The sequence below is a fragment of the Neovison vison genome, chromosome X (assembly GCF_020171115.1).
Source record: "Neovison vison isolate M4711 chromosome X, ASM_NN_V1, whole genome shotgun sequence".
Lineage (NCBI taxonomy): Eukaryota > Metazoa > Chordata > Mammalia > Carnivora > Mustelidae > Neogale > Neogale vison.
In genome coordinates, this window is record NC_058105.1 from 66,102,071 (window position 1) to 66,171,642 (window position 69,572).

Genomic DNA, 69,572 nt, shown 5'->3' on the forward strand with positions numbered 1-69,572 from the left:
ACAAGTTGAGAAAGGAAAATCACTGATCAGTCACACACTCATGATAAAGAAGCAAGAATCAGTAACAGAATATTAGCAAACTGAATTCTACAGGATATAAGAAGGAAACCAGAAGGCTCTATGATGAAACTGGATCCATCCCAGACACACAAACTTGATTTAACTTCAGAAAATAAATTGCTACAATATTCCACATTCACAAATTACAGGAGATCATTGTGAACCTCAAATTCAGAAAAATAATTGGTGGGGTACAGTATCTGTTCGTAATGTATTTTTCACAATTTTTTAAAAGTTCAAGATTTTTTTTTAATTAGAGGATTTTTAACTTCTGAGTCTTTTGCGAAAGCAAAATTAATGCAACACAAACCAGAAGATCTAATTAATAAATTTAACAACAAGCCGAAGTAATTTTGTTACATGAAGTAACCCATTTATTATAGGCTAGCAGTGTCTCAAATGTGGGAGCTTCTGCTGCTCTTTCAACTCCTTCAGCCTTATGATGGCCAACTTTACTGTGACTGCAGAAGTGGTATTGTACATCCAGGCAACACCAGCAACAGTTTTCATTCAGGAGCCACAGTGCCAGATCCCCACAGCTCGTCTTCTCATCTTGGTTTTGCCACAAAAGGAGCAAGTGTACTTAGCATACTGCTTTATTTCAATCTTCAGCATTTTGCCGAGGGAAGCACCATAACAGGTTCCATATTTACCCGCAGTTCCAACCTTCTTGGTGCATTTAGCCATGTTGCCGCAAATTAGGTCTGAGCCCAGGGAGCAAAGTTCAAGATTATGGAGACAGAATTTGCGTTAAGGTCTATGAGTCCTTCCAAACTCATACTGTTAGGGAACCACGACCACAGACTACAAAATTTTCATCACCCGCCAAACCCAAAGTGTTCTGAGAGGTAAACCCCTTCTCTCAACCCCAGACACTGGCAACCACTGATCTGTTGCCTGTCCCTATGGTTTGGACGTTGTAAGAATGTCACAAAAATGGAATCCTATGGTATGCAGACTTTGCACTTGTCCTTCAAGAAAGGGACCCACACACATGGCATGTCTGGAGGTGCCATGTACCATTGCTCACCTGGGTAGTAGTTACATGGCTTGATCACTTCCTATCCATTTATCAAATTGCAGGCTTTCCACAATCATGTATACATATGGTGTAACATAAATATAATTAATCCTTACCTTCCTGTAATTTATCCTATCTTTGTGAAGGTTATTTATTAAATAGCGATTGTTTTCCTTTAAAAGACAGTGGGAAAGTCAGGACAGCAGTCACCTCAAGAAAACTGGGGAGACAAGTGACTGGCATGGGGCAAAAGGAGGGCTTCAACTTACCGTCAAAATTTCTCTAAATCTGAGCGGTAGTTACTAGGATTCCAACCTGACAAGAGCCCAGGGCCACTGAGCACCCTCTAGTGATGCCAATGGTGCCCGCGGGGATCATGCAGGTACAGGTCACATGACCACCCTGACACCCACAATGTGCGGGCGAGCCAAACCCAGCGAACACGGGAAAGAGTCTTCCCACCTTAAGGTCAGTTCAGTAGCACGCAGAATGTAGCTCATTAGCACCCCACCGCTGCCATACAAGCTAACATATGAGCCGATTCCAGGAATTAGGACGTGGACATCTTTGGGGACCATGCCTGTGCCCTCCACGCCCAGCGCCGTCTCTGGTGCGCACCCCCTCCTGCCCTCCTTGGGTGTGCCCATCCCCCTCAAGCGTTGGCAGAGAAAGGGTGGCCAGTGGTGCTGGTGCCGGAGGAGGTAGAGAGGGAGGCATCTGCCGGGGGCCTGGGCAGGCAGCCGAACGAGGCCGGACGGGGCCTAGGGCTCCCCAGGCCAGTCGCCACTGCCTCCCTGGCTGCAGTGGAAACCGAAAGGGGCACTAAATAAAGGCAGGGGACCCACCTCCTCCTTTCCCCTGGTGCCCACACGTACTCCCTTAATCTGTGCCTCACCATCTGCCACTCGCTTCCCCCTGGGATGGGAAGGTGCCGAGCCACAGCCTGTGATGCATGTGTTTACAGCAACAGGACTGTGGGTGACACGCTCTGAATATGGAACAGAGCTCGTGTGCTCAGACGATAGAAGGGAGGCTGGCAAAACTAGTCAGCCAGGACTGTGACCAGACCATCCTCGACCCACTCTCCACTTCCTGGCGCTGGCCACGATCGCTCTGTGCCCCCGGGGGAGCTGTGGGAGCTGGATGTCTCCCCACTCACACCTTGACCGCGCGAAGGCCCACGGACACCCCAGCCAGAAGGGTCTCTCCCAAACACATTCCCGCAGACGACAGCGCACCGTGTTACCCGCCAAGAGAGAATCACAGGGTCCGGGTGAAGGCCGGAGCCCCGCAACCAGGCCCACCTTCTCAAGCGAGGGGTTTGGAAGGACAGGACCGAGTCCCACGGACGTGCCTCCCCAGGCTGAGGTCTGTGCTTGTCCCACCCGGTGCGGGATGGTCTGGCCACCTGAGTTGGTGGCGCAGACGTGCCAGGGAAGGCAGGCTGAGAAGAGGGCGCAAGGGGGGAACCAAGTCGGCCCAGTCTTCCCCACGGGGAAGCCAGTCTCTACTTCCCATCCTCACTGTGCCCATCCTGCCCTTGTCCCCGTTAGCACCTGGCAGAGCAGTCTCCGGAGCAAGCTCCCTGCTGCTAAGATGAGGCCCGCCCCGGCCACTCCGAGGTAGCCTTCCCTCCCACTGCCCTTCCTTCAACACACCCAGGAGGGCTCAGACCTCAGAGGATCACAGAGTCGGATCCTCAGCCTCCTCTGGGGGCCCGTGACACTGAGCATCCCTGCACCCCGTCCGGGGGCTCTGGGGACTTCCACATCATTTCCCTCCAGTTATACCCATTTAACGGCACCCCCTGAAAGGTAGGGCTGCCCCTTGCTTCCGCTCCTTCAATCCCTTGTAGGCCCTTGACCACAGTCTCCTCTCCCTTAACACCCTGAATCACCTCGCTGTCCGTCCACGGACATGATCTTATCCCCGATTAGTTTTATTCTCTCTCTCTCTCTCTCTCTCACACACACACACACACACACACCAATACACACACCAACCATGACCCTCGAACCCCCAGCCCGCTTTCTGTGCCCGAAACACCCGGTCTCTCAGGAAGGGTGTCTGGTCTGGCAGAGGCGACCCTCACCTCACTCAGACCCAGCTCTGACCCTCTGAGTCTCAGGCCACACAGCCCTGGGCCCCGGCTGAAGGAAGGAAGCCATCCCCGCCCATCAGCGAGGGCGACATGGAACACGGAGTCTGGACTAAATCTCCTGTGACCTGAAGGAGCAGTCGGGGAGCCTGAGCGGGGACACGGAAATAGCGCCTCCAGAAAAATCTGGGCCATGGTGGAGGTCAAACAGCATTGGAAGAGGACTACGCGGGCACATCGAGACCCGTCACGCACCCTTGCCATGGAAGGGGATGGCCACTTTGCAACCAAGGGACCGGAGACGACCACGCTGGAGGAGGGGGTGAGGTGATTTGGACAGGAGGGAAGGGAGAGCTCCGGTGGCTAGCCCATCCGATTCTGGCTGCTGGCGGGCCCTTTGCCCCTGGTCGGCCCAGAGCCCCCACAAGCCTCATTGCGCCCACCTCCAGCCCAGAGACAAACCTGTGCTTTTCTGCCCGGTTCCCTGACCTTCCTGTACGGGTTCCCTGTACCTGCTCAACAACCCCACTGGGCTGTGACTTCTGCGTCCAACCCGCCACTGAACCCAAGGAGGGAGAAGTGACAGGGTTGGAAACCCAGCCTCAAGGCCCAGGGCTAAAGAGGAGAGGGGAAGGTGCACCAGTTCCCGCGCCAGTGGTCCTCGGGCGCGGTGGCACCAGAGGGAGGGAAGGACTCCACAGAGGGCGCTGGGCCCAGGAAGGGCCAAGAGGAGCTCAGCTGTGCTTTCTAATGCCTGTTGAAGCACAGGGGCAGGGAGGGCCAGCGAGGGAAAGCCACAAGCCACGGGAGTGATCAAGGACGCTCAGACAGCAGAGCAGGGGGGCTGGGAGGAGCAGGACAGTGATCCCAAGGAGGGAAGGGAAGGGGGGGCTGAGGCTCTGGCAGGGGTCCTGAGTTCCTGCTGAAGGGGGAGGGGTCGGGGGCAGGGGATGAACGCGAAGCACCCCCAAGACTCAAAAAGAGGGGGACATGAGGGAAGAACCTCAAGGGGACCTGCGGGGGAAAGGGAGCAAATGCTCAGGTGGCCAGACAGAGCCCACGCAGACCCCAGAGGGGGCAGCCAGCACCCAGCACAGGCCAACCCACTCTCCCCACAAGGAGAAGGCCTACCACAGGACCCAGGAGGCCCTGTTCAGGCAAAGGCTGGGGCAGGGAGCAACTCCCTGCCCCTCCCCGCCCCTCCCCTCTCCCACCCCTCCCCACTGCACAGCTCAGCCCCCTCACCCCACAGAGAGGGCAGACCACAGACCTGAGAGGTACTTTATTTTTTTTTAAAGATTTTAGTTATTTATTTGACAGAGAGAGATCACAAGCAGGCAGAGAGGCAGGCAGAGAGAGAGGAGGAAGCAGGCTCCCTGCTGAGCAGAGAGCCTGATGCTGGCCTCTATCCCAGGACCCTGAGATCATGACCTGAGATAAAGGCAGCGGCTTAACCCACTGAGCCACCCAGGCGCCCCTGAGAGGTACTTTAATTTGAAACTGCTGTGAATGGGGCTGGAGAGGGGGCAAAAGAACAGGGAGAGGAAGTCTTGGCCGAGGTCGAACAGGAGGGAACCGGCTTGGCCACAGCTCCCTGGCTCCAAAGGCACCAGATGCTCCTCGTGCGCAGAGATGCTGGGCTCAACCTGTCTGACAGAGCAGGCTCAGGGAGGAGCAGCAAGCCAGGGCCAGCCCCCGCCCTGCTGCACAGGCCGCCACCAAGGTGCAAAGGGGAATGGAGTGTGTAACACTCACTTCAGAGGCTCTGGAACTTGTCAGTCAGGGACCGCATGGCTGCTGAAACAGAGACAGGCGTAAGCAGACCCTCCAGACGTGGGGAGAGAGGAGCCCGTCCCCCTGTCCCCGTGGGGAACCGCCTAGCCCTGCAACCTGAAACCCCCTCCAGCCCCTATCCCAGGAGTGCAGGCCTGACTCACTCAGCCACCACCTCCACTCACTATGGACACATCCTCTAAAGGAACGCGATGTGCAGGTACTTCTCCAGCTTTGGGGCACATCCGACTCGGTCAGACTCGGACACACACACACACGCACACACACACACACATGCGACTCGGTCAGACTCAGAAACACACACACACACACACGCGCGCGCGCGCGCCTTGCAAGCCATACCAAGGAACTGTTAAAGGGAAAATCAAGGCGGCATCTGCAAACGTCCTAAAGGCGGGAGACCTGTGCGACCTGTTCCCGCCGGCAGAGCGGCCACGCAGGCGAGGCACGACTGAACCGCCTGTGCGCACACCTAGCTGCACACGCACTGTAGGCTCCCGGGTCAGGCCTGCCAGGGTCTCCTCCCCAAGGAACGGTGGTCCCTGGGAGGCCGCCTGCACCTGCAGCCCATCCCGGGTCCTGCCCTGGGGACCCCCACCCCACCCCGCAGCCTGCCTCTGCCCCAGCCCGGCCCCAGCCAGAGGTTCCTCATACCAAGCTGCTCTTTGAGATCGTCTATTTCTCTCTGTAGCACGAGACACTAGGCCAGCAGACAGCAGACACAGAGAGAGAAACCATTAGTATCCTCTGGCTTCCTCTCTCCTCCACCTCCCCCTCTCCCGCGGGTACTACATCCCCAGGCCCAGTGGCTAGACCCCCAGAGGCTCCTCAGTGGAAAGGCGGCACCTTCCCTCTGTGGCGAGCAGATCGGGGTGGGCGGGCGGGGGCACCCAGGTCAGTCTAGCCTGGACCCGGATCCCACCCTCTAGTTTGGGCCAGCCTTTCTAGGAGCCACAGGAAGCATTACCCGAGGACAGTCCTGTGCGCCAGCTGGCGGCTGCTGCTGCCTCTCCGGCCTTGGGGGCTGGTCAAGTGGCTCCTGGTCACCTGAGACGGAAAGAACATCAAATCCAGCTTCCAAGGCCCCCAGGGAGGTGCAAAGGGTCTCAGGGGGGGTCCAACGTGAGGCAGCACCACCCTCTGCTGGCAACCAGTGGCCCCTGCTCCGCCAGCGGCTCCAACCTTCTCTCTGGACCCATCCCCCCTGTCCCCCAGGGGCAGCCAGCCCATCCTTGAGGGTGGGCCCCAGGGACCGTGGCTCTGGCTCGGACTCTTCCCAGAGCAGCATCGACAGTCAGGCCCTGGCAGGAGCAACGCGCCCAAACAGGACTCATCAGAAGAAAGGCTCCGTGCTGCTGAAAGGCTGTGTCTGGGGCTGCAGTTTGGGGCACTGCCACGCATCACCCCTGCTGCACAAACCCCACGTGGAGGGAGGACACGGCTTAAGGTCAATCCTGTCCACATCCCACATCCTGTGCGAGAAGCTGCCCGGGGAGGCGGGGCGCAGAACTGAGCCCCCAGCAGAGCCAGAGGTTCCCCTCCTCCTCCCCTCTCCCCCGCACTCCTCTGACACCCACAAGACTCACCGGAGGGTGCAGGCCCTCTGGGCAGGACGTCTCCCTGGCTCGGAGCCAAGGGTTCCGAGCTTCCTGGGACTTGGGGGGCTCTGGCCTGGAGGTCGCCAGTGCTGCATTCTCCACGATGCATGCACAAACAAGATGGCCCTGGCCTCTGTTTTGGAAGCTAAAAGAAAAATTTCTCACCCATCTGGCCTTGGGATGTGTGTGTGTGTGTGTGTGTGTGTGTGTGTAGGTGTACCCACGTGTGTATAAGAGCTGAGGTGAGGCAGGGAATGGGCAAGGGAACTCGGAGCCCGATCTGGCTGGCACCTTCTCCCTCAATCAGCCCCAGGCCAGGAGGCAGGGCTGAGCCAGGGAGACGAGTAGGCCACTGACAAAGCCCAGGCAGCTAAAGCCTGAAGGGTTGTGCTCCAAACTTTGAAGGGGTTCCTGGCTTCCAATCAGCTACCAGTCCTCCCTTCATCCAGACCCCTCTCTGGGGGAAGGAGGCAGGAAACGTGCCAAGGGTTCAGAACGGTGCCGGGCTCACACGCAGTGCTACCCCAGGTTAATACCTGCCCCTGTGAAAACGACCGACGAGCCGATCTGCCATCCCAGTGATCCCAATGACCCAGGGGCACCCACGGCAACCCCTGAAGTAGGGACAGAGGCAGCATGGGTAAAGAACTGGGCAGAGCCGGAGGGGCAGGGGGAGAGCAAGGGCACCCAGAGAGAAGGAGCATGGCCTACTCACCTGGCCCTTTGGGAATGCGTCTCTGCTTGAGTCAGTGCCTTCTCCTGCCGACGCCACCACCTCCGCCTCCCGAGTCCTCCTGGCCACCGATTTCTTCCCGGCCCCCGTGTGCTTGGGCTGTTTGATTCCCCAAGGGCCCACGGAATGCTTCTTGGACTTGCCAAGCAGCGGGACACCAGAGATTGGGGGGAAGGTGGCCGGTTCCACGGGAGCTGCCGAGACTCTCTGCCCCCAGGAAGGAAAGCTTTTCCCCGAGGCGACTCTTGAGGGGCCCCCTAGGGATTTCTTCTCCTGGGTCACCTTCCTCCTAGAGGTGGCCCGGGACAAGCCGCCTGCAGCAGCAGCAGCAGCAGCAGTCGCAGCAACAGCAGTAGCTCCCCGGTAGGTGGGCCTGCTCTCCCCCTTCCCCCAGACCACACTCTGCATTTTCTTGGAGGAGGGCATGTCCAGCTCTCCGATGGCCTGCCTCTCCACAACCGAAGTGAATCCTCGGGGAGCCGAGGTCAGGAAAGGGCCCGGCACGTGCAGGAAATTCTCCCTGATGCGGAAATTCGAGTGTCTGGGTGTGTCCCCGGGATCCTCGGGGCTGCTGGGCTTGGCCTGGCCTCCTTCTTTGGAGTAAATGCTCACCCTCATCAGCTGTATCTCCCCGAACTCATCGGAGGACTCGGGGTCGGAAGGCAGCGGGGCGCCCAGGCCTTCGGCGGTGGCGGCGGTGGCGGCGGAGGGCCGCTGGCGATCCGCCCTGGCATTCGCCCTGCTCTTAGCGCCTCTTCTCGGGTTCCCCCAGGCTCGGCTGCCCTCGGGCCCAGCCACGCGCAGCCCGGCGGCGGCGGAAGGCGGCTGCGACTCCACGCGGCCCAGAACGAGCGCGCCTCGCCCACTGGGCCCCGCGTCGAGGCCCGCCCAACTGCCCGACGCTTCGGCTGCGCAGCTCTCGGGGGACGGGTTTCTCCGCAGGCCCAGGGCGTCGCGGTCTGTCAGCTGCTGCACGATGTCCGCCGCGGACTCGTCAGCCAGGTGGGCCGCGTAGTCCGGGGCGTCCCCCTTGTCGTCGGCCGGGGAGCCGGGGCGGCCTTCGCGGCCCCACAGCACCGGCCCTCCCGCTTCCAGCACTTCCCGCTCGGACTCGAAGCCCTCGGCGTCTGCGAACACGCCCTCGCCCTCGCCGCTCCGCGGCGGGCCCACATCCAGACCTAGTCCCGGGGCTCGCGGGGCCCACGGGGCCCCGGGGCCGAAGGGGCGGACGCCGGCCTGCTCCCCGCCCTCGGGGCCGAAACCCGCTCCCCAGACAGACCCCTCATTCGGAGCGCTCATGCTGGTGACGCCGCGCAGCCGGGCTTTGAGGGAGACGACCGCCCTGGTCCCGGCGCGACGGGTGAGAGGCGAGGGCGCCGGAGGGGCGGCGGGAGTCGCTCGGCGTCCAGACGACGCGGGCCCTCACCACAGGCTCCACGCCACGCGGTGTGGCGTTGAACGGCTCGAGATCGCCTCAAACAACGTGTGGCTTGCGCGCGCCTCCGACGGGACTGCGGCCGCTTCCTCATTGGTCCGCCCCCCACCAACCAGCGCGCCCCTTGTTGGCCCGCCCCTCGAGGCCCTAACCAATGGGGTCGAGCGCCATTGGTTCGCTCTGCAGCGGGTGGGAGTTGGGTGTCCGTGAGTCCTGGCGTTGCTTCGGGCTGTTCTGGTCCCGCCTCCCTTGCCCAGAACCTGCTTTCCACTTGGAATCACCGCTCTGAGCTTCCGTCTCTCCATCCACCGAGCCGGGGGCGGTGGCACCTGTCTCCCGGGTTTTGGGGACGAAAGGTCGGGACGGAGGTGAGGCACGGAGCGCACAGAGGATTCGCCGGCCTGTTTTCCACAGTGGCACTTAGGGCCAGATGGGAAACTGGGCACGGGAAGCCCGCAGTCACCGATCAGGGGATGGGGGGGCGGGAGGCGGGCATACTTTCCCTGCGAAGGGCCCAAGAGCAAACGATGTCATATTTACGCGCCTTTCAGTCTTTGTCGCAATCACTCGACCACGATGGACCATCAGGTTGGTCCGTGACTCTGCTCCGGGAACTGTATTGGCAGGCAGATCTGGTGCACAGGCCGGGCTTTGCCCCCCTCCTGCCGGCCCCTCTTCCTCTCCGAGGCGGTTCAAAAAAAAGAGGGAATCCCAGCGGCCAGTGCAGGCACCAAAAGTTGCTCACCATCACCATTGCCGGAAGTGTGAACTAAAACCTCGAATCGGTGTTCACAGTCTGGACTTGGGACGATCAAAGAGCTGAACCATTCCAAGGGTGGCAGTGGTTGTGAGCAAAGCGGTGCTTTTGCCCACTGCTGCGGGTGGGGCTGGGGGCCCAGGGCAGCCTTTTGGGAGGTATTTGGCAGAATCGATGCAAAGCAACTTCTACAATAGGTGCCACATGCCCGGCGCTCACGTAAGCACTGTAGTTAACTAGTCACGCACCCACAAGACAGGCGTAGGGTTGAGGTACCCTCGGTTACCGTCCTCTTACAGGGGAGGAAACGGGCACTGAGAGGTTGAGCCACTCGCCCAAGGTCATCAGGATTGCTGGGATCCCTGGCAGGATCAAAAGCACGCAGTCAGGGGGGCAGAGTGCTCGCTTTGAGCGGAAAACCTTAAAGGGGAGAACACCCACATTCCCTATCTACCATCCAGCAAATCTGCTGCCGGGTGCTTCTTCTGGAGACTCGCTCATTCACGCAGTGGGTAAGGAAGGACACGTGCGCTAGGACGTTGGTGATGAGAAAAACTGGGAACACTCCAAGTTCCCAGCAGTGAGGAGAGGGATGCAAGCAACGGGAAGTGTGCATCCCGAGGATGGGAAAGGCGGCAGTCAAAAGGAACGCGAGAGGCCACGTTTACAGGTTTCAAAGCACCCTCGTGACTGAATAGAGCAATTTGGAGGTCAGTGGAGCTGGACACACATTGGCAAATAATGAAATGAATTGAAAACCACCAACCACTCCTATACTGAGACTAGGTAGAGGTGTAGGTACAAGAGTGTCCAGAGGTCTGGAGCAAGGTACAGCTAAGTAGGCCTAACAGTGGTGGTGGCGGTGGGGGTGGGGCGCCAGTGGTCTCAGATTTTCCTGACACTACGGGTTCCCAGCTTCTCTGAGCTGAGCAGTCATGACATCTGGGGAGTGGTCCCTCTCTCCCTTGGCTTCTGTGAGGTCCCGGCCCTTTAGAATTTCCCTTGCTTGCCACCCAACCCCTACTCCAAGGGCCCTCCATTCCTTCCATGCTTCTCCTTCCTCTTTCCCATTCATGCTCTTCTGTCTGCCCCTTGCCTCTCTCCTTCCCGCATCCTACTCTGGCTGACCCCCAAGAGAGGCCTGGGGTGCCTGAACACTCCTCGTCTGTGTGAGCTCCGAGGCCCAGTGTCACTGGGTCTGCACCCGAGAAGCCTACCGTGCTGGAGAACATCACAGAGCAGGGGAGACTGGGCACACTCTAACTCTGCGATGAGCCTCCTCCTCCAGCGTACCCCCCCTCCCCGCTGTCCCTGCCTGTGTGTTTGGAAAACGCCCTCTCCCACTTCTCCCACTGACTCTTAAAGTCGTGGTGCTGTTTCAGACAGGCTTAAATTGGTCACGGAGGATACAGTAGCATCTCTTCTCCCCACCGCCCTCCTAGGGAACATTGCCGATGGAGCCAGTGGAAGCCTCCTTGTCCCTATCCCCCGCAGACAGAATCCTGGAGCCTTTTCACACCTTCCGCACTCTCGTCATCCCTGGGGCTCTCGTGTCTCCTCTTTGCTTGCACCCTATAGGTCTCCACCGGCGTCCGCAATCCCTGCTGACTCCCTCCCTTCAGCCTTGCCCTGCTCCGATGGCGGGTTCAACTTACCTGTGTGGTCTGCGGCAGGACCAGTGTCAGGGCATCCACTTGGCCGCCCTGGCGTGATAGCTTCTTACCACACAGACCAGTGATCCATTGTGGGGGTTTTCACCCCAACTGCCACGTGTATCGGTTGTCAAGTTGAGGACTGGAGAAGTGACCACTGCCATGGTCCATGACTGGGTCTCTAGTCCCAACTCCATTTATTACCAGGGGCTCCTCAGCCCCAGTCTCGCCAGGCCCTGTCGTGACACTGTGGGGCTCCAGAATCAGTGTCACCTCGGACCCTGTGTCAGATGGTTCCAGGCATGTCTGAGTATTCCTCTCTCCCCAGGGCACCATCCCCTGAGAAATGGCAGTCCTTTTCTGTAGAGAAGGACAGTGGCGTCACAAACCGTGTATATACTGACCTCCTGGTTCCCAGACCCTTCCTCCTCAGGACTCCTCCACCTCTTCAGTCAGTGGGGCCCGGTCTCAAAACCGCCTCAGGACCAGGAACGGAGCAAGAAACTGTGACTCTTTCCTGGGACGACCAGCCTCTTCCTCTTGCCTTTTTCGGGCCGCTGTTGCTCCGAGGGAGCCAGGCTTTTGGAACCATCCTCTCAGCTCCATGCCAGTCGCCCTTGCCAGTTGTTACTAGAAACATGGTCTCCTGGAGTCTCTTAGTCAAGAGCCACCCCAGCCCTCTGTTATGTCAGCGTTCCCTCACTCCCATGGATGGGGATGAGCCCGGGCCAGGACCACCTTCCTTCCGTCATCTGCCCTGGCCTGCAGAGGAGAGCAACCGCCGAACTTCTTGGTGATGCTGCCCCCTCCCCCACCAGAACACTCCTGATGGCTTTGGTGCATGGTGTGTCCTCTGGGCCCACCCGTGGCGCGCATAGCCTTCTGGCCTCACGTGTTCTATCTGTTCCACCAGGCCTGCCTCACTCAACCTCTTTGTTCCTTCCTCTGCCACCTGCTCGTCCAGGGCAGGGACTCGCACTTCTCTCCGTGTGGGCCTTCAGCTTCTTAAAGCTTTGGAGGGCCATGCTGGTGGTGAATTTGCTCCCTCTCCTGGAGTCCCTGCCAGTATGGGAAATCCCGTGGGATGAGAAAGTTCCCCCCACTCAGTAAAACCTGCTTACCCGGTCTTCTCTTCCTGTCCTCTTGATCCAGCACCCTCAAACTCCAATCCCAAGGCAATTTCCCCTGCTCCTGCCAGTACAGAGCAGCTATTTCTGGAAACTGCCTCGGTGTATCATTTCTTTTCTCCCTTATCAGGCTTGGCGTAGCCCCAGCGAGGTTATGGAGAGAAGATCAGGGCTTCCGCTGGGAGGGGCCCCTGCGGTTGGCGGGGAGCATTCTCCACAGCGTCTATCAGCACAGGGCACATGCTGGGTCTTGCTAGGGAGCGAAGGGCCACCCTGAAAGCTCCGAGGCCTCAGGGGCTGGGGCCCCAGCACCAAGGAGTCAAGTGGTATGTGAGAACACATCTAACCCAAAAGATGGTAGTCCTGGAGAAACAGAGGTACAAAAAGACGTAAGAAATGTATACAAGTCACAGCAAAGCAACATCTGTAAATTCACCCCTAGTTTGAATGCATTAATCGCCAGGTATAGAGAGGGTCCACCCAGTGTAAGACCCGGTGCATTCCACTGTATGCTCTGGTCAGGCGAGATTCTTCCGATAACGCCCTAAACCCACTGAGAGGGAAAAGGCTGAGGACGATCTACCGAGAGTTCAGCCTCTAGTGTGCGCCGTCGTGGCCATCATCACAACACACAAAGTAGCCCTTTAAGGCAGAACGTGTTCCCAGAGACAGAACTGGACATTTTTTTTCTACGATTCTATTTATTTATTTGAGACAGAGAGAGTGCACGCACAGAGGGAGAAGCAGACGCCCCCCTGAGCAGAGAGCCCTAGGTGGGGCTCGATCCGAGGACCGTGGGACCATGGCCACAGCTGAAGGCATTCTCTTAACCAACTGAGCCACCCAGCCGCCCCCAGAATTGGAGAGTTTATAATGATAAAAGGACCCACAAGTATGGGAGACATCACAGTTGTAAACTTAGATGCGCAAAAGTACAGAGCCTCAAAATACATACAACAGAACTTGACAAAATTGATGGCAGAACTAGCACATTCAACGGTGGTATCCGGAGGCTTTAATACTCTGTCTCAATAATTGATAGAAGGACTAGACAGAAAATTTATGAGGATATAGAAGACCTGAACGGTCTTGGTTTTAGCTTGAACTAATGGACACCTACAGGATGCTCCATTCAAGAGCTGTTGCGCACACCTCCTTTTCTTTCTTTTTCTTTTTTTTAATTTCGTATTTAATTTCAACGTAGTTAATGTATACAGCATTATGCCTTTCAGGGGTAGAATTTAGTGATTCATCATCAGCTGCATATAACACCGGGGGCTCATTTCATCAAGTGTCCTCCTCAATGCCCTTCTCCCACTTCCCCCATCCCCTACGCACCTCCCCTCCAGCAATTCTCAGAACTCGGGGATTGTTTCCTAGAGTTAAGAGTCTCTTCGGGTTTGCCTCCCTCTCTGTTTTTGCCTTATTTTTTCTTCCCTTCTCCTACGTTCGCCTATTTTGTTTCTTCTATTCCACATTCTTTTCAAGTCCACATGCCCATTTCCTGGGATAGAACACGCTGAGGGCCATGAAGCTGATCTCAACAGCTTTGAAGGGATCTAAATTATGCAAGGATTTAACGCTCTCGTGGTAGAAGAGTGTGTGAGACTCAATACCACCCAAGAAATGCTTCAAGGAAAATAATGATCTTAGGGAACAGCCAGCTTTCGGGTCAAGGAGGACGATTTGGGGGACATCTGGAGGTGTTGAGGATATTCGGGTCCTTTCTGTTCACTCACCCTCTTCACTCCCACCTGATGACCCTGGTTCCCATTTTCCTGAGAGTAGAGGGCAACTGGCAGAAAACTTCCTTCCGTCCTTATAAATGTGTCCCTCCATTTGGGATCACTCATATCAATGTACTGTCATGTCATTTCTCCTAACTTAAAAAACCCCTCTTCTGATCCCACTTTCCATTTGAGCGCCCCCACATTTCCCTGTTCGGCCTTACAGAAGAACTCCTTTGAAGAGTTGTGTCAGGGCAGCTGGGTAGCGCCGTCCGCTGAGCATCCAACTCTTGATCTGGGCTCAGGTCGTGGTCTCAGGCTGGTGAGATCGAGCCCTGTGTTGGGCTGGGCGCTCAGCCTGGAGTCTGCTTGAGATTCTCTTTCCCTCTGCCCCTCCTGATCATGCTTCCTCTCTCTCTCTCTCTCTCTCTCTCTAATAGGAAAATAAATCTTTAAAGAATAAGTTGTTCGTACTGTTTCAAGTTCCTCTCCTCCCGTTCAGTCCTCCTCTCTGTTCGAATCTCACAAAGCGTTACTGAATGCTTGCCACCTGCTGGGCACTGTTCTAAGACCTGGAGCTACATCGGTGAACAGGGCTAAAGGAACTTCTGTTTCTGTCATGGACCTATCATCCATCTCTTCCAAATCTTCAAATATCTTCATTCCTTTGTTCTTGAAGTATGCCTTCCCAGAGCATGCTCCAATCTTTGTTGATTGCTAAGGGTGCGCATCAATCTAGAACATTCCTTTGCTAGGCACCCAAGTGCGGTCTGGGGCCTCTCGGAACCCACTTTTTTCTTGTTGTTTACTACAGTATTTTTGATGAGACACATCCTCTGGGTACTTCCCGAGAAAAGATACATGCTAAGTGACTTCTTTGGAGAATTTACCTGGGCAAAGTTTGTCTTGATCTCATTCTTAATTGATACCTAGATGAATAAATTTCAGGCTGAAATTTCCCCCCAGGAATTTTGAAGGCCTTGATCTACTCTTTGTTTTGTTTTTTTTTAATTAACTTCCAATATCACTTTTTAGAAGCGTGCCATGATTTTGAGATGTATTTTGTGTCCCATTGTTTATATGTCGTGCATTAAAAGATTTTTTTAAATAATAAATTTTGAATTGTTATGGTTAAATTAACCATTTTTCCTTTGTTGGTTTTTGGTACCCTGATTTTTAATATATGGGTAAAACATGTAACTATTGCTGTAATCAAGATACAAAACTGTTTCTGCAAAACCAGCTTTCTTGGGGGCATGTATGGGACATGTCCTGGCTGCTCTTCAGAATCTGGCCTTTTTCCAAAGAGAACCCTCAACTTCCTATAATGGGCCTGTGTTGGTTGAGGATGTAACCCCCTCTGAAGTTTTACCTGTATTACTACCACATCCTCTATGGGATCCTCAGTGTGTCTCCTGTTCCTCTGCTGTAGGAATGTGCCTTTTTATAAGTTACCAAGGAAGCTCTGTGTGTCTCACCCTTAGCCCTTAACTCTTTGATAATGTTCCTTAGTTACGCATTGTGTCTCTTCAGGGCATCAGTACAACTTGGAGATGACTGCCACTTTTGGCCTTCCTTGGACTTTGTGCCCTTCATACCATTCAAAGGCCTGAATCATCTCACAAGCTAAGATAAAACTCTATACTGTGATGTTTCCAGTTAACTTTGTGCTATTAATTATCCATGCCACACAGAGGTCGAGGCTCCTCAGCTGAGCTCCCAGCAGTCGATCGCCTTCACTCTGGCAGCCCCGGCTCTGCTTGCCGCGGGCTCCACCCGCCATTGTATGCCTGTAGTCTGATATGGAGCATGCCTTTACCCCGTTGGAACCCCTTCTTCCCACCAGGAAGTTGAAATACTGCCTTGTGGTTCTGAATCAGCCTCTGGACAAATGTGTTCGTCATCTTTGGAGCAAAGCCCTTTTGAGAGCCTGTGCTGATGGAGGTGCCAACCATTTATATGATACCATGGAAGGAGAGAGGGAAAGCTTTTTGCCTGAATTCATCAGTGGAGACTTTGATTCTATTAGGCCTGAAGTTAAAGAATATTATGCTGTCAAGGGATGTGAGATTATTTCAACACCTGACCAAAACCATACTGACTTCACCAAGTGTCTTGAACTTCTCCAAAAAAAGATAGAAGAAAAACACCTACAGGTAGATGTAATCATGACCTTGGGAGGTCTTGGTGGGCGTTTTGACCAGTTTATGGCTTTTGTGAGCACCCTCTTCCAAGCTACTTGCATCATTCCTGTGCCAATTATAATAATCCAAGAGGAATCTCTCATCTACCTGCTTCAACCAGGAAATCACAAAATGCATGTAGATACCGGAATGGAAGGTGATTGGTGTGGCCTTATTCCTGTTGGACAGTCTTGCAATCATGTTACGACAACAGGCCTAAAGTGGAACCTCACAAAGAACATGCTTGGCTTTGGAACACTGGTCAGTACTTCCAATACCTATGATGGGTCTGGTGTCGTGACTGTAGAAATGGACCACCCGCTCCTCTGGACCATGGCCATCAAAAACTAACCCAGCAAGTGGCATCCATGGCCGGGCCTCGGATTTACCTCATTTGCTGCTGACTTACTGCTCCACAAGAACAGTTCACCTTGGTTTACAGAAATTTAAACCTCTCCATGGGATGCCCCCTAGTTTTAAAGATGTTAATGTTTTGGGAAGCCCAGGTAACATAAATGACAGATCTCAAGTCTACAGTGAGGGAGAAAAATTATTTGTGAAGAAAGTACATAAGCTCCATTACATTCACTTGGAAAACCAAAGTGGGTCATTCCCCTACAAAATTCAGTACCGATTATCAGCATTCCATTTCTCCTAGGGAATTGTTTTTAATTTTGAAGCGGAGACTGTTCTCTGTTGAGGGTCTCTGTTGTCCAACACATCAGCTGCCTCCTGCCCATCCTTAAATCCTTACACCAAAGGCTCTGTCTGGTGTTTATGAATGCTGGAGTCCTCTCTGTAACATAGGGAGAAGTTCCTTTGGGATTGGGCTGTTAGAATGGTGCCATTTCTCCCTGGCCTTATTACTGTCTTTGGTATTATCTTTTAAAATAAATCAAGAGTCACTGAAAAAAATTATCCATGCCACACAGAATATTCAGGATGGTACTGTTGTTGCCATTTGGGTAACAAGGGAGCCAGTCCATAAATCCCATCTTCCAGCCTGTTGCCAAGACCACTCCTGACTACCACTGTTGTTAGTTTGGTTTATACAAAAATATGGATACCAAGACATGATTGATTGTGAAAGATCGTTATGGGGGAATGGCATGTGAAGAATAAAGGAGAAGCAACAGTGGTAAGCAGGAAGACTATTTAAAATGTGATGCATGTCTGATATCTTTAAGAGAGATGTGGGAGAAAGAGGGGGTGGAGTCAAATAGGAAGAATTTCAGATGCTGTTTAGTTCTAAAACTGAAGTGTAGACTTTAGTTTATTCTGGCTCACATGGATTCCCCACCCCACAGCCAACAGTAAGTGGAGTCCTGTCCCCCAGAAGTATGTCCCTGCCATGCTTAGTCATTGGCTGGGAATTTCCCAGAGATGTGTAGTCTTGGCACAAAGTTAGTGGTGGAGCCAAAGAAGTGACAGCTAGGGCTTGTCATTCCACAATGCTCCCTCTAGCAAGAGATCTGACAGGCACATATTTGGGGGCCCTGCAGGCCAAAGATGATGCAGAAGTCAAAGATGACCAAAATTTCTGTTTTTGAGTTATTTCATGGTAGGGAGAATTCACTAGCAGAGGGACACAGGAAGAAAGGAAGTTTGGGAAGAAAATGATGGGTTTGGACTTTGGATATGGCAAGGTTGAGGTATTTGTAGGATATGCAGGTATAATTATCCAAAATGGACTTAGAAATTTGCCCTGGGGCTCCAATGAGGGATCAGAGACAGAGAGACAGATTTAAGAGTCACTTACTCCCTCAATAAACTTCTACAGCAGTGTTTTTTCAAACATCACCATTACCTTAGAAGTTTCTTGCATGTATCCCTCGATCCCTTTCCTTTCACCTTCCTCAAGAGTAATCTTTATCCAGTGTCTTCATTGTTCCCTCCCTTTTCTTTTATTTATTATTTTAGATTTTTACCTATTCGTCAGAAAGAGAGCACAAGCAAGGGGAGCAGCAGGCAGAGGGGGAAGCAAGTTCCCCACTAAGCAAGGAGCCCAATGTGGGACTCAATCCCAGCACCCTGGGATCATGACCTGAGCTGAAGGCAGATGCCCAGCTGACTGAGCCATTCAATCACTCCACTCCCTTTTCTTTTAGTTATTTTCTAGGTAGATTCATAATCCTAACAACATCTTGTTTTTTACTGCTTCCTTTGTTCTTTATACAGGGGAATAATTTGTGTAACTGAGACTCATCCCTGTGGTTGCATGTGGCAGGCAATCATTATCAGTGCCATATACTATCTCACCAAATGAATATAGAGTAAATTCTCATTATTGTGGTAGTTACATTCTATGAAGTTGCCATGAACACAGAATTAGGCAATCCTGAAATATTGCTCCTAAGGGAAATATAATTTCAAGCTCCTATGATCCTCTCACATTTCAACTGATCAATGCATATCCATATTTCATTTGTGTTTCTCTTTAAAGGGACTTTGTTGGGCGCCTGGGTGGCTCAGTGGATTAAGCCGCTGCCTTCGGCTCAGGTCAGATCTCAGGGTCCTGGGATCGAGTCCTGCATCGGGCTCTCTGCTCAGCAGGGAGCCTGTTTCCCTCTCTCTGCCTGCCTCTCTGCCTACTTGTGATCTCTCTCTGTCAAATAAATAAATAAAATCTTTAAAAAAAATAAAGGGACTTTGTTTAATATACATTATTGATTGATTAACATTGACTTCATAGCCAACAGCGTTATAACTTACACCTGAACAGAGTTTATCTAACACAAATATTTTCTCCATAAGGCACATCACAGTCATTTTTCATTCAAGAACATTAGAAAACACATTAGCACTAAGCATGGTGATCATCTTTAATTGCAAAGTAACCAACAAAAAGCACAAAAATGCAAAATGTGGGGTACTAACTAACATCATGAAAGGACCCTTGCTTACAGTATGAGACTGAAAGAAGAAGGCAAAGTGTCACCTTGTTTGACCTCATCTGGGAACATACATGTATTTCTAGTGACTCAAATTTTTCACTCTTCCTTCAAGTGACAAGGAAAGCATGCTGGTACTGATTTGGAGTCACAAATGAACTTTGTCAAGTAGGGAAATTTGAAAATATGGGCTCTACAAATTGCAAGAATCAACTGTATCTCAATTTATGTATCCATTTTAACATTGATGGATATTTGGTTTGTTTCTATTTACGGGGAACATTACAAACATTGCCGCTATAAACATTCTGGAGCATGATTCCTGGTGCCCATTTGTGAGAGTCCTCCAACTTTTGGACATGAAAGGTTGAGACCCCTTTAGTCCTAGAGGGAGCCAGTCCACAGACCCTAGATCTCTTGGTTCTGGCCCTGAACAGCCTTGTCATCTTACTCCTGTGTGTCATACAAACAGCATTTCCTATGTGGGCCAGAGAATAAAATGGCTGCGAAGCTGTGTTCTAGTGTTTATACTTAGGACTTGAATTGTCAACTCGTAGAGGAGACATATTTCCAACATTACTAGATCACACCAGATTTACTTACAAAATGATTATACTAATTCACACTCCGATCAAGAGTGTTTAACTTTTCCACTTGGTCCACATTCTTATTTTTTTTAACGATTTTATTTATTTATTTGACAGACAGAGATCACAAGCAGGCAGAGAGGCAGGCAGAGAGAGGAGGAAGCAGGCTCCCTGCTGAGCAGAGAGCCCGATGCGGGGCTCGATCCCAGGACCTTGGGATCATGACATGAACCAAAGGCAGAGGCTTTAACCCACTGAGCCATCCAGGTGCCCCATCACATTCTTATTAACAAACTACAAAATCGTTGCCAATCTAGTGAAAGTGAAATGGTACCTCATTATAGCTTTAATTTGTAACTTCTTTTTTTAATTTTTTAAAAAAGATTTTAGTTATTTATTTGTCAGAGAGAAAGAGGGAGAGAGCACAAGCAGGGGGAGCAGCAGGTAGAAGAAGCAGCAGATTCCCCGCTGAGTAAAAAGTACAATTCGGGACTCGATCCCAGGACCCTGGGATCATGACCTGAGCCAAAGGCAGATGCTTAACTGTCTGAGCCACCCAGGTGTCTCTAATTTGCAATTTCTTGATTAGTAATAATATTGATCAGTTTTTCATATATGTGGCCTTGGTGTTTTCCTTGCCTATGAGGTGTCTATTTACTGTCTTTTGCCCATTTTCCCCGTGGGTTGTTTACCTATTTATTTGTGGGCATTCTCTAAGTATTCTATAATTCTTTGGTGATTTCATTAATAGAAATATCTCCTTCTCGTTTGTAGCTTGCCTTCACTCTTCTTTATCATGCCTTTTAATAGAAGCATTTCTTTTTAATTTTTCATAGCACTTTATTATGAAAAGTTCCATATAAAAAGATGAATGGAAGATCCAGGCAAGTTCAGGATATTGGGGGCATTTGCTGACCATGAACCATCTTCACTCGTACCTGTAACTTTGCTTCCCAATCCTCTGAGAATATACAAGCAATCACAAGAAAACTTCCCTCATTCTTAAATGTTTTTCTCTATTTTCTCATTCCCATCAGCATACAAGTATGTTGTCATTTTTCCTAATTTAAAAATACTTTCTTTTGATTCTACTTTTCCTTCAAGCTACTCCATTTTTCTCTGATCACCTTTACAGAAACACTTCTTAAAACAGTACTGTATACTTGCTGTCTCAAATTCTTCTCCTCTCCTGCACTCTTCCTCTATTTTCTATTTAACAAATCTGTATTGAGGGCTTACCATGTGCCAGATACTATACTAAAATGTTCGACTACATCATTAAGAAAAACAGATGAAGTTTCTACCCTCAAGAGTTCACATTTCTGTCACAAACCTATTGACAATGTTTTTCAAATCTCCAACTATATCCATTTCTTTGTTCTTGGAAATTACCTTCCAAGACTCTGTTTCAATCTTTATTGGCTAAGAGTGTTATGCTGACTTAAAACATTTCTTTACTAAGACCCTAAGTGGGATATTCTGCTTCCTAAAATTCATGTCTTCCTTGTTATTGGTTTGATACACTGTTTTGATGGGACTCATCCTCTATGGGTGATGATTTCTTTTAAGATTTTGCATGAATAAACTACAAAGAGATATCACCTCATACCAGTCAGAATGGCTAAAATCAAAAACAGAGAAAATAACAGGTGTTGCCAAGGATGTGGAAAAAGGGGAGACCTCTTGTACTGTTGGTGGGGATGCAAATTGGTGTAGTCATTGTGCAAAACAGGATGGAGGTGATTCAAAACATTTAAAATACAGAGAGAGAAGTTAGAAGATGGCAGCAGAGTCAGAGGATCCTGGGCCCACCCCATCCCACAAATATGATTAGATAACTACTGAATCATCCTAAGTACCCCCAGAAATGGACCTGAATACTGGCAGAACAAACTCCATAAATAAAGGTAGAGAAGAGGCTACATCAAAGAAGGCAAGTAGTGTGGAGATGTAGTTTGGGGCAAAAACAGATCACGGCCACTGTGGTGAAGAGGGAGCCGTGATTGTGGTGAAGGGAGAGAGACAGACAAGCACACAAGGGAACACACATGGAAAACTAATCCCTGTAGCAACTGGCTTGGAAAGCAAGAGGGGCTGAATTTCATTAATTCTTGCAATCTGCAGGGCTTAAAGCCTGGAGTTCTAAGTGTTAGTGGGGTTGGCTTGGAGAGAGCTGAGCAGCATTGCACTGCCCTTGCAGAGGATGAAGGCAAACAACCTGGAGACATAACACCATGGAAACAGCTATCTAAAGAGCATCTGGGACGCACAGTGGAGAGCTTATTTGCTCATCTTAGAGTGTGTCCCAGAAAGACCATGCTCATGGAGAGACCCCTCCAGGAATAAAGGAACTGGCCAGTGCCATTTCCCAGCCCTGACCCTCTGCATAAGCACAGGGCCACCTGTGGGAACCAGTGCATTGCTCACACTCACTACCTAACATGTTCACACTAAGCCCGGGCCCTTACATGCTGGTGGAACTGCCCTTCCCAGGTATGCTTGCCTTAGTCCCAATGCAGTGGGCTCTGTCCCCCAAAAGACAAGCCCAAACCCTGCTCAAACCACATCTCCCAACATGGGAGATTTGCAAAGCCTCAGTTCCAACAGTGGTGGTGACAGGTATCATTTCACAAGCAGACCAGAGCAGACCTAGTTAAAATGCATCAAATCTAGACCAAGGACCAAACACTGTCCACAACAGGCAAATTGACCCTCTGCAGATGTCTGGCTTAAAGGATAAAGAGGCCAGGACAATATATAAGAGCACGTGCAGCACACATTAGAGACAATCCCAGAAGCACCAGGCCCTGCAGAATAAGGAACACTACATGGAAAGGCACTACAGAACCTCTTCTTCAAAAGGCCATTACCTTTAAGAACAGAAGGTGTAGCTGACTATCCTTCTATTCAGAATAGAAGGAGAGATACAGAGTTTCACAGACAAACAAAAATTAGAGTTCACTGTAAAACAGCCAGTAAACCAGCCCGGAAAGAAATACGAAAAGGGACTCATTGAGTGAAAAGGAAAGACCAAAAGTGAGAGTATGAAAGTAGGAAACACAAAAGCAGTATATGAATATTTCTGTAAAAACCCAGTCAATGAACTCACAAAATAAAGGGATGCAAACCATTAGGACATATACCTAAAACATGGAGAGGAGGGGAGTAAAGAATAGATTTAAACTCAAGTGACCATCAGGTTGCCTGGGTGGCTCAGTCAGTTGAGCATCTGCTTTGGCTCAGGTCGTAATTCCAGGGTCCTGGGATTGAGCCCCACACTGGGCTCCTTGCTCAGTGGGGAGTCTGCTCCTCCCTCTCCCCCTGACCCTCCTCCCCACTTCTACTCTCTCTCTCTCTCTTAAATAAATAAATAAATAAATAAATAAATAAAATCTTTTAAAAATAAATACACTTAAATTAACTTCAACTTAACACAGACTGCTGTATGCAGAAGATGTTATATAAAACTTTAATGGTAACCATATATCAAAAACCACTAATAAATAATCAAAGAATAAAGAGAAAGAAATCCAGATATATCTCTAAAGAAAATCAGCAAACCATGAAAAAGAGAAAGAAAAGAAAGGATCAGAGAAATCTTCAGGAACAACCACAAAACAAATAATAAAATGACAGTAAATACATATCTATCAATAATTACTTTGAATGTAAATGGCCCAAATGTTCCAATCAAAAGACATAGGGAGATATAATAGATTTTTTTAAAAAATTTTAAAAAGACCCATCTATACGCAGCCTATAGGAGACTCAACTGCAGTTTGAAAGTCAGGGGATGGAGAAACATCTATCATAAAAATGGTTGGTTTTTTTGTTGTTTTTTTTTTTTAAAGATTTTATTTATTTATTTGACAGAGAGAAATCACAAGTGGGCAGAGAGGCAGGGAGAGAGAGAGAGAGAGAGGGAAGCAGGCTCCCTGCTGAGCAGAGAGCCCGATGCGGGACTCGATCCCAGAATCCTGAGATCATGACTGAGCCGAAGGCAGCGGCTTAACCCACTGAGCCACCCAGGTGCCCCATAAAAATGGTTGTTAAAAGAAAACTGTAGTAGTAATACTTACATTGGACAAAAATAGACTTGGAAACAAACTCTGAAACAAGAGGCAAAGGACACTATAATCATGAAGGAGAAAATCCAGCAAGAAGACATAATAATTATAAATATTTATGCACCCAAATAAGAGCACCCCATATACATAAAAAGTTAATAACAAATGTAAGGGAACTAATTGATAATAATACAATAATAGTAGGGGACTTTAATAACTCACTTATACTGAGGGACAGATCATCTAAACAGAAAATCAAAAAACAAGAGCTTTTTATAATATTTTATTTATTTATTTGTCAGAGAGAGAGAGAGAGAGAGCACAAGCGAACTGTTGTCCAGAGTGGCTGTACCATTCTCCATTCCTTCCTTCAATATATAGGAGTTCCAGTTTCTCTGAAACTGATATTGTCGTATTTTTTATTTCTACCATTCAAATAGGGTTAAAGCGGCATCTCATCATGGTGTTAATTTGTGTTTTTCTAATGGCTTTTAATGAGCTCATTTGCCATCTTTTATCTTTTCGGTGAACTGTCTTTTCATGTCCTTTGCCCATTTTAAAAAGGAATAGTTTATTATCTTATAGTGGAGTTTTGAGAGTTCTTTGTATGTTCTGGATATAGTTGTGATTTACAAATATTTTCTCTCATTCTACATCTATCTTTTCATTTTCTTAAAAAGGTATTTCTCAGAGCAAATGTATGATTTTAATGAAATCCAACTTAATAATTTTTTAGAGTTTCTTATGGATTACCTTTTTGGTATTATTTCTTAAGAATTCTTTACTTAACCTCAGGTTAAAAAAAAAGAAAAAGCTTGACAAACTCCAGGAAGAATAAACAAAAAGAGATCCACACCAAAACAAACTATAATCAAATTGTCAAAAGTCATAGCCAAAGAGAAACTCTTGAGAGCAGAATTAACTTGTCAAGAACAAGATACCTTCCGGGCGCCTGGGTGGCTCAGTGGGTTAAGCCTCTGACTTCAGCTCAGGTCATGATCTCAGGGTCCTGGGATCAAGGCCCACATCAGGCTCTCTGCTCAGCGGGGAGCCTGCTTACCCCCTTCTCTACCTGCATCTCTGCCTACTTGTGATCCCTCTCTGTGAAATAAATTTTAAAAATTTTTTTAAAAGAACAAGGTACCTTCAATAAGAAAATCAGCAGATTTCTCATCAAAAATGATGGAGGCAAATGTGTTGGATGGCATTTTAAAATCTTTTTAAAATTAATTAATTAATTGATAAATTATTTTAATAAACATATAACGTATTTTTATCCCCAGGGGTACAGGTCTGTGAATCGCCAGGTTTATACATTTCACAGCACTCATCATAGCACATACCCTCCCCAATGTCCATATCCCCACCACCCTCTCCCGTCCACCCTCCCCCCAGCAACCCTCAGTCTGTTTTTTGAGATTGAGTCTTTTATGGTTTGTCTCCCTCACAATCCCATCTTCTTTGATTTTTTCTTTTCCTACCCCCCAAGCCCCCCAGATTGCATCTCCACTTCCTCATATCAGGGAGATCATATGATAGTTGTCTTTCTCTGATTGACTTATTTCACTAAGCATAATACCCTCAAGTTCCATCCACGTCATCGCAAATGGCAAGATTTCATTTCTTTTGATGGCTACATAGTATTCCATTGTGTATATATACCACTTCTTCTTTATCCATTCATCTGTGGATGGACATCTAGGTTCTTTCCATAGTTTGGCTATTGTGGACATTGCTGCTATAAACATTCGGGTGCACATGCCCCTTCGGAGCACCACGTTTGTATCTTTAGGATATATATACCCAGTAGTGCAATCGCTGGGTCATAGGGTAGCTCTATTTTCAGTTTTTTGAGGAACCTCCACACTGTTTTCCAGAGTGGTTGCACCAGCTTGCATTCCCACCAACAGTGTAGGAGGGTTCCCCTCTCTCCGCATCCTCGCCAGCCTCTGTCATTTCTTGACTTGTTAATTTTAGCCATTCTGACTGGTGTGAGCTGGTATCCCATTGTGGCTTTGATTTGTATTTCCCTGATGCCGAGTGATGTGGAGCACTTTTTCATGTGTCTGTTAGCCATCTGGACGTCTTCTTTGCAGAAATGTCTGTTCATGTCCTCTGCCCACTTCTTGATTGGATTCTTTGTTCTTTGGGTGTTGAGTTTGATAAGTTCTTCATAGATTTTGGATACTAGCCCTTTATCTGATATGTCGCTTGCAAATATCTTCTCCCATTCTGTCAGTTGTCTTTTGATTTTGTTAACTGTTTCCTTTGCTGTGCAAAAGCTTTTGATCTTGATGAAATCCCAATAGTTCATTTTTGCCCTGCTTCTGTTGTCTTTGGCAATGTTCCTAGGAAGAAGTTGCTGCAGTTGAGGTCAAAGAGGTTGCTGCTTGTGTTCTCCTCAAGGATTTTGATGGATTCCTTTCTCACATTGAGGTCCTTCATCCATTTTGAGTCTATTTTTGTGTGTGGTATAAGGAAATAGTCCAATTTCATTTTTCTGCATGTGGCTGTCCAATTTTCCCAGAACCATTTGTTTGAAGAGGCTGTCTTTTTTCCATCAGACATTCCTTCCTGCTTTGTCGAAGATTAGTTGACCATAGAGTTGAGGGTCTATTTCTGGGCTCTCTATTCTGTTCCACTGATCTATGTGTCTGTTTTTGTGCCAGTACCATACTGTCTTGATGATGGCAGCTTTGTAATAGAGCTTGAAGTCTGGAATTGTGAGGCCACCAACTTTGGCTTTCTTTTTCAATATTCCTTTGGCTATTCGAGGTCTTTTCTGGTTCCATATAAATTTTAGGACTGTTTATTCTATTTCTTTGAAAAAAATGGATGGGATTTTGATAGGGATTGCATTAAATGTGTAGATTGCTTTAGGTAGAATAGATATTTTCACAATATTTGTTCTTCCAATCCATGAGCATGGAACATTTTTCCATTTCTTCATGTCTTCCTCAATTTCTTTCATGAGTACTTTATAGTTTTCTGAGTATAGATTCTTTGCCTCTTTGGTTAGGTTTATTCCTAGGTATCTTAGGATTTTGGGTGCAATTGTAAATGGGACTGACTCCTTAATTTCTCTTTCTTCTGTCCTGTTGTTAGTGTAAAGAAATGCAACTGATTTCTGTGCATTGACTTTATATCCTGACACTTTACTGAATTCCTGTACAAGTTCTAGCAGTTTTGGAGTGGAGCCTTTTGGGTTTTCCACATATAGTATCATATCATCTGCAAAGAGTGATAGTTTGACTTCTTCTTTGCCGATTTGGATGCCTTTAATTTCTTTTTGTTGTCTCATTGCTGAGGCTAGGACTTCCAGTACCATGTTGAACAGCAGTGGTGATAACGGACATCCTTGACGTGTTCCTGACCTTAGCGGAAAAGCTTTCAGTTTTTCTTCATTGAGAATGACATTTGCAGTGGGTTTTTCATAGATGGCTTTGATAATATTGAGGTATGTGCCCTCTATCCGTACACCTTGAAGAGTTTTAATCAGGAAGGGATGCTGCACTTTGTCAAATGCTTTTTCAGCATCTATTGAGAGTATCATATGGTTCTTGTTCTTTCTTTTATTAATGTATTGTATCACGTTGATTGATTTGCAGATGTTGAACAAACCTTGCAGCCCTTGAATAAATCCCACTTGGTCGTGGTGAATAATCCTTTTAATGTGCTGTTGGATCCTATTGGCCAGTATTTCGGTGAGAATTTTCGCATCTGTGTTCATCAAGGATATTGGTCTGTAATTCTCTTTTTTTATGGGATCCTTGTCTGGTTTTGGGATCAAGGTGATGCTGGCCTCATAAAATGAGTTTGGGAGTTTTCCTTCCATTTCTATTTTTTGGAACAGTTTCAGGAGAATAGGAATTAATTCTTCTTTAAATGTTTGGTAGAATTCCCCTGGGAAGCCGTCTGGCCCTGGACATTTGTTTGTTTGGAGATTTTTGATGACTGTTTCAATCTCCTTACTGGTTATGGGTCTATTCAGGTTTTCTATTTCTTCCTGCTTCAGTTGTGGTAGTTTATATGTCTCTAGAAATGTATCCATTTCTTCCAGATTGTCGAATTTGTTGGCGTAGAGTTGCTCATAGTATGTTCTTATAATTGTTTGTATTTCTTTGGTGTTGGTTGTGATCTCTCCCCTTTCAATAATGATTTTATTTATTTAGGTCCTTTCTCTTTTCTTTTTGATAAGTCTGGCCAGGGGTTTGTCAATCTTATTAATTCCTTCAAAGAACCAGCCCCTGGTTTCGTTGATTTGTTCTATTGTTTTTTTAGTTTCTATTTCATTGATTTCTGCTCTGATCTTTATGATTTCTCTTCTCCTGCTGGGTTTAGGCTTTCTTTGTTCTTTCTCCAGCTCCTTTAGGTGTAGGGTTAGGTTGTGTATTTGAGACCTTTCTTGTTTCTTGAGAAAGGCTTGTACCGCTATATATTTTCCTCTCAGGACTGTCTTTGTTGTGTCCCACAGATTTTGAACCGTTGTGTTTTCATTATCATTTGTTTCCATGAATTTTTTCAGTTCTTCTTTAATTTCCTGGATGACCCATTCATTCTGTAGAAGGATGCTGTTTAGTCTCCATGTATTTGGGTTCTTTCCAAATTTCCTCTTGTGATTGAGTTCTAGCTTCAGAGCATTGTGGTCTGAAAATATGCAGGGAATGATCCCAATCTTTTGATACTGGTTGAGACCTGATTTATGACCCAGGATGTGGTCTATTCTGGAGAATGTTCCATGTGCACTAGAGAAGAATGTATATTCTGTTGCTTTGGGATGGAATGTTCTGAATATATCTGTGATGTTCATCTGGTCCACTGTGTCATTTAAGGCCTTCTTGTCATTTATTTCCTTGTTGATCTTTTGCTTAGATGATCTGTCTGTTTCAGTGAGGGGAGTGTTAAGGTCCCCTACTATTATTGTATTATTGTTGATGTATTTCTTTGATTTCGTTATTAATTGGTTTATATAGTTGGCTGCTCCCATGTTAGGGGCATAGATATTTTTAATTGTTAGGTCTTTTTCTTGGACAGACCCTTTGAGTATGATATAGTGTCCTTCCTCATCTCTTATTATAGTCTTTGGCTTAATCTAATTGATCTGATATAAGGATTGCCACCCCAGCTTTCTTTTGATGTCCATTAGCATGGTAAATTGTTTTCCACCCCCTCACTTTAAATCTGGAGGTGTCTTAGGGTCTAAAATGAGTTTCTTGTAGGCAACATATTGATGGGTTTTTTTTTATCCATTCTGATACCCTGTGTCTTTTTTTTTTTTTTTTTTGGCTGGGTACAGTATACTTTATTGATGGTACATGACAAGGTAGGGCTCCCCAAGCCCCTCCCCTTCTTCAGGGGGTCTGGGATGGAAACAGTGGAGGTTGGGAGATTCTCAGTGTTTTAGGGGATAAGTTGGGGCAAGGATTCCCCAGCAGCTGAGGGCCTCTTTCTTCCTCTTGCTCTGGCTGGGGCTGGTGGTTCAGGGGGCTCTTATTCCTTGGAGGCCATGTGGACCATAAGGTCCACCATCCTGTTGCTGTAGCCAAATTCATTGTCATACCAGGAAATGAGCTTGACAAAGTGGTCATTGAGAGCAATGCCAGCCCCAGCATCGAAGGTAGAGGAGTGGGTGTCACTGTTGAAGTCGCAGGAGACAACCTGGTCCTCAGTATACCCCAGGATGCCCTTAAGGGGGCCCTCTGATGCCTGCTTCACCACCTTCTTTATGTCATCATATTTGGCAGCTTTCTCCAGGTGGCAGGTCAGATCCACAACAGACACGTTGGGGGTGGGGACATGGAAGGCCATGCCAGTGAGCTTCCCATTCAGCTCAGGGATGACCTTGCCTACAGCCTTGGCTGCACCAGTGGAAGCAGGGATGATGTTCTGGGCAGCCCCTCGGCCGTCACGCCACAGCCTCCCAGAGGGACCGTCCACAGTCTTCTGGGTGGCAGTGATGGCATGGACGGTGGTCATGAGTCCCTCCACAATGCCGAAGTTGTCATGACTGACCTTAGCCAAAGGAGCCAAGCAGTTGGTGGTACAGGAGGCATTGCTGACAATCTTGAGGGAGTTGTCATGCTTCTCATGGTTCACACCCATCACGAACATGGGGGCATCAGCAGAAGGAGCAGAGATGATGACCCTCTTGGCCCCGCCCTTCAAGTGAGCCCCAGCCTTCTCCATGGTGGTGAAGACCCCAGTGGACTCCACAACATTCTCAGCACCAGCATCGCCCCATTTGATGTTGGCGGGATCTCGCTCCTGGAAGATGGAGATGGACTTCCCATTGATGACAAGCTTCCCGTTCTCAGCCTTGACTGTGCCGTGGAATTTACCGTGGGTAGAATCATACTGGAACATGTAGACCATGTAGTTGAGAGCAATGAAAGGGCCATTGATGGCGACAATATCCACTTTACCAGAGTTAAAAGCAGCCCTGGTGACCAGGCGCCTAATATGGCCAAATCCGTTCACTCCAACCTTTACCATCGTGTCTCGGGCACGTGGCTGGCACTGCACCTGAAGATGCGGCTGTTTGTCGAACGGGGAAGAGCTGAGAGCCACCCTGTGTCTTTTGATTGGGGCATTTAGCCCATTAACATTCAGGATAACTATTGAGAGATATGAATTTAGTGCCATTGTATTGCTTGTAAGGTGACTGTTACCGTATATTGTTTCTGTTTCTTTCTGATGTACTACTTTTAGGGTCTCTCCTTGCTTAGAGGACCCCTTTCAATATTTCCTGTAGAGCTGGTCTGGTGTTTGCAAATTCTTTCAGTTTTTGTGTGTCCTGGAAGCTTTTTATCTCTCCTTCTATTTTCAATGATAGCCTAGCTGGATATAGTATTCTTGGCTGCATGTTTTTCTGGTTTAGTGCTCTGAATATATCCTGCCAGTTCTTTCTGGCCTGCCAGGTCTCTGTGGATAGGTCTGCTGCCAATCTAATGTTTTTACCCTTGTATGTTACAGACTTCTTTTCCCGGGCTGCTTTCAGGATTTTCTCTTTGTCACTAAGACTTGTAAATTTTACTATCAGGTGACGAGGTGTGGACCTATTTTTATTGATTTTGAGGGGTGTTCTAACATATCCTGGATTTTGATGTTCGTTCCCCTTGCCATATTAGGGAAATTCTCTACAATAATTCTCTCCAATATACCTTCTGCTCCCCTCTCTCTTTCTTCTTCTTCTGGAATCCCAGTTATTCTAATGTTGTGTCGTCTTATGGTGTCACTTATCTCTTGAATTCTCTCCTTGCGGTCCAGTATTTGTTTGTCTCTCTTTTGCTCAGCTTCTTTATTCTCTGTCATTTGGTCTTCTATGTCACTAATTCTTTCTTCTGCCTCATTTTTCCTAGCAGTAAGAGCTTCCATTTTTATTGCACCTCTTTAATAGCTTTTTTTATTTCAACTTGGTTAGATTTTTGTTCTTTTATTTCTCCAGAAAGGGCTTTTATCTCTCTGGAGAGCGTTTCTCTAATATCTTTTATGCCTTTTTCGAGCCTGGCTAGAACCTTGAGAATCATCATTCTGAACTCTAGATCTGTCATATTACCAATGTCTGTATTGATTAGGTGCCCAGCCTTCCGTACTGCCTCCTGCTCTTTTTTTTGTGGTGAGTTTTTCTGCCTTGTCATTTTTGTCCAGATAAGATTTGCTTTCTCCTCCTCTGGAGTTCTGCTGTTTTCCTTGGTGAGTGAAGTTGGTCTTGGCTGGGTTTCTTGTTGATCTTCTGGGGGAGGGGCCTGTTGTAGTGATTCTCAAGTGTCTTTGCCCCAGGTAGAATAGCACCGCCCTTACCAGGGGCCAAGCTAAGTAATCCACTTGGGTTTGCTTTCGGGAGCTTTTGTTCCCTGAGCGCTTTCCGTGGAGTTCCAGAGGACGGCAACGAAGATGGCGGCCTCCCAATCTCCAGCCCGGAGGAGCCGAGAGCTCAGAGTCCTGCTCCTCAGTGTGCCCTCAGAGAAAATCACCCAACCACCCCCATCTCCCTGGCCTCTGGCTATGCTTGGGGGAAAGCAATCAGTCGCTCGCACTTGGAGAAAAGCGCCTGGTCGCTTCTGTCTCCGTAGCCTCCGGCCGCGCTCTGAGCTCACCCAGCCTGCGACTGGTTCAAGGTAAGCCCGAGCTGAGAGCTCACTCCTCGTCTTTGTCACTGTAGCCGGCTTCCCTGCTCTAATACTTGCCTGCTCTGCGACACTCAGACACCCCAGTCCTTCTGTGACCCCGGGGGACCTGGGTTTACGCTGCCCCGCGTGGGCTTCCCCCCAGTTTAGCCTCTGGAGCGATGTCCCTCAGTGGAGCTCACTTTAAAGTCCTGACTTTGTGCTCCGTTCCTCTGCCGCTTGCTGGGAGCCAGCCCCTCCCCCCGCGATCTATCTTCCCATCACTTTGGATTCAGTTCTCCGCAGGTCCTACATTTCAGAAAGTGATCGATTTTCTGTTTCTAGAATTGTTTCTCTTCTCTTCAATCTCCCATTGGATTTCTAGGTGTTCGCAATGGTTAGATAAGCTATCTGGCTGATCTGCTACCTGATGTCATCTCAGCCTGCTGCTTCTCCGCCATCTTCTACAAAACACCCGTATTAACTCTTCTTTAAATGTTTCGTAGAATTTGCCTGTGAGGCATTCTGCTCCTGAACTTTTGTTTGTTGGGAATTTTTTGATTACTGACTCAATTTCTTTCCAGGTTATCAGTCTGTTCTAATTATATATTTCCTCCTGTTTCAGTTTTGCTAGTTTATGTCTCTGGGAATTTATCCATTTCTTCTAAGTTGTCCATTTTTTGGCACATAGTTCTTCATAATATTCTCTTATAATTGTATTTCTGTGGTGTTGATCATTTCTGCTCTCTCATTTGTGATTTTATTTGAGTCCTTTCTCCTTTTTTCATGATAAGACTGGCTAGAGGTTATCAATTTTGTTGAGTTTTTCAAAGAACAAATTCAGTTTCATTGATCACTTCTTTTTTTTTTTTCATTTTGTGTATCATTTCCTTCTGCTCTAATCTTTATTATTTCAATCCTTCCGCTGGTTTTAGATTGTTTGTTGTTCTTTCACTACCTCCCTTAGGTGCAAGGTTATGTTGTTTGAGATTTTTCTTGCTTTTTGAGGTAGGCCTGTATTGCTATAAAATTCCCCCTTAGAACTGCTTTTGTTGCATCCCAGAGGCTTTGGACCATTGTGTTTTCCTTTTTATTTTTTTTTCATATTATTTCTTATGTCTTCATTGATCTCCTAGTTGACCCTTTCATTGTTTAGCAGCATGTTATTTAACCTCCAAGTATATGTTGTCCATACAGACATTTTATTTTGATTGACTGCTAGTTTCATAACATTGAGGTCAGGAAATATGTGTGGTATGATTTCAGTCTTCATGAATTTGCTAAGGTTTGTTTTATGGGGTAATATGTGATCTATTCTGAAGAATGTTCCATGTGCACTTGAAAAGAATGCATATTCTCATTTTAGGATGAAATGTTTTGACTATATCTGTTAAATCCATCTATTCCAGTGTGTCATTCAAAGCCATTATTTTTTTTAAAAGATTTTATTTATTTGACACAGAGAGAGATCACAAGCAGGCAGAGAGAAGGGGAAACAGGCTCTGTGCTGAGCAGAGATCCCAATGCGGGGCTCGATCCCAGGACCCTAAAATCATGACCTGAGCCTAAGGAAGAAGCTTAACCCACTGAGCCACCCAGGCGCCCCATTCAAAGCCATCGTTTCCATCTTGTTCTGTTTGGATGATCTGTCCATGTGTAAGTGGGGTGTTAAATTCCTTACTATTATCATATTGTTATCAGTTAGTTCATTTAGGTTTCTTACTGTTTTACTTATTTAGGTGGAGCTCAATATATTTTAAGCAAAAACTAACAGATCTATTTTAGATCTCTTAGACAACAATACAAACAGTACAGGATTTCAATATCCCACTCTGAACAACAGATACATCATACAGACAGTAAAAAACAAAATTATGATCCTCAAATTCAGAAAATAATAAATAGTTAACTGTCAATATCCATTCATGATGTATATTTCAAAAACGTTTTAATTTGATTGTTGAGATAGAATTTACGTCAAGGTCTAGGAGTCCTTCCAAACTCATATTGTTAGAGAACCACGACCACAACCAGACTATAAAAAATTTTCATCACCCTCCAAAACCCCGTCATGCTCTGATAGATAAAGCCCTTCTCTCAACACACAGACACTGGCAACCACCGATCTATCCTCCGTCTCTGTGGTTTGGACTTTGTGAGAATGTCACCGAAATGGAAACCCGTTGGGGGTGCCTGAGTGGCTCAGTCACTTAAGTGACTGATTCTTGGTTTCTCCTCGGTTACCACCATTGAGATAACATCTCATGGGTGGTGGTATGCAGCTATGCAATGGGCTATGCACTCAGTGGGGATTCTGCCTCAGGATTCACTCCCTCCACATCTCCCCTATTCATGCATGACTACTCTCTCTCTCCCCCTAAAATAAATCTTTTTAAAAAATGAATTCCCACGATATGTAGACTTTTGCACTTGTTGTCCTTTATACAGACAGGGGCCCACATCATATGGAAAATCTGGAGGTGACATGTACCATTCCTCAGCCAGGCAGTAGTTACATGGCTTAATATCTTCCTACTCATTTGTCAGATGCAGGCTTTCCACAATCATGTATACATATGGTGTAACATAAATATAATTAATCCTTACCTTCCTGTAATTTATCCTATCTTTGTGAAGGTTATTTATTAAATAGCGATTGTTTTCCTTTAAAAGAAAGTGGGAAAGTCAGGACAGCAGTCACCTCAAGAAAACTGGGGAGACAAGTGACTAGCATGGGGCAAAAGGAGGGCTTCAACTTACTGTCAAAATTTCTCTAAATCTGAGCGGTAGTTACTAGGATTCCAACCTGACAAGAGCCCAGGGCCACTGAGCACCCTCTAGTGATGCCAATGGTGCCCGCGGGGATCATGCAGGTACAGGTCACATGACCACCCTGACACCCACAATGTGCGGGCGAGCCAAACCCAGCGAACACGGGAAAGAGTCTTCCCACCTTAAGGTCAGTTCAGTAGCACGCAGAATGTAGCTCATTAGCACCCCACCGCTGCCATGCAAGCTAACATATGAGCCGATTCCAGGAATTAGGACGTGGACATCTTTGGGGACCACGCCTGTGCCCTCCACGCCCAGCGCCGTCTCTGGTGCGCACCCCCTCCTGCCCTCCTTGGGTGTGCCCATCCCCCTCAAGCGTTGGCAGAGAAAGGGTGGCCAGTGGTGCTGATGCCGGAGGAGGTGGAGAGGGAGGCATCTGCCGGGGGCCTGGGCAGGCAGCCGAACGAGGCCGGACGGGGCCTAGGGCTCCCCAGGCCAGTCGCCACTGCCTCCCTGGCTGCAGTGGAAACCGAAAGGGGCACTAAATAAAGGCAGGGGACCCACCTCCTCCTTTCCCCTGGTGCCCACACATACTCCCTTAATCTGTGCCTCACCATCTGCCACTCACTTCCCCCTGGGATGGAAAGGTGCCGAGCCACAGCCTGTGATGCATGTGTTTACAGCAACAGGACTGCGGGCGACACGCTCGGAATATGGAACAGAGCTCGTATGCTCAAACGATAGAAGGGAGGCTGGCAAAACTAGTCAGCCAGGACTGTGACCAGACCATCCTCGACCCACTATCAACTTCCTGGCACTGGCCACGATCGCTCTGTGCCCCCGGGGGAGCTGTGGGTGCTGGACGTCTCCCCACTCACACCTTGACCGCACGAAGGCCCACGGACACCCCAGCCAGAAGGGTCTCTCCCAAACACATTCCCGCAGACGACAGCGCACCATGTTACCCGCCAAGAGAGAACCACAGGGTCCGGGTGAAGGCCGGAGCCCCGCAACCAGGCCCACCTTCTCAAGCGAGGGGTTTGGAAGGACAGGACCGAGTCCCACGGACGTGCCTCCCCAGGCTGAGGTCTGTGCTTGTCCCACCCGGTGCGGGATGGTCTGGCCACCTGAGTTGGTGGCACAAACCTGCCAGGGAAGGCAGGCTGAGAAGAGGGCACAAGGGAGGAACCAAGTCAGTCCACTCTTCCCCACGGGGAAGCCAGTCTCTACTTCCCATCCTCACTGTGCCCATCCTGCCCTTGTCCCCGTTAGCACCTGGCAGAGCAGTCTCCGGAGCAAGCTCCCTGCTGCTAAGATGAGGCCCGCCCCGGCCACTCCGAGGTAGCCTTCCCTCCCACTGCCCTTCCTTCAACACACCCAGGAGGGCTCAGACCTCAGAGGATCACAGAGTCGGATCCTCAGCCTCCTCTGGGGGCCCGTGACACTGAGCATCCCTGCACCCCGTCCGGAGGCTCTGGGGACTTCCACATCATTTCCCTCCAGTTATACCCATTTAACGGCACCCCCTGAAAGGTAGGGCCGCCCATTGCTTCCGCTCGTTCAATCCCTTGTAGGCCCTTGACCACAGTCTCCTCTCCCTTAACACCCTGAATCACCTCGCTGTCCGTCCACGGACATGATCTTATCCCCGATTAGTTTTTTTTTTTTTTTAAAGATTTTATTTATTTATTTGAGAGAGAGAGACAGTGAGAGAGAGCATGAGCGAGGGGAAGGTCAGAGAGCGAAGCAGACTCCCCATGGAGCTGGGAGCCTGATGTGGGACTCGATCCCGGGACTCCAGGATCACGCCCTGAGCCGAAGGCAGTCGTCCAACCAACTGAGCCACCCAGGCGTCCCTCCCCGATTAGTTTTATTCTCTCTCTCTCTCTCCCACACACACACACACACCAATACACACACCAACCATGACCCTCGAACCCCCCAGCCCGCTTTCTGTGCCCGAAACACCCGGTCTCTCAGGAAGGGTGTCTGGTCTGGCAGAGGCGACCCTCACCTCACTCAGACCCAGCTCTGACCCTCTGAGTCTCAGGCCACACAGCCCTGGGCCCCGGCTGAAGGAAGGAAGCCATCCCCGCCCATCAGCGAGGGCGACATGGAACACGGAGTCTGGACTAAATCTCCTGTGACCTGAAGGAGCAGTCGGGGAGCCTGAGCGAGGACACGGAAATAGTGCCTCCAGAAAAATCTGGGTCATGGTGGAGGTCAAACAGCATTGGAAGAGGACTACGCGGGCACATCGAGACCCGTCACGCACCCTTGCCATGGAAGGGGATGGCCACTTTGCAACCAAGGGACCGGAGACGACCACGCTGGAGGAGGGGGTGAGGTGATTTGGACAGGAGGGAAGGGAGAGCTCCGGTGGCTAGCCCATCCGATTCTGGCTGCTGGCGGGCCCTTTGCCCCTGGTCGGCCCAGAGCCCCCACAAGCCTCATTGCGCCCACCTCCAGCCCAGAGACGAACCTGTGCTTTTCTGCCCGGTTCCCTGACCTTCCTGTACGGGTTCCCTGTACCTGCTCAACAACCCCACTGGGCTGTGACTTCTGCGTCCAACCCGCCACTGAACCCAAGGAGGGAGAAGTGACAGGGTTGGAAACCCAGCCTCAAGGCCCAGGGCTAAAGAGGAGAGGGGAAGGTGCACCAGTTCCCGCGCCAGTGGTCCTCGGGCGCGGTGGCACCAGAGGGAGGGAAGGACTCCACAGAGGGCGCTGGGCCCAGGAAGGGCCAAGAGGAGCTCAGCTGTGCTTTCTAATGCCTGTTGAAGCACAGGGGCAGGGAGGGCCAGCGAGGGAAAGCCACAAGCCACGGGAGTGATCAAGGACGCTCAGACAGCAGAGCAGGGGGGCTGGGAGGAGCAGGACAGTGATCCCAAGGAGGGAAGGGAAGGGGGGGCTGAGGCTCTGGCAGGGGTCCTGAGTTCCCGCTGAAGGGGGAGGGGTCGGGGGCAGGGGATGAACGCGAAGCACCCCCAAGACTCAAAAAGAGGGGGACATGAGGGAAGAACCTCAAGGGGACCTGCGGGGGAAAGGGAGCAAATGCTCAGGTGGCCAGACAGAGCCCACGCAGACCCCAGAGGGGGCACCCAGCACCCAGCACAGGCCCACCCACTCTCCCCACAAGGAGAAGGCCTACCACAGGACCCAGGAGGCCCTGTTCAGGCAAAGGCTGGGGCAGGGAGCAGCTCCCTGCCCCTCCCCTCCCCTCCCCTCTCCCACCCCTCCCCACTGCCCGGCCCAGCCCCCTCACCCCACAGAGAGGGCAGACCACAGACCTGAGAGGTACTTTAATTTGAAACTGCTGTGAATGGGGCTGGAGAGGGGGCAAAAGAACAGGGAAAGGAAGTCTTGGCCGAGGTCGAACAGGAGGGAACCGGCTTGGCTACGGCTCCCTGGCTCCAAAGGTACCAGATGCTCCTCGTGCGCAGAGATGCTGGGCTCAACCTGTCCCACAGAGCAGGCTCAGGGAGGAGCAGCAAGCCAGGGCCAGCCCCCGCCCTGCTGCACAGGCCGCCACCAAGGTGCAAAGGGGAATGGAATGTGTAACACTCACTTCAAAGGCTCTGGAACTTGTCAGTCAGGGACCGCATGGCTGCTGAAACAGCAACAGGCGTAAGCAGAACCTCCAGACGTGGGGAGAGAGGAGCCTGTCCCCTGTCCCCGTGGGGAACCGCCTAGCCCTGCAACCTGAAACCCGCCCCAGCCCCTATCCCAGGAGTGCAGGCCTGACTCACTCAGCCACCACCTCCACTCACTATGGACACATCCTCTAAAGGAACGCGTTATGCAGGTACTTCTCCAGCTTTGGGGCACATCCGACTCGGTCAGACTCGGACACACACACACACGCACACACACACACACATGCGACTCGGTCAGACTCAGAAACACACACACACACACACACACGCGCGCGCGCGCACGCGCCTTGCAAGCCATACCAAGGAACTGTTAAAGGGAAAATCAAGGCGGCATCTGCAAACGTCCTAAAGGCGGGAGACCTGTGCGACCTGTTCCCGCCGGCAGAGCGGCCACGCAGGCGAGGCACGACTGAACCGCCTGTGCGCACACCTAGCTGCACACGCACTGTAGGCTCCCGGGTCAGGCCTGCCAGGGGTCTCCTCCCCAAGGAACAGTGGTCCCTGGGAGGCCGCCTGCACCTGCAGCCCATCCCGGGTCCTGCCCTGGGGACCCCCACCCCACCCCGCAGCCTGCCTCTGCCCTAGCCCGGCCCCAGCCAGAGGTTCCTCATACCAAGCTGCTCTTTGAGATCGACTATTTCTCTCTGTAGCACGAGACACTAGGCCGGCAGACAGCAGACACAGAGAGAGAAACCATTAGTATCCTCTGGCTTCCTCTCCTCCACCTCCCCCTCTGCCCCGGGTACTACATTCCCCAGACCCAGTGGCTAGACCCAGAGGCTCCTCAGTGGTAAGGCGGCACCTTCCCTCTGTGGCGAGCAGATCGGGGTGGGCGGGCGGGGGCACCCAGGTCAGTCTAGCCTGGACCCGGATCCCACCCTCTAGTTTGGGCCAGCCTTTCTAGGAGCCACAGGAAGCATTACCCGAGGACAGTCCTGTGCGCCAGCTGGCGGCTGCTGCTGCCTCTCCGGCCTTGGGGGCTGGTCAAGTGGCTCCTGGTCACCTGAGATGGAAAGAACATCAAATCCAGCTTCCAAGGCCCCCAGGGAGGTGCAAAGGGTCTGGGGGGGTCCAACGTGAGGCAGCACCACCCTCTGCTGGCAACCAGTGGCCCCTGCTCTACCAGCGGCTCCAACCTTCTCTCTGGACCCATCCCCCCTGTCCCCCAGGGGCAGCCAGCCCATCCTTGAGGGTGGGCCCCAGGGACCGTGGCTCTGGCTCGGACTCTCCCAGAGCAGCATCGACAGTCAGCCCCTGGCAGGAGCAACGCCCCTGGCAGGAGCAACGCGCCCAAACAGGACTCATCAGAAGAAAGGCTCCGTGCTGCTGAAAGGCTGTGTCCGGGGCTGCATTTTGGGGCACTGCCACGCATCACCCCTGCTGCACAAACCCCACGGGGAGGGAGGACATGGCTTAATGTCAATCCTGTCCACATCCCACATCCTGTGCGAAAAGCTGCCCGGGGAGGCGGGGCGCAGAACTGAGCCCCCTGCAGAGCCAGGGCCAGAGCCAGAGCCAGAGGTTCCCCTCCTCCTCCCCTCTCCCCCACACTCCTCTGACACCCACAAGACTCACTGGAGGGTGCACGCTCTCTGGGCAGGACGGCTCCCTGGCTCGGAGCCAAGGGATCCGAGCTTCCTGGGACTTGGGGGGCTCTGGCCTGGAGGTCGCCAGTGCTGCATTCTCCACGATGCATGCACAAACAAGATGGCCCTGGCCTCTGTTTTGGAAGACTTCTCCAGTCCTCAACTTGACAACCGATACACGTGGCAGTTGGGGTGAAAACCCCCACAATGGATCACTGGTCTGTGTGGTAAGAAGCTATCACGCCAGGGCGGCCAAGTGGATGCCCTGACACTGGTCCTGCCGCAGACCACACAGGTAAGCTGAACCCGCCATCGGAGCAGGGCAAGGCTGAAGGGAGGGAGTCAGCAGGGATTGCGGACGCCGGTGGAGACCTATAGGGTGCAAGCAAAGAGGAGACACGAGAGCCCCAGGGATGACGAGAGTGCGGAAGGTGTGAAAAGGCTCCAGGATTCTGTCTGCGGGGGATAGGGACAAGGAGGCTTCCACTGGTTCCATCGGCAATGTTCCCTAGGAGGGCGGTGGGGAGAAGAGATGCTACTGTATCCTCCGTGACCAATTTAAGCCTGTCTGAAACAGCACCACGACTTTAAGAGTCAGTGGGAGAAGTGGGAGAGGGCGTTTTCCAAACACACAGGCAGGGACAGCGGGGAGGGGGGGTACGCTGGAGGAGGAGGCTCATCGCAGAGTTAGAGTGTGCCCAGTCTCCCCTGCTCTGTGATGTTCTCCAGCACGGTAGGCTTCTCGGGTGCAGACCCAGTGACACTGGGCCTCGGAGCTCACACAGACGAGGAGTGTTCAGGCACCCCAGGCCTCTCTTGGGGGTCAGCTAGAGTAGGATGCGGGAAGGAGAGAGGCAAGGGGCAGACAGAAGAGCATGAATGGGAAAGAGGAAGGAGAAGCATGGAAGGAATGGAGGGCCCTTGGAGTAGGGGTTGGGTGGCAAGCAAGGGAAATTCTAAAGGGCCGGGACCTCACAGAAGCCAAGGGAGAGAGGGACCACTCCCCAGATGTCATGACTGCTCAGCTCAGAGAAGCTGGGAACCCGTAGTGTCAGGAAAATCTGAGACCACTGGCGCCCCACCCCCACCGCCACCACCACTGTTAGGCCTACTTAGCTGTACCTTGCTCCAGACCTCTGGACACTCTTGTACCTACACCTCTACCTAGTCTCAGTATAGGAGTGGTTGGTGGTTTTCAATTCATTTCATTATTTGCCAATGTGTGTCCAGCTCCACTGACCTCCAAATTGCTCTATTCAGTCACGAGGGTGCTTTGAAACCTGTAAACGTGGCCTCTCGCGTTCCTTTTGACTGCCGCCTTTCCCATCCTCGGGATGCACACTTCCCGTTGCTTGCATCCCTCTCCTCACTGCTGGGAACTTGGAGTGTTCCCAGTTTTTCTCATCACCAACGTCCTAGCGCACGTGTCCTTCCTTACCCACTGCGTGAATGAGCGAGTCTCCAGAAGAAGCACCCGGCAGCAGATTTGCTGGATGGTAGATAGGGAATGTGGGTGTTCTCCCCTTTAAGGTTTTCCGCTCAAAGCGAGCACTCTGCCCCCCTGACTGCGTGCTTTTGATCCTGCCAGGGATCCCAGCAATCCTGATGACCTTGGGCGAGTGGCTCAACCTCTCAGTGCCCGTTTCCTCCCCTGTAAGAGGACGGTAACCGAGGGTACCTCAACCCTACGCCTGTCTTGTGGGTGCGTGACTAGTTAACTACAGTGCTTACGTGAGCGCCGGGCATGTGGCACCTATTGTAGAAGTTGCTTTGCATCGATTCTGCCAAATACCTCCCAAAAGGCTGCCCTGGGCCCCCAGCCCCACCCGCAGCAGTGGGCAAAAGCACCGCTTTGCTCACAACCACTGCCACCCTTGGAATGGTTCAGCTCTTTGATCGTCCCAAGTCCAGACTGTGAACACCGATTCGAGGTTTTAGTTCACACTTCCGGCAATGGTGATGGTGAGCAACTTTTGGTGCCTGCACTGGCCGCTGGGATTCCCTCTTTTTTTTAAACCGCCTCGGAGAGGAAGAGGGGCCGGCAGGAGGGGGGCAAAGCCCGGCCTGTGCACCAGATCTGCCTGCCAATACAGTTCCCGGAGCAGAGTCACGGACCAACCTGATGGTCCATCGTGGTCGAGTGATTGCGACAAAGACTGAAAGGCGCGTAAATATGACATCGTTTGCTCTTGGGCCCTTCGCAGGGAAAGTATGCCCGCCTCCCGCCCCCCCATCCCCTGATCGGTGACTGCGGGCTTCCCGTGCCCAGTTTCCCATCTGGCCCTAAGTGCCACTGTGGAAAACAGGCCGGCGAATCCTCTGTGCGCTCCGTGCCTCACCTCCGTCCCGACCTTTCGTCCCCAAGACCCGGGAGACAGGTGCCACCGCCCCCGGCTCGGTGGATGGAGAGACGGAAGCTCAGAGCGGTGATTCCAAGTGGAAAGCAGGTTCTGGGCAAGGGAGGCGGGACCAGAACAGCCCGAAGCAACGCCAGGACTCACGGACACCCAACTCCCACCCGCTGCAGAGCGAACCAATGGCGCTCGACCCCATTGGTTAGGGCCTCGAGGGGCGGGCCAACAAGGGGCGCGCTGGTTGGTGGGGGGCGGACCAATGAGGAAGCGGCCGCAGTCCCGTCGGAGGCGCGCGCAAGCCACACGTTGTTTGAGGCGATCTCGAGCCGTTCAACGCCACACCGCGTGGCGTGGAGCCTGTGGTGAGGGCCCGCGTCGTCTGGACGCCGAGCGACTCCCGCCGCCCCTCCGGCGCCCTCGCCTCTCACCCGTCGCGCCGGGACCAGGGCGGTCGTCTCCCTCAAAGCCCGGCTGCGCGGCGTCACCAGCATGAGCGCTCCGAATGAGGGGTCTGTCTGGGGAGCGGGTTTCGGCCCCGAGGGCGGGGAGCAGGCCGGCGTCCGCCCCTTCGGCCCCGGGGCCCCGTGGGCCCCGCGAGCCCCGGGACTAGGTCTGGATGTGGGCCCGCCGCGGAGCGGCGAGGGCGAGGGCGTGTTCGCAGACGCCGAGGGCTTCGAGTCCGAGCGGGAAGTGCTGGAAGCGGGAGGGCCGGTGCTGTGGGGCCGCGAAGGCCGCCCCGGCTCCCCGGCCGACGACAAGGGGGACGCCCCGGACTACGCGGCCCACCTGGCTGACGAGTCCGCGGCGGACATCGTGCAGCAGCTGACAGACCGCGACGCCCTGGGCCTGCGGAGAAACCCGTCCCCCGAGAGCTGCGCAGCCGAAGCGTCGGGCAGTTGGGCGGGCCTCGACGCGGGGCCCAGTGGGCGAGGCGCGCTCGTTCTGGGCCGCGTGGAGTCGCAGCCGCCTTCCGCCGCCGCCGGGCTGCGCGTGGCTGGGCCCGAGGGCAGCCGAGCCTGGGGGAACCCGAGAAGAGGCGCTAAGAGCAGGGCGAATGCCAGGGCGGATCGCCAGCGGCCCTCCGCCGCCACCGCCGCCACCGCCGCCACCGCCGAAGGCCTGGGCGCCCCGCTGCCTTCCGACCCCGAGTCCTCCGATGAGTTCGGGGAGATACAGCTGATGAGGGTGAGCATTTACTCCAAAGAAGGAGGCCAGGCCAAGCCCAGCAGCCCCGAGGATCCCGGGGACACACCCAGACACTCGAATTTCCGCATCAGGGAGAATTTCCTGCACGTGCCGGGCCCTTTCCTGACCTCGGCTCCCCGAGGATTCACTTCGGTTGTGGAGAGGCAGGCCATCGGAGAGCTGGACATGCCCTCCTCCAAGAAAATGCAGAGTGTGGTCTGGGGGAAGGGGGAGAGCAGGCCCACCTACCGGGGAGCTACTGCTGTTGCTGCGACTGCTGCTGCTGCTGCTGCTGCAGGCGGCTTGTCCCGGGCCACCTCTAGGAGGAAGGTGACCCAGGAGAAGAAATCCCTAGGGGGCCCCTCAAGAGTCGCCTCGGGGAAAAGCTTTCCTTCCTGGGGGCAGAGAGTCTCGGCAGCTCCCGTGGAACCGGCCACCTTCCCCCCAATCTCTGGTGTCCCGCTGCTTGGCAAGTCCAAGAAGCATTCCGTGGGCCCTTGGGGAATCAAACAGCCCAAGCACACGGGGGCCGGGAAGAAATCGGTGGCCAGGAGGACTCGGGAGGCGGAGGTGGTGGCGTCGGCAGGAGAAGGCACTGACTCAAGCAGAGACGCATTCCCAAAGGGCCAGGTGAGTAGGCCATGCTCCTTCTCTCTGGGTGCCCTTGCTCTCCCCCTGCCCCTCCGGCTCTGCCCAGTTCTTTACCCATGCTGCCTCTGTCCCTACTTCAGGGGTTGCCGTGGGTGCCCCTGGGTCATTGGGATCACTGGGATGGCAGATCGGCTCGTCGGTCGTTTTCACAGGGGCAGGTATTAACCTGGGGTAGCACTGCGTGTGAGCCCGGCACCGTTCTGAACCCTTGGCACGTTTCCTGCCTCCTTCCCCCAGAGAGGGGTCTGGATGAAGGGAGGACTGGTAGCTGATTGGAAGCCAGGAACCCCTTCAAAGTTTGGAGCACAACCCTTCAGGCTTTAGCTGCCTGGGCTTTGTCAGTGGCCTACTCGTCTCCCTGGCTCAGCCCTGCCTCCTGGCCTGGGGCTGATTGAGGGAGAAGGTGCCAGCCAGATCGGGCTCCGAGTTCCCTTGCCCATTCCCTGCCTCACCTCAGCTCTTATACACACGTGGGTACACCTACACACACACACACACACACACACACACACACACATCCCAAGGCCAGATGGGTGAGAAATTTTTCTTTTAGCTTCCAAAACAGAGGCCAGGGCCATCTTGTTTGTGCATGCATCGTGGAGAATGCAGCACTGGCGACCTCCAGGCCAGAGCCCCCCAAGTCCCAGGAAGCTCGGAACCCTTGGCTCCGAGCCAGGGAGACGTCCTGCCCAGAGGGCCTGCACCCTCCGGTGAGTCTTGTGGGTGTCAGAGGAGTGCGGGGGAGAGGGGAGGAGGAGGGGAACCTCTGGCTCTGCTGGGGGCTCAGTTCTGCGCCCCGCCTCCCCGGGCAGCTTCTCGCACAGGATGTGGGATGTGGACAGGATTGACCTTAAGCCGTGTCCTCCCTCCACGTGGGGTTTGTGCAGCAGGGGTGATGCGTGGCAGTGCCCCAAACTGCAGCCCCAGACACAGCCTTTCAGCAGCACGGAGCCTTTCTTCTGATGAGTCCTGTTTGGGCGCGTTGCTCCTGCCAGGGCCTGACTGTCGATGCTGCTCTGGGAAGAGTCCGAGCCAGAGCCACGGTCCCTGGGGCCCACCCTCAAGGATGGGCTGGCTGCCCCTGGGGGACAGGGGGGATGGGTCCAGAGAGAAGGTTGGAGCCGCTGGCGGAGCAGGGGCCACTGGTTGCCAGCAGAGGGTGGTGCTGCCTCACGTTGGACCCCCCCTGAGACCCTTTGCACCTCCCTGGGGGCCTTGGAAGCTGGATTTGATGTTCTTTCCGTCTCAGGTGACCAGGAGCCACTTGACCAGCCCCCAAGGCCGGAGAGGCAGCAGCAGCCGCCAGCTGGCGCACAGGACTGTCCTCGGGTAATGCTTCCTGTGGCTCCTAGAAAGGCTGGCCCAAACTAGAGGGTGGGATCCGGGTCCAGGCTAGACTGACCTGGGTGCCCCCGCCCGCCCACCCCGATCTGCTCGCCACAGAGGGAAGGTGCCGCCTTTCCACTGAGGAGCCTCTGGGGGTCTAGCCACTGGGCCTGGGGATGTAGTACCCGCGGGAGAGGGGGAGGTGGAGGAGAGAGGAAGCCAGAGGATACTAATGGTTTCTCTCTCTGTGTCTGCTGTCTGCTGGCCTAGTGTCTCGTGCTACAGAGAGAAATAGACGATCTCAAAGAGCAGCTTGGTATGAGGAACCTCTGGCTGGGGCCGGGCTGGGGCAGAGGCAGGCTGCGGGGTGGGGTGGGGGTCCCCAGGGCAGGACCCGGGATGGGCTGCAGGTGCAGGCGGCCTCCCAGGGACCACCGTTCCTTGGGGAGGAGACCCTGGCAGGCCTGACCCGGGAGCCTACAGTGCGTGTGCAGCTAGGTGTGCGCACAGGCGGTTCAGTCGTGCCTCGCCTGCGTGGCCGCTCTGCCGGCGGGAACAGGTCGCACAGGTCTCCCGCCTTTAGGACGTTTGCAGATGCCGCCTTGATTTTCCCTTTAACAGTTCCTTGGTATGGCTTGCAAGGCGCGCGCGCGCGCGTGTGTGTGTGTGTGTGTTTCTGAGTCTGACCGAGTCGCATGTGTGTGTGTGTGTGCGTGTGTGTGTGTGTCCGAGTCTGACCGAGTCGGATGTGCCCCAAAGCTGGAGAAGTACCTGCACATCGCGTTCCTTTAGAGGATGTGTCCATAGTGAGTGGAGGTGGTGGCTGAGTGAGTCAGGCCTGCACTCCTGGGATAGGGGCTGGAGGGGGTTTCAGGTTGCAGGGCTAGGCGGTTCCCCACGGGGACAGGGGGACGGGCTCCTCTCTCCCCACGTCTGGAGGGTCTGCTTACGCCTGTCTCTGTTTCAGCAGCCATGCGGTCCCTGACTGACAAGTTCCAGAGCCTCTGAAGTGAGTGTTACACACTCCATTCCCCTTTGCACCTTGGTGGCGGCCTGTGCAGCAGGGCGGGGGCTGGCCCTGGCTTGCTGCTCCTCCCTGAGCCTGCTCTGTCAGACAGGTTGAGCCCAGCATCTCTGCGCACGAGGAGCATCTGGTGCCTTTGGAGCCAGGGAGCTGTGGCCAAGCCGGTTCCCTCCTGTTCGACCTCGGCCAAGACTTCCTCTCCCTGTTCTTTTGCCCCCTCTCCAGCCCCATTCACAGCAGTTTCAAATTAAAGTACCTCTCAGGGGCGCCTGGGTGGCTCAGTGGGTTAAGCCGCTGCCTTTATCTCAGGTCATGATCTCAGGGTCCTGGGATAGAGGCCAGCATCAGGCTCTCTGCTCAGCAGGGAGCCTGCTTCCTCCTCTCTCTCTGCCTGCCTCTCTGCCTGCTTGTGATCTCTCTCTGTCAAATAAATAACTAAAATCTTTAAAAAAAAATAAAGTACCTCTCAGGTCTGTGGTCTGCCCTCTCTGTGGGGTGAGGGGGCTGAGCTGTGCAGTGGGGAGGGGTGGGAGAGGGGAGGGGCGGGGAGGGGCAGGGAGTTGCTCCCTGCCCCAGCCTTTGCCTGAACAGGGCCTCCTGGGTCCTGTGGTAGGCCTTCTCCTTGTGGGGAGAGTGGGTTGGCCTGTGCTGGGTGCTGGCTGCCCCCTCTGGGGTCTGCGTGGGCTCTGTCTGGCCACCTGAGCATTTGCTCCCTTTCCCCCGCAGGTCCCCTTGAGGTTCTTCCCTCATGTCCCCCTCTTTTTGAGTCTTGGGGGTGCTTCGCGTTCATCCCCTGCCCCCGACCCCTCCCCCTTCAGCAGGAACTCAGGACCCCTGCCAGAGCCTCAGCCCCCCCTTCCCTTCCCTCCTTGGGATCACTGTCCTGCTCCTCCCAGCCCCCCTGCTCTGCTGTCTGAGCGTCCTTGATCACTCCCGTGGCTTGTGGCTTTCCCTCGCTGGCCCTCCCTGCCCCTGTGCTTCAACAGGCATTAGAAAGCACAGCTGAGCTCCTCTTGGCCCTTCCTGGGCCCAGCGCCCTCTGTGGAGTCCTTCCCTCCCTCTGGTGCCACCGCGCCCGAGGACCACTGGCGCGGGAACTGGTGCACCTTCCCCTCTCCTCTTTAGCCCTGGGCCTTGAGGCTGGGTTTCCAACCCTGTCACTTCTCCCTCCTTGGGTTCAGTGGCGGGTTGGACGCAGAAGTCACAGCCCAGTGGGGTTGTTGAGCAGGTACAGGGAACCCGTACAGGAAGGTCAGGGAACCGGGCAGAAAAGCACAGGTTTGTCTCTGGGCTGGAGGTGGGCGCAATGAGGCTTGTGGAGGCTCTGGGCCGACCAGGGGCAAAGGGCCCGCCAGCAGCCAGAATCGGATGGGCTAGCCACCGGAGCTCTCCCTTCCCTCCTGTCCAAATCACCTCACCCCCTCCTCCAGCGTGGTCGTCTCCGGTCCCTTGGTTGCAAAGTGGCCATCCCCTTCCATGGCAAGGGTGCGTGACGGGTCTCGATGTGCCCGCGTAGTCCTCTTCCAATGCTGTTTGACCTCCACCATGGCCCAGATTTTTCTGGAGGCGCTATTTCCGTGTCCCCGCTCAGGCTCCCCGACTGCTCCTTCAGGTCACAGGAGATTTAGTCCAGACTCCGTGTTCCATGTCGCCCTCGCTGATGGGCGGGGATGGCTTCCTTCCTTCAGCCGGGGCCCAGGGCTGTGTGGCCTGAGACTCAGAGGGTCAGAGCTGGGTCTGAGTGAGGTGAGGGTCGCCTCTGCCAGACCAGACACCCTTCCTGAGAGACCGGGTGTTTCGGGCACAGAAAGCGGGCTGGGGGTTCGAGGGTCATGGTTGGTGTGTGTATTGGTGTGTGTGTGTGTGTGTGTGTGTGAGAGAGAGAGAGAGAGAGAATAAAACTAATCGGGGATAAGATCATGTCCGTGGACGGACAGCGAGGTGATTCAGGGTGTTAAGGGAGAGGAGACTGTGGTCAAGGGCCTACAAGGGATTGAAGGAGCGGAAGCAAGGGGCAGCCCTACCTTTCAGGGGGTGCCGTTAAATGGGTATAACTGGAGGGAAATGATGTGGAAGTCCCCAGAGCCCCCGGACGGGGTGCAGGGATGCTCAGTGTCACGGGCCCCCAGAGGAGGCTGAGGATCCGACTCTGTGATCCTCTGAGGTCTGAGCCCTCCTGGGTGTGTTGAAGGAAGGGCAGTGGGAGGGAAGGCTACCTCGGAGTGGCCGGGGCGGGCCTCATCTTAGCAGCAGGGAGCTTGCTCCGGAGACTGCTCTGCCAGGTGCTAACGGGGACAAGGGCAGGATGGGCACAGTGAGGATGGGAAGTAGAGACTGGCTTCCCCGTGGGGAAGACTGGGCCGACTTGGTTCCCCCCTTGCGCCCTCTTCTCAGCCTGCCTTCCCTGACACGTCTGCGCCACCAACTCAGGTGGCCAGACCATCCCGCACCGGGTGGGACAAGCACAGACCTCAGCCTGGGGAGGCACGTCCGTGGGACTCGGTCCTGTCCTTCCAAACCCCTCGCTTGAGAAGGTGGGCCTGGTTGCGGGGCTCCGGCCTTCACCCGGACCCTGTGATTCTCTCTTGGCGGGTAACACGGTGCGCTGTCGTCTGCGGGAATGTGTTTGGGAGAGACCCTTCTGGCTGGGGTGTCCGTGGGCCTTCGCGCGGTCAAGGTGTGAGTGGGGAGACGTCCAGCTCCCACAGCTCCCCCGGGGGCACAGAGCGATCGTGGCCAGCGCCAGGAAGTGGAGAGTGGGTCGAGGATGGTCTGGTCACAGTCCTGGCTGACTAGTTTTGCCAGCCTCCCTTCTATCGTCTGAGCACACGAGCTCTGTTCCATATTCAGAGCGTGTCACCCACAGTCCTGTTGCTGTAAACACATGCATCACAGGCTGTGGCTCGGCACCTTCCCATCCCAGGGGGAAGCGAGTGGCAGATGGTGAGGCACAGATTAAGGGAGTATGTGTGGGCACCAGGGGAAAGGAGGAGGTGGGTCCCCTGCCTTTATTTAGTGCCCCTTTCGGTTTCCACTGCAGCCAGGGAGGCAGTGGCGACTGGCCTGGGGAGCCCTAGGCCCCGTCCGGCCTCGTTCGGCTGCCTGCCCAGGCCCCCGGCAGATGCCTCCCTCTCTACCTCCTCCGGCACCAGCACCACTGGCCACCCTTTCTCTGCCAACGCTTGAGGGGGATGGGCACACCCAAGGAGGGCAGGAGGGGGTGCGCACCAGAGACGGCGCTGGGCGTGGAGGGCACAGGCATGGTCCCCAAAGATGTCCACGTCCTAATTCCTGGAATCGGCTCATATGTTAGCTTGCATGGCAGCGGTGGGGTGCTAATGAGCTACATTCTGCGTGCTACTGAACTGACCTTAAGGTGGGAAGACTCTTTCCCGTGTTCGCTGGGTTTGGCTCGCCCGCACATTGTGGGTGTCAGGGTGGTCATGTGACCTGTACCTGCATGATCCCCGCGGGCACCATTGGCATCACTAGAGGGTGCTCAGTGGCCCTGGGCTCTTGTCAGGTTGGAATCCTAGTAACTACCGCTCAGATTTAGAGAAATTTTGACGGTAAGTTGAAGCCCTCCTTTTGCCCCATGCCAGTCACTTGTCTCCCCAGTTTTCTTGAGGTGACTGCTGTCCTGACTTTCCCACTGTCTTTTAAAGGAAAACAATCGCTATTTAATAAATAACCTTCACAAAGATAGGATAAATTACAGGAAGGTAAGGATTAATTATATTTATGTTACACCATATGTATACATGATTGTGGAAAGCCTGCAATTTGATAAATGGATAGGAAGTGATCAAGCCATGTAACTACTACCCAGGTGAGCAATGGTACATGGCACCTCCAGACATGCCATGTGTGTGGGTCCCTTTCTTGAAGGACAAGTGCAAAGTCTGCATACCATAGGATTCCATTTTTGTGACATTCTTACAACGTCCAAACCATAGGGACAGGCAACAGATCAGTGGTTGCCAGTGTCTGGGGTTGAGAGAAGGGGTTTACCTCTCAGAACACTTTGGGTTTGGCGGGTGATGAAAATTTTGTAGTCTGTGGTCGTGGTTCCCTAACAGTATGAGTTTGGAAGGACTCATAGACCTTAACGCAAATTCTGTCTCCATAATCTTGAACTTTGCTCCCTGGGCTCAGACCTAATTTGCGGCAACATGGCTAAATGCACCAAGAAGGTTGGAACTGCGGGTAAATATGGAACCTGTTATGGTGCTTCCCTCGGCAAAATGCTGAAGATTGAAATAAAGCAGTATGCTAAGTACACTTGCTCCTTTTGTGGCAAAACCAAGATGAGAAGACGAGCTGTGGGGATCTGGCACTGTGGCTCCTGAATGAAAACTGTTGCTGGTGTTGCCTGGATGTACAATACCACTTCTGCAGTCACAGTAAAGTTGGCCATCATAAGGCTGAAGGAGTTGAAAGAGCAGCAGAAGCTCCCACATTTGAGACACTGCTAGCCTATAATAAATGGGTTACTTCATGTAACAAAATTACTTCGGCTTGTTGTTAAATTTATTAATTAGATCTTCTGGTTTGTGTTGCATTAATTTTGCTTTCGCAAAAGACTCAGAAGTTAAAAATCCTCTAATTAAAAAAAAATCTTGAACTTTTAAAAAATTGTGAAAAATACATTACGAACAGATACTGTACCCCACCAATTATTTTTCTGAATTTGAGGTTCACAATGATCTCCTGTAATTTGTGAATGTGGAATATTGTAGCAATTTATTTTCTGAAGTTAAATCAAGTTTGTGTGTCTGGGATGGATCCAGTTTCATCATAGAGCCTTCTGGTTTCCTTCTTATATCCTGTAGAATTCAGTTTGCTAATATTCTGTTACTGATTCTTGCTTCTTTATCATGAGTGTGTGACTGATCAGTGATTTTCCTTTCTCAACTTGTCCTTGACAGGATTTAGTATCCAGGTTATTGTATCCTCCAAGTGTTTTGCAGAGTGTCCTTCGTTTTCCCGTTTTTTTTTATGAATCATGTCACATTAAAAATGTTTCTGCCAAAAAAACAAAAAGTTTTTGCTTAAAGTATTTGTCCAAAGTCAATGGAGGAGCCTGGATTTTTTAAAAAAACATTTTTATTTATTTAATTGCTAGAGAGAGAGACAACAAGAGAGGGAACACGAGCAAGGGCAGAGGGAGAGGGAGAAGTAGCTACCCGCTAAGCAGGGAGCCCGACTCGGGGGTTGATCCCACATGACCTGAGTTGAAGGCAGATGCCTAACAACTGAGATATCCAGGCGCCCTGAACCTGGATTTTTTTTTCTTAAGCTTTTTGACTAATGATATATTTCTGTATGGCTATAGAACAATTCAGGTTGGCTATTCCTTTTTGAGTGACTTTTGGCAAGTTATTTTTTTCTAGATATCGGTTACCTTTTTCTGAGTTTGCAAACTAATAGACATAAAATGGCATTTAATATCTTCTTTTTCCTCAAATTTTACTTTTTTAAAAAAAGATTTTATTTACTTATTTGACAATGAGAGAGGATACACATGCAGGCGGAGAGGGAGGAGCAGGCTTCCTGCTGAGCAGGGAGCCTGATGCGGGGTCAAGCCCCCAGGACGCTGGGATCAGGACCGGAGATGAAAGCAGACGCTTAACGACTAAGCCACCCAGGCGCCCCCAAATTTTACTTTTGAAAATGTCTCTCTTACAGATAATTGCATGAAAATTGCAAGGAACACTCAGATATCCTTCACCTGGATTTACCCATTATTATTTGTCACTTATGTCATTTTCTGTCCCTCCCCTCTGTGTGTGTGTGTTTTAAGTGTTTCATGAATCATTTGAGTTACTTGAAGAAATTATGGTTTATTGTCCCTAAATACACAACATATATTTCCTTTTTATTCTTTTTTTAGAGATTTTATTTATCTATTTGACAGAGAGAGATCACAAGTAAACAGAGAGAGGGGGAAGCAGGCTCCCTGCCGAGCAGAGAGCTCGATCCCAGGACCCTGAGATCATGACCTGAGCCGAAGGCAGAGGCTTAACCCACTGAGCCACCCAGGCACCCCACAACATACATTTCTTAAGAAAAATTGTGATCTGCTACAAAATCTTAATGCAGATATCACACTCTGAGAATTTAATTTTGAGACAATACAATACCTAGTTTAGATTCTCACTCAAAATTTCCCATTGTCCTAATATTGTTCTTTGTACCTGATCTCAAACAAAAAACCCTCATCTTTCCAAGTAAAGATCATCCATTGCATATCAGTTATCAAGTCTCCTTAGTATTTAAACTAACGTATTTTCCCAGACTTTTTTTTTTTTTTTTGTCTTGCATGACATTGCCTTTTGAAGATCTGGTCCAGGAGTTCAGAAAGCTTCTTAGGCTGGATTTGTCTGATTGCTTTCTTCTGTTTAGTTTCAGGTTAAACACAGGCAGGAATATTATACAGGTGATGTTCTGTCCTTCTCCGTGCGTGACACCAGGATATTCTTTTTTTTTTTTTTTAAGATTTTATTTGATAGAGATCACAAGCAGGCAGAGAGGCAGGCAGAGAGAGGGGGAAGCACACTCCCCGCTGAGCAGAGAGCCCAATGCGGGGCTCAATCCCAGGACTCTGGGATCATGACCCGAGCTGAACGCAGAGGCTTTAACCCACTGAGCCACCCAGGCGCCCCGACACCAGGGCGCCCCGACACCAGGACACTTGATGTCAGTTGTCCCACAACTTAATTTGGATCATTTTGGTTTTGTGGTTATTTCTACCCTCTCTTTTCCGATGTTGGTGCTTCGCTCCCTTGTTTCCTTGACCAAACTCCTTCGAGTTTCACCAATTTTATTCTTTTCCAAAGAACCAACTCCTGCCTTTGTAATTCTATCTCTTGTATACTTGTTTCCTCTTTCACTAATTTATTTTACCTTTATTCCTTCCTTCATCCTTTCTTGAGCTTATGCTACTTTTTTCTAACAGTTTTCATTAACTTTCAACTATCGTTTTAAACATATGCATTACAAATACCCCTTTAATGGCAAGACAGAAAGGTTTATGAGTAGCAATTTTGCTATCATTTTGTTACAAATAGGGGAACCACACAGATTTCTACTTTTGTGGGCAGGATCAATGATTTGTGGCACATTTATATGAGGGAATACGTTTTCATCAGCAAAAATGCACAAGGTACTGCTGCACGGAATAATAAGAATGAATCTTACAAATATGAAAGTGAATAAAAGAAGCAAGAAACCTATGGACATATTTAATGATTCTATTCATATAATTGTAAATAATGGGCAGTATTGATGTATCATTTAAAAATGCATATATAGGGGCACCTGGGTGGCTTACTTGGTTAAGGGTCCAACTCTTGATGTCTGCTCAGGACATGATCTCAGGGTTGTGAGATCAACCCCTGTGTGGGGCTCCATGCTGGGCGTGGAGCCTTCTTAAGATTCTCTCTCTGTGTCTTCCCTCTCCCTCTCCCCCAACTCCTGAAAAATAAAACAAAATAAAGATGCATGCATTGTGTATAAAACCACGAGGAAAAGCAAGGAAAGTGTGGTCACAGAAGTAAGGTTGTGGATTTCCTCTTTGGAGGAGGAAATGGGGCTGAAACCAGACGGGGAAACCTTAGGAGCCTTGGGGGATATTGACAGCGTTCTCTTCTGTGACCCGGGGAGTTTACACAGACATTAACTTGATAATCATTTATTAAAATATGCATATAATCGTGACATTTTCCCTATCTATGTTACCTTCCACCATAAATGGCAAAAGAACAATGCTAAGGGAAATAACATAGTAGTATAAACATATTGTAATTATCTTATATCCGGAAGTAAAACTAAAATTATTTCCTTTATTTACAACAGGCCTCATTAAGATTAGTAACCTCATTTCATTTATATTGATAGCCTTATGTTCCAAATTTCATAGATTTTACTAAAAATGACAGGAATGATGTTTACATAATTATAGTATGTAAATCAATCTCAGTTTTTTAATAGGTATTCCATATTTGAGTGGTATGTTTTCATTTGGGATCTAATTGTGAGTTTGTGCTGAAAACCCACAAAGGTGATGCACTATAGTTACAGCTTTTCAGAGATTTCTACCTTCCCCATCCACTTCCTCTCAGCGCTGGAGGACCAAGAACCCTGAGAGCAAGAAATAAAGGCCAAAAATCCAAAACAAAGGACCTGCGTTGTAATACGATGATTTGACCAGCTGAGGGCAGTGCCGTTCAAGGCTGTTTGTTGGGAAGTAAGGGGTGGACGCCACGCCTTTGGAGTTCCTCCCGTCCTTCGTAGTTAGCTGATTAGCTACTGGGACTGCAGGGGTTATTCGCCAATAAAGGTGGTGGGCGTGGTGATGGCGGTGCCCCGCATTTCCCTTGCCTGTTTGACACTTCCCTCTTAACACCAGCCTTCACCCCTGCTTCCCCATCTGCAACCCTTTTCTTCCTCTTCTCCCTAGACAGAAACTGAGACCAATGATGTGTAAGACTAGGCATGGGGGCATGGACAGGCAGAAGAAACAGCAGAAGGGTGTGGGCAGCCCTTCAAGGTCTTATTGTTGGTAGGGAGCAAAGCTAGAAGAATATTCCTGAAAAGTTAGACCTCACCCCAGTAGTTTCCCCTGCTTTTTTTTTTTTCCAATTTATTTATTTTCAGAAAAACAGTATTCATTATTTTTTCACCACACCCAGTGCTCCATGCAAGCCTTGCCCTCTATAATACCCACCACCTGGTACCCCAACCTCCCACCCCCCCCCCCGCCACTTCAAACCCCTCAGACTGTTTTTCAGCGTCCATAGTCTCTCATGGTTCACCTCCCCTTCCAATTTACCCAAATTCCCTACTCCTCTCTAACGCCCCTTGCCCTGCTTTTGTTTCTAGTCTTGCCCCTTGCCCTGCTTTTGTTTCTAGTCTTGCTTTCCCCCAAAGTGGCTCAAGTTTAGGCTCCACGCTGCTTTGTGGCTTTGAGAGGATCAGTAGAAAGAATGTCATGGTTGTTTATTTCATTGACAGATGAAATGGAACAAAATGATCCTCTGGGGCCACCACCTCTGCCTAAAGATACATAGCATTTCCCATTGCAAATACTGCCCCATTCTCTTGGCACCTTTATTTAGAAGTTCAGCTACCCTAATTCTCCTCTCTCACTTAAGGATGGGCCTGAAGCAGAAACAAAGGAAACATTTATGTCAAAACTTTACGTTAAATGACTAAGTATTTAAAGGGTCTTTTCAGATTCTTCTTAGGGCTTTTCCATCTCTTCAAAAGACATTTTTTTTTTCTTTTCTTTTTAAAGATTTATTTATGGGGCGCCTGGGTGGCTCAGTCAGTTAAGCGTCTGCTTTCTACTCAGGTCATGATCTCAGGGTCCTGGGATCAAGTCTTAAATTGAGCTCTCTGCTCAGTTGGGAGTCTGCTTCTCCCTCTCCCTCTGCTGCTCCCCCTGCTTGTGCTCATTCTCTTTCTCTCTGTGTCAAATAAATAAATAAAATATTTTTTTAAATAATAAAAATAAAAATAAATAAATAAAGATTTATTTATTTTAGAGAGGGGCTGGTGAGGGCAGAGGGAATGAGAGTGTTAAGCAGACTCTCCGCTGAACATGGAACCCAACACAGAGCTCTATCTCCTGACCCTGAGATCAGGACCCAAGCCCAAATCAAGAGTCAGATGCTTAACCAACTGCACCATCCAGGCACCCCCAAACAACATTTTCTTTTTTTTTTTAAGATTTTATTTATTTTATTTGACAGATAGAGATCACAAGTAGGCAGAGAGGCAGGCAGAGAGAGAGGGAGGAGGAAGCAGGCTCCTTGCTGAGCAGAGAGTCCGATGTGGGGCTCGATCCCAGGACCCTGGGATCACGACCTGAGCCGAAGGCAGAGGCTTTAACCCACTGAGCCACCCAGGTGCCCCCAAACAACATTTTCTTTATCGCTAATTCTATGGTACCATTAGAAGATATTTTGAAAAAAAATTATTTTCCCCAGAATTAAGAACCCAAATGCCTCAACTCATTTTTCCTCCTGCTTCCTGCCCCAATATCATAGAAGTACAGAACCTGAGAGCCAGAAGAACTCCTGGAGAAATCAAATAGCCCAACTTCTGGGCAGTGTCCAAGTGAGGAATCAGACCTAGGGGGACAATGCCACGTCAAGGCCACCAGATAGTTCAAGACTGTGCCTTGTCCTCTCCATTGTCTTTCAGCAAGACCAGAGCCCTTCCGCCTCCTCACTCTCCGGTCTCTTGTGGATGAATGTTGAAGTTGGCGCAGCTCCTTCACAAGCTCCTGACTAGTTTGAGACACTGAAATCCATCCACCTTGCTGTCCGTTATAGCTAGAGCCTTATTAACCCATGTGAGTACCCCAGGTGAAGAAGTGGCTGCACCTGGGGCGCCTAGGGTCTTGATCGTTAAGCGTCTGCCTTCGGCTCAGGTCATGATCCCAGGGGCCTGGGACCGAGCCCCACATCTGGCTCCCTGCTCAACGGGGAACCTGCTTCTCCCTCTCTCACTCCCCCTGTTTGTGTTCCCTCTCCCACTGTGTCTCTCTCCATCAAATAAATAAATAAAATCTTTTTATAAAGAAGAAGAAGGGGCGCCTGGGTGGCTCAGTGGGTTAAAGCCTCTGCCTTCGGCTCAGGTCATGATCCCAGGGTCCTGGGATCGAGTCCCGCATCGGGTTCTCTGCTCGGCGGAGAGCCTGCTTCCTCCTCTCTCTCCGTCTGCCTCTCTGCCTACTTGTGATCTGCCTCTCTGCCTACTTGTGATCTCTGCCTGTCAAATAAATAAAATCTTAAAAAAAAAAAAAAAATATATATATATATATATATATATATAAAAGAAGAAGAAGAAGAAGTGGCTGCACCCTTCCACCCTGTCCAGAGGACCTGTGCTGTGCTGTGCTTGTGCTGGGGTCATCCTGGATGGCTGATCTAACAGGCTCAGAAGAAGGTAGAGTAAACTTGGGCAAGAACTAGATGAGGAATCATGAGACCTGGCTCTCTCCGAATCTGTGGAAAATCACTTCCCTCTTCTGAAGCACCATTTCTCCATCTGTGAAAAGAGGAAGTTGGTCTGGAACAACGCTGCTCAACCTGGGGTCCATGAACTTCCTGAAATTGTGTGCAACGTTTTAGGAGGCGATGTATGCAGACTCCGGGGAGGGTGCACAGAACTTTCATCAGGTTCTCAAAGGGGTCCTGTTACGGCCTGAATCATGTTGCCTCAAAATTTCCTGTATTGAAGCACTAACCTTCGTTGTGACTGTAGTTAGAGACAGGGTCTTTAGAAAGTTAAATGAAGGGTTTCCTGGGTGGCTCAGTTGTTAAGTATCTGCCTTCAGCTTAGGTCATGATCCTGGGTCCTGGGGGTCCAGCCCCGCATCGGGTTTCCTGCTCAGCGGGAAGCCTGCTTCTCCCTCTCCCACTCTCCATGCTTGTGTTCCCTCTCTTGCTGTCTCCCTCTGTGTCAATTAAATAAAAATATAAAATCTTTTTAAAAACTTAGAAAGTTAACTGAGTTCACATGGGTGGGCCCCAATCTGATGGGACTGGTATCTTTATAAGAAGAGAAAGAGACACCAGAGATCTCTCTCTCTCTCTCTCTCTCTCCATAACATACAGAGAAAATGCTATGTGATGACACAGCAAGCAGGTGGCCATCTGCAAGCAGAGAAGAGAGCCTAACCAGGAACTGCATTTGCTGGCACCTTGATCGTGGACTTCTAGTATCTGGAACTATGAGAACACAAATTATTTAAGCCACCTGGCCTGTGGTATTGTTTCGGTGGCCTGAAGAGACTAATACAGGATTCATAGCCCAAGAAAAAAAAAAGATTCAGAGCCAATAGACCCACGGGTCCCCAGGAACCCATCCAGGACATTCCTATTTTACTACAACATGCTTCTAGATATTTTACAGGCTTCTTGAGTGTTTAACCTTTCATACACAGGGGTTCCTGGGTGGCTCAGTCAGTTAAGCATCTGCTTTTGCCTCAGGTCATGATCCTAGGGTCATGGGATCAAGTCCTGAATCAGGCTCCCTGCAGGGAGTCTGCTTCTCTCTCCACCTGCTGCTCCCTCTGCTTGTGCGCTCGCTCGCTCTCTTTCTCTCTCTCTCTGACAAATAAATAAAGTCTTTTTAAAAAAAACCTTTCATACACATATTTCACATAGTTGTGATTATAAAAGGAAAACAAATTTGTTTTCCTTTTAAAATTTTTTTTCTTTTTTTAAGATTTTATTCATTGAGAGAGAGGGCACAAGGGTTGGAGAGGGGCAGAGGGAGACGCAGACTCCTCACTGAGCAGGGAGCCCACCCCAGGGCTGGATCCAAGGACCCTTAGACAATGACCTGAGCTGAAGGCAGATGCTTAACCAACTGACCCACACAGGCACCCTGAGAATATTTTTCTTTTAAATTGTTTTCTCAGGCTAAATCCTGAGAGTGATGTAACTGAGCCAATAGTCTTTTTTTTTTCTTATCAATTAGAGTTATTTTGTTTAGGTGTCAATCTCTTGTGAATACATTAAAAAGCAAAATAAATCAGGGCACCTGTGCGGCTCAGTCGTTGTGTCTGTCTTCGGCTCAGGTCATGATCTCAAGGTCCTGGGATTGAGCCCCACATCGGGCTCCCTGCTTGGTGGAAAGCCTGCTGCTCCCTCTCCCACTCCCCCTGTTTGTGTTCCCTCTCTTGCTGTCAAATAAATAAATAAAATCTTTTTTTTAAAGCAAAATAAATCAGTTAACTTATTTCTAGAAATGCTTTATATTTAGTGTAGAACTCAGAGTTGTCTGTGTTGCTGATCTTGTACCCTGTGGGATTCTTTGGCAGGACGGCATTGAAATAGAGTGCTTCACTCTTGGGTCCAGGATTTCCTTCCAACCTATTGAAACCCCCATTTGGACCCTTTCAATGGCAATGTTTTCTCGTTCCTTTAAGGGGGTCTAATGGGTGTACAAACAACGACAGCCACAGCACAAAAGCACCAGATACCCAACAGCCATCATTGACCTATCAAAAGTACACTAATTTCAGAAGCATAAAAATGTGGGGAAAATGCGTGTCTTAGAATCAATGAAATATGCTTACTCAACCACTACTGTGAATGCCACCTCTTCAGATAGATTTCTCCTAAACTTCATTCCCCAACGTCCCTTGCATGCCTGTGATGTACTTCTTACCAATAAGATGCCCCGTGGAAAGCTTTGATTCGGAATTGACATGGGGTCACAGCTGGGCAGAGGTCACTGGCTTTGCGGGCATGGATGGCAGCAGAGTCAGTGTTTCTGAGGTTAATCAGACTAACTAAGCAATGTTGCTTCTGAGAGTTTTGCCTAGACCTGCTTCTATAGCTCTTCTAACATTTCTGCAGGAGATAAATTTCTTTCTGCCCCAACTAGTTAGAGCCCATCTGAGATTTCTTCTTTCCCTCCTTCCTCATTAGCAAACCCTGATTTTGTCTGTGGCAGCAACACGTAACAACTAGAAATCTACATTGCCCAAGCTCCCTCAAAGAGTGATAACCACATGACTAAATTCTGGCTAGTGAGATGGAAGTAGAAGTTGGTGCATAAAACTTCTGTGAAAATTCCTCAGGAAGCAAGGTGACCTCAGTATGTCCCACAAGGTAATATCCTGCAGCTGGCTTGCAGTGTGTCAGCTCCTCAAAGCTGGAGTTCTGTTTTCTTCTCGTTGCTAAGTGTGACCATAGGGCACATATTCAAGGCACATATTCATTTGGGCAAAATGAAAACCACACCCAGAAATGCATTTGAATTGTGATGAAGCAACAAATATATGAACCCTTAGACCTCCTGCTGTATATTGATAATTCCTCCAGGAAATGGAGAACATTCTTTCAGCTTTGTACACAGCTTTGTACATAGCGGCATTTTACCTGAATCCCATTCAGTATGCATAAGGAGTCACTAGGTACAGGGTGCCTGGGTGGCTCCATAGGTTAAGCGTCTGCCTTCAGATCAGGTCATGATCGCAGGGTCATGGGATCGAGCCCCACATCTTGCAGACGTGTCACCAGGATGTCTGCTTCTCCCTCTCCCTCTGAACAAGCCTTGCTTGTGTTCTCTCTCACTCTTCCATCTCTCTCTCTCTCTCTCAAATAAATAAAATCTTTTTTAAAGAAAGGGTACAAATTGGCCAGATGCTTCTGTAGATAATGTTAGTGCAAGGAATGTTTGATGAGAACCTGAATCTAAAACCTTGCTTTTGTCACAAGTAGATTTTTTTTTGCTGTATAACCAGTAATTTGGATTTTATTCTGTATTTGCAAGGTTTGTCATTAAATAATAGTTAATATTCATCATATGGAAAGCTCATATTCGTAATGCAATGAATGCTAATTTTCTTCTTGTTTGCCCTACATCCCTTTTCATACCCTCAGAGGCTGATTTTGTTTCTCATGATAGTCCTATTCCTTAGTGTTTTAAATTGGCACAGCCCTAATTCATGAAGCTTTAAATTGTTATTATAAATTTCTTTGAAGATTAAGTGCTCTTTATTCAACATTCTTTTCAGTGTGTCACATTGGATATGTCATCCTTTGACATTATGTTCTACTGAACCTAACAGTGAAATCTGAGTATCATCTTTCCCACTGAAAAGTGACTGAATGTTTATACATGTATATTTTGTGCAAAGAAACACAGATGAGAGAGCTGAATCAGTTGACCTATCTCCTTGCGTCATTAACTTCTCTTCTCCTCTGCTGCTTTGAAGGCAGATGTGAAGGCTGACAGTCAGGCAGCCATCTTGTGGAGGTTAAATGTTCTAACATTGTCTGAGCAGAAATTCAAAGAGTCTGAATTTCTGAAAACATCGCGTAGATACCATTTCAGCCCTTGATTACCCATCTTGGGACTTTTCCTTACATGGGAAAATGTGTTTTTATGTTGTTTGTTTGGGCCAGGCTTTGGAGTTCCAGTTATTGGAGCTAAATTGGAATGTAGTACCTCAAAGTAGAAGCTACAAGGTACAAAGTCCAAAATTTTAGAATTGGCTCAATAAGGAGGATTAGGCTTGGAGCCATAATGGTAAAACTATGGAAGATTAGAAAGTTATCACCCTTAGTTATTTGGTGGTGAAACATTTGGTCAAACAATGTTGCCTGTGGTAATTTAAAAAGTGGGCTCTGTACCAACCAAAGCTGTAAGGCAGGGCAGTTAGGTTATTTTTAAAACTGTATATGGGGCGCCTAGGTGGTTCGGTAGGTTGGGTTTCTGACTCTTGATTTCATTTCAGGTCACAATCTAAGGGTTGTGAGATCCAGCCCCACGTCAGGCTCCATGCTCAGCACAGAGGCTTCTTGAGATTCTCTCTCCCTCTCACACTGCCCCTCCCCCCTGCTCTCCCTCTCTCTCAAATAAATAAATAATTTTAAAAAAAAACATGTATGGGGGCACCTGGTGGTTCAGTGGGTTAAAGCCTCTGCCTTCGGCTCAGGTCACGATCCCGGGGTCCTGGGATTAAGCCCCACATCGGGCTCTCTGCTCAGCAGGGAGACTGCTTCCCTTCCTCTCTCTCTGCCTGCCTCTCTGCCTATTTGTGATCTCTGCCTTTCAAATGGATGAATAAAATCTTTTTTAAAAGTAAGTATTTTTTAAACCTGTCTACACAGAAGGGTGGGTCACCGGAACAGATACAGGGGAGAGACAGAAAGATGAAAGGAAGCTATCCTCACCCCTACGGTGGCCATTACGGCCCTTGCACCATCATCTCAGGTCCTGACCCCCACGTCAACAAGGCTGGAAGAGTTTCCCCCCAAGCCAAAGCTGAGGGAGTTTCTTACCACAGAAAGTGCTAAAAAGGAGTCCTTCAAGTTGAAACCAAGGGATGGTAAACAGCTATGTGAAGCCATGTCAAAATGGAAAGATCTCTGGTAAAGGTAAGTCCATGGCCACACAGAAGAACCCGGATGGTACCATGGGCATATCTAAGGTGGTATCTGGAGAGGAAGCCTGAGAAGGTCATCTTGGAATGGGGGAGATCTGGGTTGCTATATGCAGAAGGAGAGGAGAGGGAAAGAGAAGAAGCTGAAGAGGCAAACGATAGAGGGGATCATTCTGGATCAAGGCGTGCTGGAAGGGCTATGGGGGAGGAGCTAGAGTGCCTGTCAGAGACTGCTGGCAGGGAAGGGGGATGACTCTTCCTCAGCTATGGCAAAAGGAAGTCAGGGAGAAGGAGACAGGCATTCTGCTGATGAGTGTGTTCCCCCAGCAGAGGAGGAAAAAACCTGTTGGTTGCAAACGTGAACATTTGGAAGCCGACACAGTAAGCAGAAAGTTATCTGGGCCCAAGGCCACCCAGGGAAAGGGAGTGTGGAAATGTGAGGCAGCAGTTGAGGGCACGGGGATGTGGCTGAGGCTTCAGGTTCTGGCTTGGCAGAGAGGTGACTGAGGCTGTCCCTGAGGCTGTCTGGGAAAACAAGGTTGGCTGGAGGGGCTGGAAGCCACACTGAAGGCAGAGTGACTTTGGCAGAAGGAAAAAGCAGAGGTGGTACTCAGAAAAGAGGATTTCCAAGTTTAAATATTTGAAAATGAAACCTGAAACTTGGGTTGAGCGGAGCAGGCATCCTAGGTGTGATTAAACCCGTGGGAGGCTGACTAAGAGCAGAGGTGGGAATTACTGAAATTGAAAGGAACAGTTCTATGGTGTCATCTATTCCCCATCACATACCAAGGACCCAGGAGATGACAAAACTTGGGCCCAAAGAGGTGAGGCAGCCGGTCCAGAGAGATGGCGGGGTTGAGATTTGAACCCAGATCTGTGACTCTGTGACCTGCCATCTTGAAAGGGACATGGTGCTCTCCGGCCACCGGCAGGGAATTGGAATAAAACAGATGGCATGGAGGGAGGACGATGTCCCCCAGGTGAGGGCAGGTGAAGGCAGAATTAAGCACAAAGTTAGTTTGGACAAGGAAAAGGAATAAGAAAGTTTGGTCCGGGGGTGCCTGGGTGGCTTAGTTGGTTCAGGTCATGATCTCGGGGTCCTGGGATCGAGTCCTGCGCTGGGCTCCTTGCTCAGCGGGGAGTCTGTTTCTCTCTCTCTCTCTCTCTCTCTCTCTGTCTGTCTGTCTCTGTCTCTCTGCTCCTCCCCCACCTCATGCTTTCTCTCTCTCTCTCAAATAAATAAATGCAAATAAGATGAAAAAGAAAGGTTTTGTTAGGTTCTTACACTTGGGACCTCATTTTTTTTTTTTAAGTTCATTTTCTCTGGGGCCACTTTTAACAAAAGCGATTCTTTGAAGGTTATCTGCGTGTAGCACATGACAATTTGGTGAGCACTTTCACTTCGTCGCTCGGTGCCTTCCCGACAGTCTCTGAGGGTAGCTACCATGATTATGCTCATCTTCCTGGGGAGAAACAGAAGCTCATAGACTGTGATTTGTCCGTGATCACACAGGAAGTGACAGATGAAGGGGCGCAGTCCAGACACAGTGTTGAAAGTAGGATTTACAACCCCGCCCACCCCTCCCTGCACCATCCCTTCAGTGTTGAAGAAATCTCTAGCTCTAGCACCTTCAGCCTGAATTGTCTGGGACCAGAAGGGGGTGGTCTAGGAAAATGAGAGCCATGCATGCTTGAAACCACGTAGTTGGAAAGTACTACTGAGAATCTTCTAAAATGGCAGAAATACAGACATAACGACACAGACTGTACCTTCAAAGAACGCATCTGTGTCGAGGTGGAGAAAGAATTGTTTTTAAAATTGCAATCCAGGGGTGCCTGGGTGGCTCAGTCGATTAAGCGGCTGCCTTCGGCTCAGGTTCCGGTTCGAACCCCGCATGGGTCTCCCTGCTCAGTGGAGAACCTGCTTCTCCCTCTGCCTACCGCTCTGCCTACTTATACTACTTATCTGTCAAAAAAAAAATGTTTAAAGAAAATAAAATAGCAATCCAATATGCTAGCTTCTATGCCATCCCGGTAGACACTGTACTGTGGGACCCCCAAGGAGAAACAACCACTACCGTGCTGGGCTTTGAAAGCCAGTTTCTGGCAGAAAGAGCATCCTGAAGGATAAGAAGGCAACTGAGTTTGGGCATAGCAGATGGGAACAGTGTGGCCAGGGACACAGATAAGAGCCTCTAGACCCATTTGGTGAACAAACCTTGCAGCATGCTTGCAAAACTGTTAAGAAGCCAGGAAACAGGGGTCCCTGGGTGGCTCAGTCTGTTAAGTGTCCTCCTTTGGCTCAGATCAGGTTCCCAGGGTCCTGGGATCAAGCCCCGCATCGGGCTTTCTGCTCAACGGGGAGTCTGCTTCTCCCTCTGCCTCTGTGTGCACGCTCTTTCTCTCTCTCTCTCTCTCACTGTCTCAAATAAATAAATAAATCTTAAAAAAAAAAAGAAGCCAGATCACAGGGACAGAATATCAGTCTATTTATGGAAGGCAGTAGAGGAGAGTTCTGGAGAGTTTTGAACAGGAAGGTGAACAAGGAGGTGATAGGATTAGGTTTGTATTCTGAACAATCTTTTCCATGGAGAAGAAAGTCTGGACCCAGGAAAATTGGAGAGGAGGCTGTTCACAGTGGGCCAGGTGAGAGACTCTGGCTTGAGCCATGCAAGGAAAGCTAGAGAGGAGGAAACGGATCCGAGGCAGCTCGCACAGGTAATTTTGAGCACTCATGCTGTCGGGGTCATGGAATCATAGGAGATACACCTGCTTAGCAGATATGGCTCGCTGCTCTCCAAAAACACCGGCAGCCAGTGTGTGCAGGTGAGTTCCTTCGAGTACCGCAATGCTTGTCCGTTCTCGCTCAGTCTCCCTAGAATGCTTGTTCGTGTACACTGCTCCATGAAGTAGATTATATTCTCTGATTGTGGATAAAGACACCCAAAAGCTTCATGTTAAGCGTGTGGTTTCCCATGTAACTGTGTGTCCAAGCCCTTTGGCAGATTGAAAGTCATGTTTCTTTGTTATTAGTCCCAGATCATAAATCTAGGTATGGAAGAATATTATCCTTCTCTCTTGGGTTTTTTTTTTCTTTTTTTAAAAAATTTTATTTATTTATTTATTTTGACAAGGAGAGACACAGCAAGAGAGGGAACACAGGCAAGGGGAGTGGGAGAGGGAGAAGCAGGCTCTCCACCGAGCAGGGAGTCCGACGTGGGACTCGATCCCAGGATCCTGGGGTCATGACCTGAGTCGAAGGCAGCCTCTTACCTGACTGAGCCACCCAGGCGCCCCTCTCTCTTGTTTTTCTAAATCAGCTCAATTTCGGTTCTGCACCCCATCTCAGCAGAGTGTTGGGAAATTCTACCTGAGTCATCCTTGCAGTTCCTGCCTCCCTGAGATCAAGACTAGGTCTTGGAAACTTCCACAGTGCCAGACATCTGAGGGAGCACCATCTCATCATCATCAATTATTGGTTGTCTGTAAACTGCCACTAACCCTTTCATTGTCCCTGTCACGGGAAGCTGAGGAAATCTGCCAGACGGCTGGGAGCTCTTGTGTTTCTGTGTGAACAGGGCGGGGGTGTGGCGGGGGAGAACTACACTGTGGGGGAATTACCAGCTCCTCAGAGCGCTGCTAGAAAGCCAGGTCCGGAGACCCACAGTGCTCTCTCTCCCCCCTGCCAGGCTACATTCCTTCCCTGACCTGTTGAAGTAGTGAGGCAGTAAGGAGCAGAGCTGGCTTCACTTTGGCGGGGGGGCGGTGGGGAGAAAAGGGAAAAATACAAGAAGGAAAAATACACCCTTGAGCCTAAGGTGTCTACAAAGATGAGGTGATTAGCTGCTGAGTGGGTTTATGAAAACTGATATAATATCAGAATAAAGCGATATGGGAGCTTAGGATTTAAAAAATAATTTGAAAATTCCAGCAGCCAATCTAACTTTAAGACACTTAAAATGGGGGAGCCTGGGTGGCTCAGTGGGTTAAAGCCTCTGCCTTCGGCTCAGGTCATGATCCCAGAGTCCTGGGATCGAGTCCCGCATCCGGTTCTCTGCTCGGCGGAGAGCCTGCTTCCTCCTCTCTCTCCGTCTGCCTCTCTGCCTACTTGTGATCTGCCTCTCTGCCTACTTGTGATCTCTGTCTGTCAAATAAATAAATAAACAAAATCTTTAAAAAAAAAAAAAGACACTTAAAATGGCTTCTAGCCCCATATCACGTACTCATGGGGCATCCAATTTTGCTCCTAGGAGCAAAATTTCTTTTCTTCCTACGCCTGTGTGGTGGATGAAATTAGATGTCCACATCCTTCTCCCCAGAATTTGTGAATTTATGTTATATTACATGTCAAAGGGTAATTAAGCTTTGCTGACTTTGAGATGGGGAGATTCTCTTGTATTATCTAGGTGGGTAAATATAATCCCATGGATTTTTCTTTTTTTTAAAGATTTTATTTATTTGACACACAGAGCAGGGAGAGGGCAGAGGGAGAGGGAGAAGCAGGGTCCCCGCTGAGCAGGGAGCCCAACACAGGGCTCCATCCCAGGACCCCAGGATCATGCTCTGAGCCGAAGGCAGACGCTTAACCGACAGAGCCACCCAGGTTCCCCTCACATGGATTTTTGTAAGTGGAAGAGGGAGCCAGAGTGAAGAAACCAGAGAGATGACAGACTGAAAAGGACTCAGACCGACATTATCGACTTTGTAGGTAGAAGAAGGGGTCATAAGCCAAAGAATGCGGCCGGTTCTAGAAGCTGGAAACAGATTCTCCCTTAGAGCCTCCAGAAAGGCCTCCTGCAGGCACCTTGATTTTAGTCCAGTGGGACACATTTCAGACTTTGGCCTCCAAAAGTGTAAGATGAAGTTGTGTTGTTTTAAGCCACTGAGTTTGTCATAATTTGTTAAAGCAACAATAGAGAATGAGTACAAGCTGACAAGGGAGAATCCAACTTGTGAGTTTCTCATCATTGTTTCCAGTATAACTGCTTCCATCCTAGGGCTTGAAGGCAGCACTGGGCAAGACCGGTATCATGTTTGCTCCCATGCCTCGGTGGTAGATGGTGTGGTTAGAGCAGATGGCTCACCTCTAGCCCTGCCTACTTGGGCTAGAGAATTCAATAGAAATTGATGTCCTCAGGGCGCCTGGGTGACTCAGTGGGTCAAGCATCTGACTTCGGCTCAGGTCATGATCCTAGGGTCCTGGGATCGAACCCCGAGTCAGGTTCCCTGCCCAGAGGAGAGCCTGCTTCTCCCTCTCCCTCTACCACTCCCCCTGCTTGTGCTCTCTCTCTCAAATAAATAAATAAAATATTTTTAAAGAAAGTTTTTTAAACAACTGATGTCCTCTCTTTGCCCTCCAAGCCATCTAGAAACCAAGTCTTGACCAAAGATGAGTGTTAACAGTTTTTGGATCTGCAAACAGATTCTCCTTCCAGCCATGTCCAAAGACAGTAAGTTAAGGAGGAAAGCTACTTTACCTATTTCTCTTTTTTTAAGACAGGGGAACCCTTTCCCCAAAGCCAGCCAGCTGGTTTCCCCTTACATAGCATGGTCCAGAACTCAGTCGTCATACGTGATTACTCCTGCTTGCCAGGGAGTCTGGGAGAGTGAGTACCTGACATTGAAAGGGTTTTCTAGTGGAAAGGGAGAGGAGCATGGCTGTCAGGCAGACAACGAGAAGAGGGCGCCAGAGCCACGGTCAGCCCAAGCTTTAGCCTGCCTCTCCACGACAGCATCCTGAGCTCAATATCTTGCTTCCTCCCGCACCAGCTGGGATACTGGGGTTCGCTCTGAGTAGTGGGTTTTCTGCTTTCACTCCTTCCCACACTCCTGGCCAGATGACCACCTGGGTTATGGTAGAGCTGCAACACCAAGGGAGCAAGCCTTGTGGCTGAAACACCACTCGAATGAAGGTTTAATGCTAAGCCTTAGAGAGTGTTGATGCCTCCTCTAACTTTTGGGCTTGTTGCAGAGGCTGGCATTCCTTAGAGGCAGGCATGAAAGCTAGGTCATTTGCCTGCACATTAAATGCAACCTGAGTTTTCAAAAGCATCCTGCTAAGTTGTGCTTTCTACCTATTGGGCAGCAGCAGGGGGAGGGGTGGGGAGGCGGGTGGAAGGAGGACCATAGAGCTTGTAAGAGATTGGCTTCTCAGACCTAGCCTGGACAGAAAATTCCAGGCAGACAATGGCCAGGCTCTTTCTCCTTCCAGCACCTCCTGGAGACTGTTGCGGTGATTCAAGAATAGATGGGCCCTGCCGGAGACCAGAGTGGTTAGGAAGCCTTAAGAGGCAGGACACAGACTAGGCAAGGAGACCCCAGCATCTTCCTTCTGGCTGGAAGCAGGCACAAATATCACCCACACAGAGGAACCCAGCCATCTGGCCCCCAGGGCTTCTGCAAGGTAAAGAGAAGGATTTTTCCAGGGGAGTCTTATCGAGGGGACCCATTCCAACCTCCCAGGGGGTATAAATGGCCAGCTCCCAGCTCAAAAGATAGATCGCTAGGTCTGCTTGGGTGTGAAGTGCAGAGCAACTGTGTCTTTGGAGGTGGCTGGCCCAGCCAAGGGGGACGACTTGCCTTTGAATCCCAGCCCTGCCCTTTATTTGCTGTGTGATCATTCCGAACCTCACTTTACTTTCCTGAAAAGTAATGATCCCAGCTCCCAGCAGCAGTATTCACACCAGCCAAAAGGTAGAAACAACTCAAGTGTCCGTCGACGCACCCATGGATGAAGAAAACGTGGTCTACCTGCACAAGGGTTAGACCATAAAAGGGAAGGAAATCCTATCCCGTGCTACAACATGCATGAACCTTGAAGACCTGCGAAGTGAAATAAAGCAGTCACAAAAGGACAAAGACTGTATGATTCACTTCCATGAGGTGCCCAGAGGAGTCCAGTTCATAGAGACAGAAAGCAGAATGGTGTTTGCCGGAGGCTGGGAGGAGATGGGAATGGGAATATGTGTTTAATGGGTGCAGCCTCAGTTGAGGAAGATGAAAAGAACTCTAGATATGGATGTGGTGATGGGTGCATGAAAGTGTGAACATAAGTAATGCCGCTGAGCTCTGCTCTTAAAAATGACTCCGACAAAGGGTGCCTGGCCGGCTCGGTTGGTGGAGCGTGCAACTCTTGACCTCTGGGTTGTGAGTTCCAGCCCCATGTCGAGTGTGGAGATTACTTAGAAATAAAATCTTTTTTTTTTTTTTTAAGAAATAAAATCTTTGGAAAAAGTGGTTCCGATGGTAAACTTTAAGTGATGCATACTTT

General features: G+C 50.2%; 4 protein-coding genes and 2 pseudogenes across 4 annotated transcripts; 3 read left to right on the forward strand and 3 right to left on the reverse strand.

Annotated features, from left to right (window-relative positions):
* Window positions 1-444: 444 nt before the first annotated feature.
* On the reverse strand, window positions 445-747 carry LOC122896597 (annotated as a pseudogene).
* Window positions 748-4,634: 3,887 nt separating this feature from the next.
* Window positions 4,635-8,603, reverse strand: LOC122897290 (uncharacterized protein CXorf49 homolog). Its single transcript, XM_044235478.1, has 6 exons — window positions 7,287-8,603; window positions 6,560-6,716; window positions 5,941-6,020; window positions 5,628-5,673; window positions 4,935-4,976; window positions 4,635-4,825 (listed from the first exon to the last, which is right to left on the reverse strand). The coding sequence occupies exons 1-5, from the start codon at window positions 8,601-8,603 to the stop codon at window positions 4,936-4,938; spliced, it is 1,641 nt and encodes a 546-aa protein (XP_044091413.1). The 3' UTR covers window positions 4,635-4,825; window position 4,935.
* Window positions 8,604-15,770: 7,167 nt separating this feature from the next.
* Window positions 15,771-16,536, forward strand: LOC122896809 (thiamin pyrophosphokinase 1-like). Its single transcript, XM_044234881.1, has one exon. The coding sequence runs from the start codon at window positions 15,805-15,807 to the stop codon at window positions 16,534-16,536; it is 732 nt and encodes a 243-aa protein (XP_044090816.1). The 5' UTR covers window positions 15,771-15,804.
* A 12,458-nt stretch (window positions 16,537-28,994) lies between these two features.
* On the reverse strand, window positions 28,995-30,237 carry LOC122897185 (glyceraldehyde-3-phosphate dehydrogenase-like). Its single transcript, XM_044235374.1, has one exon. The coding sequence runs from the start codon at window positions 30,220-30,222 to the stop codon at window positions 29,221-29,223; it is 1,002 nt and encodes a 333-aa protein (XP_044091309.1). The 5' UTR covers window positions 30,223-30,237; the 3' UTR covers window positions 28,995-29,220.
* A 12,455-nt stretch (window positions 30,238-42,692) lies between these two features.
* On the forward strand, window positions 42,693-46,674 carry LOC122897300 (uncharacterized protein CXorf49 homolog). The gene is made up of 6 exons (XM_044235489.1): window positions 42,693-44,018; window positions 44,593-44,749; window positions 45,289-45,368; window positions 45,636-45,681; window positions 46,333-46,374; window positions 46,484-46,674. The coding sequence occupies exons 1-5, from the start codon at window positions 42,693-42,695 to the stop codon at window positions 46,371-46,373; spliced, it is 1,650 nt and encodes a 549-aa protein (XP_044091424.1). The 3' UTR covers window position 46,374; window positions 46,484-46,674.
* A 3,887-nt stretch (window positions 46,675-50,561) lies between these two features.
* On the forward strand, window positions 50,562-50,864 carry LOC122896598 (annotated as a pseudogene).
* The last annotated feature ends 18,708 nt before the right edge of the window (window positions 50,865-69,572 follow it).

Coding starts and splice junctions, on each gene's coding strand:
- LOC122897290 (XM_044235478.1), bottom strand. CDS start 8,603: ATGAGCGCTCCGAATGAGGGGTCTGTCTGGGGAGCGGGTTTCGGCCCC. Junction 6,717..7,286: donor ACGCATTCCCAAAGGGCCAG/GTGAGTAGGCCA, acceptor TTTTTCTTTTAG/CTTCCAAAACAGAGGCCAGG. Junction 4,977..5,627: donor CGATCTCAAAGAGCAGCTTG/GTATGAGGAACC, acceptor TCTCTGTTTCAG/CAGCCATGCGGTCCCTGACT.
- LOC122897300 (XM_044235489.1), top strand. CDS start 42,693: ATGAGCGCTCCGAATGAGGGGTCTGTCTGGGGAGCGGGTTTCGGCCCC. Junction 44,019..44,592: donor ACGCATTCCCAAAGGGCCAG/GTGAGTAGGCCA, acceptor TTTTTCTTTTAG/CTTCCAAAACAGAGGCCAGG. Junction 44,750..45,288: donor CAGAGGGCCTGCACCCTCCG/GTGAGTCTTGTG, acceptor TTTCCGTCTCAG/GTGACCAGGAGCCACTTGAC.
- LOC122897185 (XM_044235374.1), bottom strand. CDS start 30,222: ATGGTAAAGGTTGGAGTGAACGGATTTGGCCATATTAGGCGCCTGGTC.
- LOC122896809 (XM_044234881.1), top strand. CDS start 15,805: ATGGAGCATGCCTTTACCCCGTTGGAACCCCTTCTTCCCACCAGGAAG.